This window comes from Homalodisca vitripennis, chromosome 7, assembly GCF_021130785.1.
Source record: "Homalodisca vitripennis isolate AUS2020 chromosome 7, UT_GWSS_2.1, whole genome shotgun sequence".
Classification (NCBI taxonomy): domain Eukaryota; kingdom Metazoa; phylum Arthropoda; class Insecta; order Hemiptera; family Cicadellidae; genus Homalodisca; species Homalodisca vitripennis.
The window spans coordinates 20,517,505-20,589,593 of NC_060213.1; the positions used below are offsets into that span (position 1 = coordinate 20,517,505).

Consider the following 72,089-nt stretch of genomic DNA (forward strand, 5'->3'; position numbering starts at 1 on the left):
GCTAAATTTATCCTGACACAACTAAAACAAATATAATATATCTTACTAAAACATTTTAAAATACGATTCAAAGTAAAAAGATGTGAAGCGTGTTTTGCAGTTTAAATAAACTTATTTGTTTGGAATAGGCTACGGTAACCTAGAAGGTTTGTAGTATGCATATGCTGCTTGAAAGTATTTTAAAAGTTTCTTAATTACTTTCCTCAGTGTTTAAATCTAAGGTAATTTTGATGCCTGTGTATGTTTATTTAACTTACAACAATTAAATTTAAAACCAACCCATTTCGTAATTAATATTATATGAAAGTGTATCTTTTATTCTTATCTCGATTTTTAACAAGTTTTATAGTAGCCTAAATCAGGGGTGTAAAATCAAACCAGACATCTGCATGTAAACTTATTTTTTTGAAGGACAGTACAACGTATATAATACAGTAGATGTGCAACAATTGAGTACTACTTGAACAACTCCTCAGTGGAAACTAGTACTTTAGATCTTGCCTGCAAAATATCGGCAAGGCACATTCCGCTGAGTGCCTAGCGTGTCCTGGGGAGACACCTTTTTCATGTGTTGAAAGTGACATTAATTAATAGCGGCAAGAGATGTGCGTCGATCTCCACTCTAAGACAATCGTAGCAGCAATGCTTGGAGGGAAAGGGTACACGGTCGCGAGGGTTACATTACATCCGGGCAATGCTGATATCTCAAATATCCATCTTAATCTCCTTTGAAAAAGTCGTTCGAGCCAGCAGCTCTCATGATCAATGAAGCCCTTCTAATAGCCTGAAAGCAATAGACTTAGTCTGAAATAATATGCCAAACGATCTAGGTTAATGTCATGTGCTGTAGAGGAGGGCTTCTTGAGAAATCATCTAATAAGAGTAGCACACTATTTAAATTGTGTCCAATTAATTTTCCTCTTCAAAAGAATTCGCATAGCCCCACTTCGGATAACTATAGAATTGCACTGGACATATAGTTTACGGGCAGATTATGTTTTGGCCGATCTGAAATTTTGGAACGAAACTTTTTTTACAATACTTCATGTTATGATCAAATAAGCATTTGGTAGCGTGTGTCAAGTCCGTCGCTTCTCCCACCGCGGTTCTAGCCTGGGATTCGTACATTGAGAAAGACATCCTTGGTATACTCTTGCGCATTTATGACTGAAAACAAGAACGTAGCCAGGAAAAATTTGGGAGGGAGCCCATATTTTTCCCGTAGTGGACAGAGATTAAGGCCCTTTTTGGCCTCTTTAAGTTTTAAGGCCCAGTCTTTTTGGAAATTACGTTATGAAGTTACTTTTAGGATAAGCTTCAACAAATGTTACTTTTGAATCGTCTACAAATTCGAACTCGTTTCACTTCCCTACGGTTAAGTTATAGATGTGTACAGCATTATTTTAAAGTTAATGGGAAACAGCTTGTTAGCTTGTAGTCAATGGAAAAGTTACGGAATATAACTAAAAATATGTACTTCAGATTCAGGTCAATTAGCTTTGTAATTGCTTAGGAACATAATGTTCGATACAAGCATATTGTATATGCCTAGGCAATCAGGTATATAACTCTGTGTATCCAAACAATTAGATCTAATTTAAAACGACATGATGTAAGTTTCGACCTGACAAGTGGATGTATTTTCTTAGCTCTCATTCACCTCTGAGTCATATTGGTATATAGCCAAGATATAATCGAACTGAAGATGTATTCTTCAGAGGGTTTGATGAGAAGCCAACAGAACAGTATCCTCAGCGAATTCAGGTGTAATTGTATGGCCTTAAAAGGACATTAGGTTTATACAGAACATAAAGAATACAGCCTATAGTGCTGCCTTGTTAAACACTACTATTCCGACCATGTTTTACCTCGGAATATGTCTTTTTTATGTTATACAATTATAAATATTAATGCATTTTAATCAGATAATAAATAAACAGGGGCGCATTGAGGGGATGGGACAAACAGTACCTGTCTCCTCCCAAGAGTATTTTATTTCAAAATAATTCATCGCTTATTAGTCTATTCTCACTGATAATAACATTTATGTAGGAGCTTTGAATTCAGTCGTATCAAATATAGATTAAAACGTTATAACTACTTTAATTTGTATTTTGATCCAGACATCAAGATTTAGATTTGGTCTTGATTTGTGATGTGAACTTAACTACTTTGTTCAATTTTTTGTTAATTTTATGATTAAATTTTGTTTTAGTTAAATACGTTTCATATAAACTTTATTTCTACAGATAAGTTTAATTATCCCTGAACAAGCTTATTGATGTTTGATGATAGCGTGCTTTTACTGTAAACTTTATACTCTCTAACCTAATTTTCACCTCTATATTACTTTAGAAGTGCTATAAAATAACGATTCTAGGATCTTTTTGTGACCTCAGCAGAGCTTTTGATGTTTTAGATCATCATATACTTCTTAATAAACTTGTAAGGATTGTACTTCAACGGTTTAAAACTTACCTAGCTGGAGCGTGCAATGTGTTGAAATTCGCAATAATCCCCAGTAGTATATTTCAGATTTTTATGATATCAAGATCGGAGTACCTCAGGGATCTATCCTTGGATTCTTACTTTTCCTCATAAACATTAATGCTCAGCACATATAAATGTATTGAAAGTCATTTCAACAGAACCATAATACCTGCTCTTTTCGCGGATGACACTAGCCTTATTCTAAATAACTGTTACTTCAGTGCCCTATTAAAAAAGTATACAGCCATATCATCCTTGATTTCTGACTTGCTCTGCACCAATAACCTATTCTTAAACTTTTCTAAAACGAATATTGTGGAATTTTATTCCTAAACCTTTCAAAATGTTAACGATATTAATGCATTAGGTGGCAATTCAATAAATACCACTTTTTCTGTGTGAGTCTTAGTGGTCTATCTTGATTTTGACTTGAAACCCACATAAACACATTAACGAAACAGCTGAATTCAGTTACATTTACCCTGAGGTGCATTTCTACATTTTTCTCAGAAGAAGTTCTTAAGTTGGGATACTTAGGCTTATTTGAGTCAAAGTTGAGATACGGTTGATTATTTTCTGGTGCCATTACTTAAATAGAGTATTTACTCTTTAAAAGAAAGCGTTGAGGGTCGTCTGGGAAATTAGATCAGACGAAAGCTGTAGAGAGCGTTTCCGATATAGTGGAATCCTAACCTTAACCTCCCTTCTCGTTTTTAATCGACAATGTTTGTTTTTCAAATAAAAATCTGTTTCCATATTTAAATCTTGATTACAGCACAGAAATGACCTAATTTTAGACTCATTCAAATTCAACCTTTGCCAATACTACATGTTTTGTTTTGGTCGTAAACTCTACAATTAACTTCCAAATGTGTTCAAAACAGTTTAAAAAGCATTTTAAGGCTTACTTGATCAGGAAGGCTTTTTAAAGTCTTCACGATGCTCTCGTGATACCCATGTATGATGAGACCGATAGTGTTTTAGTAGGAATAATTGTAATAGTAATTGTACTTGATCGTACTCTGTTTTACATTTAGATTGTACGGCCTATTGTAAATTTGTTCTCTGATATTGCTTTCGTACAGTTACTTTATATACTGATGTTTTTACTTGCACATAAACCTTTGTGTTCTATTGTGTAAATAAATTATTCTCATTAATATTTTATGTAACCAAGAAACCAGAAAAACACTGGTTGAATAATAATAACTTGTAAATGTATGACTAGAATATATTATATGTTGTTTAAGAGGCTAAAATTAATTATAAAATTACAATTTGCCTCTAGTAGAAGTTAATATGAAATGTGTTGCTAACAGTATCTATCAAACAAAATCAAGACAAAACTCAAAGTTTAAAATGTGTTAATTTTTACACAAAATAAAGAATTAAACTGTAAAAAGCAACTTTATTGATCGTAAGCCCTCATGATTTAGTAACTATTATTTTAAGTACTTTCTTTGTTGGGAAATATTCAAGACGTACAACTGCATTGAATAAATCGGCCAATAGATGAAAACCTCTATTTTCAACTTCCTTCCTGACTTCACCAGAGTTGTTGATAAAGTACCTAATGTAAATTAGTATACTGTAAAGTATTGGTGCTACAGTTAAACTTAAAAGCGTTAAACTTAAACTAATTGCAATAGACCTATAACGAGTGTTCACTTACGAGGAGTAACGAAATATTTCTAAACTTCCTTTCATGTTCCACTTTTTCTGGTGGGAAAATGTTTAAATACATAACACTGAATTGTACATAACTTTTCGTTTGTAAACCGCTATGGATCTGCCATAGAGAATATTTACTTCACATGAAATATATTCTCTGAGCTGAGGTAGGAGTACATTTTTAGGATTGTATATTGTATGATCATGTTATTACGTGATTTATTTACGTCTCATATCAGCTGTTGTTCTTTCCACAGTAGGAACTGGAAGTCTGGAAGTAAATGTCTAGTGAAATTGTTGATAAAATATATTACAATTTTCACTATCCAGAATTTGTTATGTTTTTATAAACATTATTAATACTTTGTATGTTCAAGTTGTTCGACATATGAAATAATAATTTCTTTAATGAATGTGTTCTCCGGTATTGAGGTTATGTGACTGTTTAATTTTGCACATAAATCAGTGTAAGTTTAAATATTCATTCAGTATGCTTACTTTAGAAGAAAGAGTTAACATTGCAGAATTACTGAATGGAATGTCTTTGGATGACCTGAACTCCTTGGCGTCGACGGTTACGAAAGGTCTTCTGAAAACGTGTACAAGACAAGGTAGTTTAGTCTAACCTATTCTCTTTGACAGTGTTGAGGGTAGAGTACGATAAGCGGACCCGGTTTTTTATATCGAAGAATGTAGTCTTCGATACCTAATATTCACATCTCAAATCCTAGACTATCAATCGATATAAAAGTATCTATAGTCCTCAATAACAATCATATGTTTTAAATTAAAATATCAATGTAATGTTTACAGTGATCAAACAAATTATTATAACAAAAATTAGGAAAACGGAAGACGACCATATTTGCTCCTCTCACAGTTACAGTTGTTTCTTTCCCACAAATTTCACATAATGGGTTTTCGGTACGAGTCCAACATGTTGAAGCCACAAAAAATATATATTTTATTTATGTCTTGTCATCTTTCAAGGCAATGTCATGTTGGCTAGTTTTCTAAAATTGACTGCCATTTTTAATAATTAAAATTACTTATGTAAAATTGAAATATTACCCTACGTGTATTATTTTAAAGTGTTTACAGCTGTTGATATAGACTATTTAAGTTAATAATTCAAGGTAAATCTTAAGATCAGCGACTACCGCTCCGATCGCCGTAATGTTTTGCATACTAACACAGGTTAACGTAATTTCAAATCAGTATCGATTGATTATATCGATGGTTATGATTAAGTAATATCGTTTGCCAATTTCGATATAAAAAACCGGGTCCGCTTATAGTACCCTACCCAGTTTTAATAACGTTAAACCATGCCTTCATGAGATGTGCCCTGATAAGTAGGCCTACTATTGATATGTCAGTAATGATCAACTTCTAATTGATCATGATAGACTATATCAAATCTAAATACAGTAGCCTACTTATACTTTATTGGTATTATTACATCCATTTTTAACAAGCTCTACTACTATATAATGCATCTTTGGCTGCAGTATAATAAGTGACCACAGCAACAATCACAATCAAATCAATGGAAACGATTGAATATACAAACATTTGAGCTATAGATATTCATAATTAATATTTGGCAGCTGTTTTTATTTTACAGAATAACAATACAGTTAAATACAATCTTTAAAGCCTGTAACGTAATTCTGTACAACATTAATGTTTCAAATTAATTCAAACTAAGTGAAATCATGTGTGTATGGTATTTGAATTATGGCCCCCAAAGATGGGAAATACTGTTATTTGTCAATAACCTATTAGCAAAATAACGTGGTCAAGAGGTATATTATGTTCCTGTTACCGTGGTGACATGATATTAGCTGATCCACACTCGGTATTAGCATCATGCTGTTACTGAACTGACTTTACTTAGTTGCAAGTAAACTAGGAGTCGACTAAATCTACATGTGTGGGTCTATTTACATGTAGTATACAAAAATGTAAATCATTACAATGTAATATTAAGATTAGTATACTACTATGAAATGGATTACTTATAATAAATGAGAACTGAGAACGAACAAGTGAACAAAATCATTCGGTTTGTTTTCATTTTTCCAGAAATAATTCTGTACAGGTTCATTCCTAGCCTAATTGCTTGCACGAAATCACCTCTGTTGTTACCGTTACTAAGTAACCTAGTACCAGAAAGAATCAATTAACCCAACTTTTACTGAAATAACAGGGTATTTCTGATAACACGTTTAAATCCCGGTAACAGGTTACTACGGATAAACCCTGTTACTGACACTAATGCGTTATATACTTCTCATCTCTAATGGAAGCAAGTACAAAGACGTTGTATATGTTATTTGTGTAACAAGGTGTCGGACATGTTTATCCTTAAAAATAGTGAAAGGTTACTAAATTTAATGCTGATTTGTTTGTTACATTTTGTAAATATACGTACCCTAGATAGTTTTTTATTCATCATTTAAATTATTATTTTTAAAGGGTACGGTCCAATAAGCGGACCCGGTTTTTTATATCGAAGAATATAATCATCGATACCTAATATTCCCATATCGAATCATAGACTATCAATCGATATAAAAGTAATAACAATCATATGTTTAAATTAAAATGTGAATTTAATGATAACAAATAATAAATGAACATAACCAAAATCAGGGAAACTCATAACTTTAACTAAATGAAACAGAACGAAAACGTTTTTACTAAAGTTGTGTCCACCATTACCTTCTTTTTTTGCATCTGAAGACGACCATGTTAGCTCCTCTGACAGTTACATTTGTTACCTTTCCACAAATATCACATAATGGATTCTTAGGTACTAACCCAACATCCTGAAGCCATAAAAAACATATTTTATCGTCTTTTAAAGCAATTTCGTGAAGCTTCCTAAGATTGACGGCCATTTTAATACACAATGTTACGTGAAATTTAAAATATTACCTTAATTGTATTATTTGAAAGTGTTTACAGCTGTTCATATAGATTATTTAAGTTGTTAAAAATAATTCATCAGTATCGATTGATTATATCGATGGTTATGATTAAGTAATATCGTTTGCCAATTTCGATATAAAAAACCGGGTCCGCTTATTGGACCCTACCCTTTTTAAGTTACAAAAACATCAGAACTGTACTGTAATTTGAAATAAATATAATGAGGGTTTGTTACTCATGAATAAATCAATTATCGTGATGGCCACTTATTATACTGCAGTCCGACTGTAAGTAAAACACTTAATTTAGCCTATGTAGGCTGTGTTTAGTATAGCAAATTATTAATTTCCAGATCACACTCAAGGGTAGGCTATTACAATAATTGTCCGATAACCAATATCTGTAGAATTACATTTTTAACAAAATACAGAACCTGTTTTAACAAAGCCAGGTAGGATAATAATTTGCTATCATGTATTTTGGCTGCAGTAGTAAGCAGCTACGACCATAATCGAATCAGGGTACAAAATTATTAATAAGAAGTACTAGAATTATCAAAACCAAAAACATTATAAGGTAGTTTGGTATTATCTGGCTGCCAGTCTGTCCCTATCTACTACTTGTTATTACTTGATATAAGTAGGTTTACTAGTAGTACCATAATTAAAGTTAGTATATACGAGTGCTCACATGATCTGATGGTATCTCGATGGATGTTTTTCATTGTTGCCAGAAATGCAGGGTGGCGCCGGCCAACGAAGCCCGCTTTAATGGCCAGGGGCATTTCCATTTCCGACCTCAGATAACATGCCAGATCATCCTGCGTGATCTGATGTCAGAATAGTTGGACCATCTTGAACATGATCTGAGGTCAGAAATATTTGACGATCTGGGACATGATCTGAGGTCAGAAATATTTGACGATCTGAGTTCGGGAAAGTACTGGTCGGAAATGCCCCTAGCCATCAATGCGGGATTTGATGCCCACAAATTTCTGGTGAAAAAAATATATACATCCCTAGAGATAGTACCTATATTTTGTTTTGTTTGTTATATTTTATAAATAGAAATGCCCTAATTAGTTTCTTGTTCATCATTAAAATATTAGATTTTAATGCTGAACAGTAGAACTATACTGGTAGATTTTGAATAGAAGAGATTGTGCTTCAATATAAAAGGAAGAACATCTACATTGTGGGCTTATTAGATGAAAATATTTTTCATACTTTCAATATCCAGAAATTGCAAGCTCTACAAGTTGAGGTTGTATGATTGTAAATTGTAGAATTGTTTTTGTTTATTTTTTTTTTTTTTTTCATAAGGAAATAAATTTGTCCAGTTTTCTCACAAACTTAATTTTCACAGATGAAGTAAACTTAACTTAAAGGAATACCTGTTTAATACTAGGTAAAACCATATGTTGGTACCAAGAATCCACCTACCATTGTGCAATGTCACCATCAAATAAGATTTTCTGTGAAAGTGACTAGGTCTAAACCTTTACATTTTACTCAGTAACTATTTTTAAAGCTCAAATGTACATTTCTGTGAACATTTTAACTTGGATTTTAAATATAAATGGTTTGGATATATTGGCCCTGTCTCAAGGCCTACTCAACCCCCAATTCTTACACCAGATGACTTCAATTTGGGGACAAATGAAGCAGCTTTTGTATTCTTCACCTCCTGTTGTGGAGATATAGACCTTGTTGACAATATGTCTAACAGATTTGAAGATTGAAGTCATCTGTGAACACTTCAGGCTCTGCTATTACACTTGCTGTACGAATTTTTTGGATGCGTTCTTGCTCAATTTTGAGCTCTTTAAATAATATTTATTATGAATTACAGTATAACCAAATAGGCCTACCACAGATTGTCTAGGCTATCAGGCCTCAGGTACATTATTGTCTGGTAGTTTTACTACTTGGAAAGTGATCTGCATACAAAATAGAGCTAATCTAGTGTTACCGTTGGAAAGTCTATACACAGGTATTAGTAACAAATTTAGAATTTGAAATTTTATCCATCTCAAATATAACTTAAACAAGGAGTGAAGGTTACAGTAACCATACTTTTCTTAAACATATGTGAATTAAACTTAAAATTTTGCAAAGTTTGAATGTTGTAGCCTACATTTATTTAATTAAATTAATCATACAAAACGGGTGACCTAGGTAAGATAGGATAGTACTCTATACATCTTCTTCTTATTTTAATCTATCAAATCAATCATATGGCAAATTTGATGGAGTAATTTACTGGCAAGCTGTTTTACAGCCTTGGTGTGAGGTATCTCTGATGTTAAAACAATGTAAAGGTTCGTTTTGAGCTTCATTCTTTGGATCTCTTCAGACTAACTTGATCCAGATTCCAGAAGTCAAGTCTGAGACAGTGTCAGATACCAGACGCTGCAGGAAAGGAAGGTGAACCGGAGCAAAATTCGACATTCAAATTGAATCAACCCTTCCTACCAGAGCTATGTTATGTGTAGAAAACTCCACCGTGCTTAGAGACCGTGTCAGAACCATCTTGGTGCACTCAATTGGGTACCTGATGAGACAATGAGACTGCCACTTCACCTATCTATAGTTGTCTCTGATGTTGAAACGATGTAAAGGTTCGTTTTGAGCTTCTTTGTGACCAACTTTCTTTAGATCTCTTCAGATTAACATGACTCCAGTTTCCAGGATGCTGCAATAAAAGGAAGGTGAACTGGAACAATATTCAATGTTCAAATTGAATCAACCCTTCTGTGGTAGATAACTATGTTATGTAAGTGTTATATGCTGTAAACGTTGCAAGCTACGTGACAGTGAAGGAGACGATTACTTGGATACGGTGTAAATTGGAGTAGCTGGCTTGATAAGCCTCTTTAATGTTATATTTGGCACATTAAATTGTAACACATAAAACAAAACAACATTTTACAGTTAGAGAATTACAGTAGCAATGTTGTTTAACTGTTGGTTATTACAATTCATAACTGAAATTCCTAGTTCATCGTGGATTTTATTAAGTAATTCACCTTATTTAAAATAAGGAAATATATAGTTATAATATTGTGTAACTAACTATTTATATATTTAATGTGAGGTACTTAGTTACAATACATAAACAGATAATTAAAATTCAAAGAACAAATCAGCAAAACACAGATTTTTTCTTTATTTTTCCTACAATTAATGAAAACAATGTAATATAAGATTGTTTTACATCACTGTATTTGTTTGAAATTACTTTAAAATATATTTACAACATGTATTTAACAATTTGCTTTATTTGTGTATATAATACAAAGTATGACATATAGTAATAAATATTTGTATTTATTCAAAATATTAGATTCCTTGGATGAGAAAATGTATGACATATACTTTAGTGGAATATCTCGTTCTAATCTTTAAGGAATGTATGATGTTGACTTATGGTAAAAAAGTGCTTAACACTTTTGTAGTTCTGTAACTACCAGAGATAAAGTATGGTATTTAGTAAGGTTGTTGTTTCTTCAAGGACGAACCTATGAAGACCAAGTAAGTATTAAGACCAATTTTTTTATCAAGGAAAACAGTATCTATAACATCTTATTTACAGGGAAAATGTTGATTGTGGGAAATATTACGTCCGATCAGAGAAAATAATTTAAGTGATGTGTTTGTGTCATATTTTGCAGAAGCAAATGAAGCCATCCTACAACATTCAGACACAGTTGAAAGTATCCTCAACAGAAAAAAAATTTCAAGAGAGTTACTTTTCAATTATCTCCACTGGAAGAAAGTTACCACAGACAGTAATTTGGACAAAAAATCGCTGATAAACTTGCTCACAAATTACTGGAGAGAACAGTTGCATAATGGAGAAAATCCTCCCACAGAGGCTAATGTACAATCCAATGTAGTTCAGACCTCTGTAAACGTAAGTAAGTCTGTGTCATTATTGTATTAAACTTGCTCACAAAGTATTGGAGAGAACAGTTACATAATGGAGGATATCCTCCCATGGAGGCTAATGTACAATCCAATGTAGTTCAGACCTCTGTAAACGTAAGTAAGTCCATGTCATTACTGTATTAAACTTGCTCACAAATTACTGGAGAGAACAGTTACATGATGGAATAAATCCTCCCATGGAGGCTAATGTACAATCCAATGTAGTTCAGACCTCTGTAAACGTAAGTAAGTCCATGTCATTATTGTATTAAACTTGCTCACAAATTACTGGAGAGAACAGTTACATGATGGAGGAAATCCTCCCACAGAGCCTAATGTACAATCCAATGTAGTTCAGACCTCTGTAAACGTAAGTAAGTCCATGTCATTATTGTATTAAACTTGCTCACAAATTACTGGAGAGAACAGTTACATGATGGAATAAATCCTCCCATGGAGGCTAATGTACAATCCAATGTAGTTCAGACCTCTGTAAACGTAAGTAAGTCCATGTCATTATTGTATTAAACTTGCTCACAAATTACTGGAGAGAACAGTTACATGATGGAGGAAATCCTCCCACAGAGCCTAATGTACAATCCAATGTAGTTCAGACCTCTGTAAACGTAAGTAAGTCTGTGTCATTACTGTATTAAACTTGCTCACAAATTATTGGAGAGAACAGTTATATGATGGATGAAATCCTCCCAGGGGGACTAATGTACAATGCAACGTTGAACGTTGTTCAGACCTCTGTAAACGTAAGTAAGTCCATGTCATTACTGTATTAAACTTGCTCACAAATTACTGGAGAGAACAGTTACATGATGGAATAAATCCTCCCATGGAGGCTAATGTACAATCCAATGTAGTTCAGACCTCTGTAAACGTAAGTAAGTCCATGTCATTATTGTATTAAACTTGCTCACAAATTACTGGAGAGAACAGTTACATGATGGAGGAAATCCTCCCACAGAGCCTAATGTACAATCCAATGTAGTTCAGACCTCTGTAAACGTAAGTAAGTCTGTGTCATTACTGTATTAAACTTGCTCACAAATTATTGGAGAGAACAGTTATATGATGGATGAAATCCTCCCAGGGGGACTAATGTACAATGCAACGTTGAACGTTGTTCAGACCTCTGTAAACGTAAGTAAGTCCATGTCATTACTGTATTAAACTTGCTCACAAATTACTGGAGAGAACAGTTACATGATGGAATAAATCCTCCCATGGAGGCTAATGTACAATCCAATGTAGTTCAGACCTCTGTAAACGTAAGTAAGTCCATGTCATTATTGTATTAAACTTGCTCACAAATTACTGGAGAGAACAGTTACATGATGGAATAAATCCTCCCATGGAGGCTAATGTACAATCCAATGTAGTTCAGACCTCTGTAAACGTAAGTAAGTCCATGTCATTATTGTATTAAACTTGCTCACAAATTACTGGAGAGAACAGTTACATGATGGAGGAAATCCTCCCACAGAGCCTAATGTACAATCCAATGTAGTTCAGACCTCTGTAAACGTAAGTAAGTCTGTGTCATTACTGTATTAAACTTGCTCACAAATTATTGGAGAGAACAGTTATATGATGGATGAAATCCTCCCAGGGGGACTAATGTACAATGCAACGTTGAACGTTGTTCAGACCTCTGTAAACGTAAGTAAGTCCATGTCATTACTGTATTAAACTTGCTCACAAATTATTGGAGAGAACAGTTATATGATGGATGAAATCCTCCCAGGGGGACTAATGTACAATGCAACGTTGAACGTTGTTCAGACCTCTGTAAACGTAAGTAAGTCCGTGTCATTACTGTAATAAAATAACTAATAAACTTGCGCACAATATATTGGTGGAGGTACTATCACACACACAAGTACAAAAGATTAAGATCAGCCGTATTTCGACTATGTTAGTCACCTAGTGTTCTTCCTAGACAAACCCAGATTTTTATCATTTGTTATGTTATTCTAAAGTGGTTATTGTGTGTGTGTGTACCTGGATATATTGCAATTGAATTGAGATATCGATGTACACCTATCTTGTGACATGTCATTTTAAATATCTATTCAATAGAAACACCATGACATGAAGACAACTTCTCTATGACGTTCCTAGCAAAAGTTATGGGCAATTAACCCTTACATAGTAATTCCACCTCATAGAAAAAGACACCTCTTATCAAAACTGTGCACACCACAAAAATTAAATACTACATAAAGGGATAAGATGGGCACCTCAAAGTCTTACTGAAAGATATCACGCATACATTGTATTGATATGTGCAAGATATTGGTATTGTCCCTATAGAGTATTGTTTTTTTGCGTTATTTGCCTATAACTTTTGCTAGAAACGTTGTAGAGATGTTTTTAGAATAGAATAGAATATATTTATTTCCTCAAAATACAATAAACATTTACAAGTTATTCATTTTTACATAGAAAAAATTCAAAACTAAAACTAAAACTCAAACTCAAATATGTTTTCTAAGTGTCATTGTGTTTCTTAATAGTTGCCCTTTAAAAGGACATGTAAAGAGCACAAGATAGGGGTTGCATTTTTTTAATTTAAAGCTACTCCCTTCTACCCTCCTTTGAAAAGGGAGGGACATTTTTTATCCTCCATAACAGTATTATTATAAGTACGGGGAAGGTTGTACATAGATATCTCAATCTATTTCGAATATATCTGGCCTTTATTTCTTTAATATTAACAAAATGTTGTCTTTTGAAAAATTTTAAAATCAAATAACAAAAAAAACCAGTATAGTTATAAAAAATGTACATGACACCAACTATTTGGAAAACTTTATTGCAATTCCAACGATACTAGTTTCAACGGAATCCTTCAAGGCATAAGCGAGCACAACCACTTTAAAGATACGCTTGTACAAACCGAGAGCGCCAAACATGTCATAGTTTAGAGTTACTCCTGGCGTCTACAACAGCATCTTTAAAGTGGTCGAGCTCATTTTGCATTGACGGATTTGGTTGAAATAAGTACCGTTGGAATTGTAATAACATTGTCCAAATAGTTAGTACCTTGTACATTTTTTATAACTGATGTAATACAGCTGACACCTATCAGAAGACAAAATGTTTCCTTCTTCTGGCTTGTGCAAACATACCTTCAAAGTGGTTGTACTTGCTTATGCTTGACGGATTTCGTTGGAGTTAGGTTAATACCATTGGAATTGCAAAAAAATTCTCCAAAACTTCGGTGTTTCGTGCATTTTTTATAGCTATACTGTTTTTTTGTTATTTAACTTTAAAAGTTTTAATAGTTGCCATTTTGTTAATACTAAACAAAATAACACAATCATTTTTTATTTTCCTCTTACCTATTCAAACCTATGTTCCAAATTTGGTTTTGTTACCTTTACTAGTTTTAGAGATATGAATTTGTTAATGAAAAATACAAAATGGCAGCTAGCAGCTAAACAAAGTGGAAATTGGAAAAAAGTCATTCTTCATTTTTAGCTTAGAATCGCACACAGAATTTGAAAATATAGCCAGCCCAACCAAATAACATGAAACTTGGCAGTTATGTTAAATTAATTCAACAGAAAAAAAATCTTACTATCACTTTCCATTTCAAAATGGCGGCATTTAAAATTTTCCAGTCTTTGATATCCCAAGAACTTTTAATCCCATGTAAAAATTGCAAGATTTAATTATTGCAAATTTAATTACAAAGCTAACAATACCAAACATATGTTCATATGAACATTTTTCCTTGTTTTTGTGTCTACTATCATACCCTACAGTTGTACCAAATCTCACAGAATACCTTGTGTATATATATATATATAATATATGTGTAATTATAGCACATTCACCCGGCAACTGAGAGATCCGGGTTCGAGTCACGGCGAAGCAAGTACTTTTTGTGATTCAATTCTTATTGAAATTATATACAGGGTGTCCAGCAACCATTCGAACAAACTTTGCCACATTGTTCAGCAGGCCAAAACTAACAAATAATGCAATATAACAGGTGCCCCTATTTCACTTCGTTTAGCGTCTGTCTGTCTGTATGTATTTTTTGGGAAAAAAATTACTACTCAAAAACCACTTAAGATACAGAATTCAAACTTAACAGTTATGTTACAACCTAGTGTTGGTCCTTTTCAGTGAAAAAAAATAAAACAAATATCTCATTGCATTTCAAAATGGCGGGCCATTCAAAATTTTCTAATTGTATTAGCTTTTGAAACGGTTACTTTGACAACAAATTCACCAGGATAACTTTTTTAGCATATTTTATTACCAATTCAACAATTTTTGTTTCAAAAAGATTGAATAACAAATAACTGAGTTTACCAGCACCAAAACGTAAAAACAGGTTAAATCCATGCATTGCAAGTACATACAACAATGTAGTGGATTTTTTTACGAATAAACTTTTTAAGGTTCTTTATTAAAATAGTGAATAGCAGTCTTTAATTGCTAATTACTATATATAAATATTATATATAATATAATATATATATATTATACTTATATAATTTTCAATATCCAATCTCTTTTCTATCAAAAAACATTTAGTATCCATGATTATTTTAGGTTGTATAAATAAAATACAATATCATGAGAACTTTCTATCGTGTTAAATCAATTTCTCTTGTAAGTATAATAAAGTTTATGCAATAAGAGATAAACATTGCCATGGCGCACCATCAAATCCTTAATGCTTCAAGTTTGTACTTAACTTTTTTTGCTTACTATGCCACCATACATTCCCATATAACCATTGGTGTAGCGTTGTATGGGGCCACTAATTAATAAAAATTTGCAAAGCATTCTGCTTCAAAAAAAGGCAATTAGAATAATACTAAATGTAAAGGGACCGGGATTCTGTAAAAGATTATTTTTCTAAATTGGGAATTTGAACTGTTTATGGAATGTATATATATTATATATATATATTAAACTGTTATAAATGGCAATAGCCTTATTTAATTTCAATAAGCATTGAATCACAAAAAGTACTTTGCTCCGCCGGGAGTCGAAAACCGGAATCTCTCACTTGCCGGGTGAATGTGCTACCATTTACACCACAGGAGCGCTTTACTTTTTCCGATTCAATTATTTTGTATTTGGCCGTATCTGTCACATATGCGTTTAAATAAGCAAACTAACATATGATCGGAAGACCAAATACCTGTCAAACGACTTTTATTTACAATTAAACTGTATAAATGGCAATAGCCTTATTTAATTTCAATAAGCATTGAATCACAAAAAAGTACTTGCTCCGCCGGGAGTCGAACCCGGATCTCTCACTTGCCGGGTGAATGTGCTACCATTACACCACAGAGCGCTTACTTTTTCCGATTCAATTATTTTGTATTTGGCCGTATCTGTCACATATGCGTTTAAATAAGCAAACTAACATATGATCGGAAGACCAAATACCTGTTCAAACGACTTTTATTTACATTAAACTGTATAAATGGCAATAGCCTTATTTAATTTCAATAAGCATTGAATCACAAAAAGTACTTGCTCCGCCGGGAGTCGAACCCGGATCTCTCACTTGCCGGGTGAATGTGCTACCATTACACCACAGAGCGCTTACTTTTTCCGATTCAATTATTTTGTATTTGGCCGTATCTGTCACATATGCGTTTAAATAAGCAAACTAACATATGATCGGAAGACCAATTAGTATTTATAAAAAAATAACAAAAAAAAATTGAATTCAAAAATTAAGTGGTAAGTTAAACTATTTCACCAAACAAAGAACAATGGTAGAACTTAATTAATTCATAGACATAAAGATGACGAATTCATTTTTAGTTTTATTTATTGTGTTATATAAATTTATAACATAACTTGCTAATTAAAAAAAAAGTCAGTGAAAAAACACATCGGTTAGTAGAGTGAAAACGCGCGTTACCGCATCAGAATATGACGATCCAGCCAGAAATGGCAGTGCAGTGCATAATGTACTTCACAATGTGTACCTAAAACAAACCCCCCAATTTCTGATTGGGATAAACCTTTTGAGATGCGGGTTTGCGGCATTTCAACTCTACTAAGTGAGCTCTTTCAAATGAGGTATCACTCGAACCATGCTCTCATTTAAGATTTCCATGTTTTCCTCTGTGGGCCGTCCCCCCATGGTTGGCATGTCATGGTAATAGCATGGAAAAATAGTTTACATAGCCATACGACACTGTGCAAAAGTTTATAGATGTTATCTCCTATGGTTTTTAAAAATATTAAGCCGTACCCATACTTTTCAAACACCTTGTATATAATATTATATACATGTGTATTTGAAAACAGTAATGATAGTCAGATCGAATGTTTAACAAATTACCTCGATTAGGGTCAAGTCACGACTACTTTACTCGAAACCAATTGTATATAAACACTCATTGAAATTTCATTATAAGAAACCAGGTTCGGAAGGAATTAAGTTTATAAATAAAATTCCAAAAGACTTACTCAGTATGGAAAATAATTTTATTGTTCAAAAACACCTTGAAATATTTTTAACCGATAAAGGTTATGTTCACTTGAAAAATTTATGGAAATATAAATATATTTTGAATAAAATATTACTGATGCCGTTCTTGTACAAATTATATGAATGAGTTGTTTTGAATTTGAATATTGAATTTTTATCAATTTTTTACAGACGACCAGTCAGGTGATCTCCACTCAGCTGGAGCCGGTACAAGTGGATCTTCTGGCACTAAAGTTCACCGAGTGGTTCTATCAACTGCTCAACAAGGACTTTTTGGATGGCAGCAGTTTTGCACTTGGATCAGAAAACTTCTGGAGCGACTCAACCATACAAATTATGGTAATCTCCCAGAAGTGTAGTTCAGGAGGGTTCACAAAGAGTAGAGATCTCAGGGACTTTATTTATTTACTTAATTATTTTTCAATATCCTCCGCATTATTTGCATATAATTTAAAATGTTATTTAAAGAATAAATAAAAAATAATTTAAACTCTTATACGTATATTGTTAAAAAGATATGTAAATAAAATATTATAAAGTAGGCATTTACAGTTGACATGAACTGTTTAACACGTTTTACAGAAGAATACTTTTAAAAATATACATGTATGTGTAGTGAAGAATAGTTAGCACACGTCTTCTAGTAACATTTTCTAGGTTTCTATCACTTCAGTGTATTGGCCCACTACGTGTCATATATCTCATTTGCACTGTCAGTGTTTAGAAAATAATTATAGGCTAATTTCAAAGCTAGTGCTTTACCTAAACATTACTTTAAAATAAAGCTGCTCGATAGGTTTCAGCACTCACCATTCATTGTAAAACAAAGAGAATATTAGAAAGTAATTACTATTTTTTGTGGTCAGTGGTGCTGGCCTTACAAGCTGTATTTTATTTTGGCTCTTGGGGTTAAAAACTCTTTTTTGTTACAGGATAATAACCTTTCTATCCTACAAAAATGGTAATACTTATTGTTAGTAAATTATATAAATCTGCTATCAAAACTATAATGATAGTATAAATAATAGCATATTAGACAAACTGTTAGTGTCTTCTGAATAACACAATAATTCCTTTAACCTGCTAGTTGTAACACAGGGTTTTCACAGTTTGGTGTTATTATTAAAAATTTCAAACTTAATAGTGATTATTACAGTAATTATTTAATAATAAATGCTTTGCTAAACATAAAATAACACAAATACATTGTTTTTTTTTTAATATTGGATAAAAAAAAAATGCAAAACAGATGTTTTGGGTCTGGTACATTATAAAAGAACACACTTATCCCATCATCTTACACCCAAACCAACCACCGTTAATTTGTTGGATTATCCCGTCAGCCAACCTTCAAACCAATGAGACCAGGTGTATACCAGACCACAAAAATTCCTAACGTCAGGTGTGGGAATCGAACCCCACACAGATCAAAATCCACGACTTACTCCCACATCCGAGAATAGCACCTTAGACAACATAGCAATCCTGATTTGATATTTTAAATATGTAGATAGCTGGATAGCTCACTTATGATTTCGCTTCTTCACATCTTCAATCTTGCATTTCAAGATCTGCAATCTGATCTTTTCTTCAAGTTGTGACACGTATAAGTCAAGAATCAGAACAAACATGTTATGTGTCAACTTCATGCGCATTATCTCTTATACATACACTTAATAAAAACAAAACACAAATAATTATTAAAACCGAACTATAGAATAGATCACAATCGGTCTGCTCTGAACAACCAATCACACAGAACCGACCACAGGCCAATAGTAAATGGTGATCTTCACGGCAGATACAAGAGGGCAGCAAAGAAGGAAATGGGAATGGGCCTTTTTTTTATTATTGGTTCATTCTAGATGAGCTCAAAACCATAGTGACTCCGCATTGGTTTGTTACAAATATCTAATCTGTTTGATACTTTAGGTTTCCTTGTTAATTGAGTCAGGGCCGTCCCCAGTATTTAATGCGCCCGGGGCAAATCATGCCTTGGGGGCCCCCACATAAAAATTACATTTTCGTCAGTACAGCCATACCAAGTGATAAGGAATTTTTGGAAATTGTTATATGTAAATAAATACTCCAGTTTTCTGTGTGTAACAAAATACCAAATATATTATATATGTACATTTAAACATGTTTTAGAATAGATAATAGAATATTGAATAGACCTATATACATAGATATAAAGAAATTATTACTTTGGCTCTTTGGCATACAATACTTTTGTGGAACTTTAGGGCTATTAATAGTAGTAACAGATATAAACGCAATGCATAACTATTTCAATCTTAATGTCATAACTATTATTTACCTTTGACAGAGATAGTTTTATTCTTAAAAAGAAATCTTCCTGGCCTTTGCACTAGCAAACTTCTTGATAACGTCTTCTAACTTCAGCCTTTTACATTCTTCATTTTCAATAGACAGCATGGCAAGGGATGACAGTCTCTCCTGAGACATTGAAGAACGTAAGTAGGTTTTTATTAATTTAAGCTTACTAAAGCTTCTTTCACAACTGGCAACAGATATGGTAATAGTTAGAAGGATTCGTAGTGCAATCCATAAGTTTGTGTATAGGTCTGTCTTCTTAATCACTTTTAAAACTTGTAATGGGGTTGCCTTAGCTAGGCTTACTTCATTCACAATAGTTTTGACATGAAGGAGTTCCTGATAAAGTTCTTTTCCGATTATATCAGAGGTATCAGATAGGTGTTTCTGTAAATTTTCACAACATTCCTTCAAATCTTCTGCGTGAGGGAGTTGTTTAAGGTCGTATAAGAACCCCCATTTCAAGTTGTGGTTTGAAAACTGAATCAACCTTTCTTTTAGGGAAGCCTGCATAATGTCCAATAGTGGGTAGAAAACGTTTCTTTTAAAATCTTCTTCTGGGGTTGCTTTGTAGTCACTTTTATTTTCATAATCAAAAAGCTTTTTTTTCTTTAGCGTTTTTCTTTAAACAATGGTTCCACGTCAATGTCACTACAAATCTCTTTGACTTTTGAAACAGAGTCATTTAAACCGTCTTTACGAAAATCATCTATGAACTGTAAAGTTTTTTGCAGCAGATTTGATGTTAAAGCAATATCAGTGCTTTTACCTTGTAAGGTTTTACTTATCAAGTTTACCTCAAACAAAACATCGTGCCAAACAGTAAGGCAAACCAGAAATGAAAAGTCTTCCATGTGAATTTGGAGGGACTTGGCTTCAGATGAGATTGTAGGGTCATTGACAGTTTCACTCAGTTCTACAAGAGCGTCAAGGACGTCTTTGTACTGGTATCGAACGGCAGATACAGAACTTATTCGAGCCTCCCATCTTGTTTCACAAATCTTTTTCAAAGTTAAACCTTTAACATGGTCACTGACAACGCACCAACGTTTTGGAGATGATGCGAAAATAGTGTAAATCCTTTGAAGGATTCCAAAAAGTAGTAGACTTGACGGATGATCTGGCTCCATCTGCAACAACCAAGTTGAGGCTGTGGCATCCGCAGGGTGTAAATACAGCTAAAGGATATTCTGAGGATATTCGTGATTGGACCCCTTTTTTTAGCTCCTGCCATGTTTGCGCCATTGTCGTACTCTTGCCCGCGGCAGTTACTCATGTCCAAACCACATAACTCTACCTCTTCTGTTAACAATTGAGTCAATGCTTCCCCTGTTGACTCCTCAGTAATCATGTAGCCTATAAAACATTCTTCAATAACAATTTCACCATCGATCTCCTCTTCTTCGTGAACATAGCGAATGGTGAGAGATGTTTGTTCCTTATGACTTACGTCTGGCGTACAATCCAACATAACTGAGAAGTACCGTGACAGCTTTATTTTCTCGATTATATTGTTTTTCACCTCCTTTGCCAGACAGTTTATCAACTAATTTTGAATATTGACACTTAACATTTGAACTCGATATTCACTCTCTTCAATGCATCTTAACCCTCTCCCGCTCCCATTGTTTCCAGGCGCTCACGGTGCTTCTAACCTCAATTAATTCGCTCTGCCGGTCGGGCTCGGTCAAAATACGCAGCGTCTCAACTTACATACGTTCTGTCATTGTAATTAACTATAATTATATATATTAATTATTTTAATATATATTGGTTCAATGAAGTTGATTGTAAGAGACCAGGGAGGGGGCACACGGACAGCTGGGCGCCGGGTTGTTTGTTGCGCAGCTACTTGGTGAAGGTCATTGTCTGGCTCGCCATCACTGCCCCTGCCACTGTGATCACTCCGAACTACATCCTCAATGCCACTAACCACTTCACAAAGCTCTGGTACATCACTACACTCACTTGAATCATCGCAATCACTACTAATAACGAGATCGATTTCACTGTCACGAAGTGTACGACTACAACCCGCCATAGTTTCCGCACAACTAATATAAATAGCAAAATAATGGATTAAATCTACTGTAAAAGTAAAGTAAATGGTCTCCTGATAGCAAACAACCCGTAGTAGTAAAAACTATTGCTACTCGAGAGCAGCACTTATCGGCTCTAGTAGATAAAGCAGTGCGTGCCGATCTGTGCCGTTTAGGCTGCAGTGGCTATATTGTGGCCGTGCCAATTCATGCCTTGCGAGCGGGAGAGGGTTAAATGTTCCATCATAACCGGATCAAACTCTTCTAGTAACTGGATAAGGCCAAGGAAGTTTCCGTTATTTTTTGTTAAAAGTTTTGTTGAGTTTCCACGAAAAGCCAAGTTGTGTTCTGCTAAGTAAATAATAATAGCAATAATTCTTCTTAGTATGTTTTGCCATCTATCGGCTTCTTTTTGTATTTGGCCCATGAGCTCAGTATCAATTGCTGCATTTTGGTTGATTCTACGTTCAGCTTCAATCCATTGCTGGGTAAACTTAAAATGCTCAGATGATGTTTCGTGAGATGAAGCTCGCTCATGAAATTTTTTCCAATTATTGAATCCTTGCTTTTTGCCAAAACTTGAGTGTGGATTATTGTCAAATAAACGACATGGAAAGCAGAACACTGCATCAGAAGAGCAAGATAAACTAACCACCGCCTTTTCACTTTCTCGCCATTTTCTGGCGATATTGAAAATCATTTGAAAAATGACGCTTTTCACTGTTTAATGGATAGTCATCATTACTTTTTTTAAATGACGGAGCACCCCTTGTTATGATTTCATCTCTCTCTCTGGCAGTTAAATTTTCAGGCCAAGTTGACGGGTCATTTGAAAAATGTTTAGTTTTGGTAGTTTAACATTTCAACAGTTCCCTTCTTAAGCTTGTCACTGGTTTCCTCCTTCAGTATTTCAGCAGTCTCCTCTACCTCAGTTAAAATTAGGTCTTGTTCACATTCATGGTCGAAGTCCTGGGTATTTGAAGTAGCGGGTAAAGATGAAGTAGGTTGTTGGGTAGTGCCCTCAACTATTGTGAAGAATTTTGTCAACTTGGGTACTTTACTTAAAAGAGCACTGTGTCTTTTGTTAATTTTCGTCTCTGAGCACCTGATAGTTTTTTAGACATTTTAATAAAATAATCTGAAATAAAATTAAACTTCTTCAAAAAATTATGCTTGTTTACTTAAAATGAAATTAAAAAATAATGTTTAAATCTGTTGCTCTACATGTTGCGTAGTTTTTATGCCTACGCTACGACATGCAAGCTAGAGTGCACGTAGTACCTTGGTCGAAACAACATTTACATAATTATTACCAATACATATGACAACCAACACATATTTAACTACCACATGTCTGTAGCTTTTGTATATGTAGGTAGGTACTAATACAATATGAAGCTCACCTCTCACGTACACATTCGCTTAATTTCACAGCTCTAAGTCTCTACAAACACTAAACACACGAGAGTAGTTAGCAACCTAACCTATACGGTGTAGACGCAGTGACAGTGACAGTTGGAGTTGCAAGTGCGGTGTTGCCAAACTTAACTTACTAAAAATAAACATTATTTTTAAGTATATGGTTCAAACCAAGTTATTTTTAACAAATATTAAGGCACCGGATTGGGGGTTTGTATGTATATAGTAGAATATCGTTGAAATTTAGTTTTACAAATTTAATATTGACTATGAGTAAGGCACCTCCTAGCCGCGGCGCGGCGCCTCTTTGGCCGCAGCGCCCGGGGCGACCGCCCCGTTCGCCCCCCCTTCGGACGGCCCTGAATTGGCCAGTTTTCAAAATTGGCGACCAATGTAGCCTATATTAAGTTGATCAGTTTAAGAGTTTTCATCTTATTCAAAACATTTTAAGAGTAACACAATGATGGTGTTACTGTTTTCTTGTATCACTAAACAAAGGCACATGTCCGAAAAATCCTGTTTTCTCCACAACCGGATGTTAATGTTTGTATCCAACATTAATATGACGAATGACATTTTTCCAACAATTAAACTTTCAATCTGTACTCTAAATTTGAAACTACATAGTACCTATCACACCTACGAAGCTGTTATAAACAATTACTTTAGACAGAATCATTGTAACTGACTGACAGACTACAAACTGTTCTAGCAGCACACTTTCAAAGACAAAAACATTTCACTGAGTGTGCCAGACTTGCATAGGGCTAGATTGTATACACTACATTATACAATATGTCAATTTTCAGTTATGACATTTTATTTGGTACAGTGGAGTAAATAAGATGAATCCACATATCAATATTTGGTATTTAATTACTATTAAGAATTGTTTCAGAATTAAGTTATGCTAAATATTTTGCTTCAGCTGAATTCAAATGGGGAAGTGGCCACTGAGGAAGCGGAGAGTGCTGCTGCAGTGGTGGCCCTTCTGGCGGAGATTAAGCAGCGACACAAGCTGTATTTCTCACCCAACCTGTCAGCAGAAGGTGTGAAGGGACGGTCGGAACCCCATGGTCTGGTGGTGGTGTTAGTCTGCGGCACGCTACACCAGAGTGCAGGTGCGTCTTTTTAGGCATAACTGCAAGTATGAGTTTTTCATGTCATATGAAATGTTTTAACCCTCAAACTGATAACCGGTGGCACAGACGTTCATCAATACTGCATGTGAACTGATAAAGACGGCACAGCCGTCGGTCAACTTTCAGCTATTATTACACAAACACTGTTTAAGTTATAAAGACAAAACTCGCACCAGTCGATTCCTCTACTCAGAAATACCAGTTCATTTTGTATTGTTTATATTCGTAATATTACTCATTGTCAGCTAAAATTGATCCAAATGCCGCACAGCATACAGCTGACGGATTATGCAATTGGTGACGCGCTGCACGAACTTGACGTTCTTTGTTGCTAGGTTATTATATAGGCTAGTTAGTTGTTTATAATTTATTGTTATTTTGTGAAATTGACGATCCTCGTTGCTCAAATTATATACGTGAACCATTGGATGATGAAAATATTATTTCTGATGATGCAATTGACATATCGGCAAATAAAATGCATGATGACATTCCTTTGTCAGATTTGTTGTCAGTTAGTCTGGAGGATTATAAAGTGGTGGAATGTGAGTTGGGTTGTGAAAATTGATAGTGACAGTGAAAACAATTCATCATTATCTGATATTCCTCTTGTCCAAAGAATTCATCAAATACCAATATGGATACGTGTAATGCCAAAAAATTGTACATATTTTACATTTTTATAAAAAAACTTTTTTGTGTTTTAAATAAGTGTATATATATAATGTATATTTTGTACATTTACAGTATCTTACTATCTCAAGTCATGTGAAAGTTACAAGGAGTGAATTTAGAAAACAAAAAATTTACAATACACATTTATCAATTTATGTACAAACAAAAAAAAACAATACTCTAGTAAGTACATATTTGTATCATTTTAAAATTTTCTCGGATTTCTAACAAAAAAAGATATACAACACTTATTACTTAGGATTTAGCACATATTTTTAAAACATATCTGAAAAATATACTGCGCAAAGACAAAAACCAGTGTATCATTCTGGCAATTTCTTATTATTAGTCGGAAGGTTAAGGTGTCTCGAAAGTTTTTTGTTGAAAAGTCAACTGACATGCATTTTCAAGTGTTATTAAAACACAGAACGCGCCAGAAATGAAGTCCTTAGGAGCTTGTCAGCGACGTGTTCTTCACTTAGCCAATAAACATCATGCAACGAGGCATAGTCAGTACCAATTAGATGATGAGGCCAGAGTGTCCAAGTGTAGTGCACATCACCTGGAACGCCAAACATGTCACAATTGAGAGGTATCAGTTGTTTGTTGCTCCGGTCTTGTGCAAGCGTATCTTTAAAGTTTTCATGTTTGCTTATGCGTTGACGGATTTCATTGAGAAAAGTAATGTTGGAATTGTTATAAAAATTTTAAACATCATTAAATTTTTTTTATAACTGATGCAAAATAAGCTGATACCTTTCAACCTATAAAACCTTTGATGCTCCTGGCTTGTGCAAGGATACCTATAAAGTGATGGTGCTCACTTTTGTGTTGACGGATTTCATTGCGAAAAGGTACCGTTAGAATTGTTACAAAAATTACTAAATAGTTGGTAACTTATGAGTTTTTTATAACTGTACTAGTTTGATGTGACAACCTTGTGCTACTCTACAGTTGTCTATTATTCAAAGGACTTCTTTGGTGGCACTTAATATAGTCATGTTCAGTTCTTGGATAAACAGCTTACTGCTGTACAGAACAGAAAATACTTCACGGTCAATGGTGGGAAACATTTTCCTGCGTCCATCTTATATCTGACGTCTCTTAGAGAATAAATATTAATTGTAGTATATTGTATTAATTTGTATCATCTGTCTTATATAGATATTTTAAATAAAAGTTACTTTCTTTATTGGATTCATTTTATGAATTGTAATAATAAAATACCTAACCCTGTAAATATGTTTTGTAATAAACAGTACCATACACAGTACATGGTCAAAACAATTGTGCTCGCCCATGAAACGTTTACGATCTCATGAAAAATCAGAGCTCAATTATCATTAATTATTGTATTTCTCACGTCTGAACAGGAGTGGTGGTTGGGCTGTTTGAGCAGACGTTTTACCTCATCAGAGACCCATTGACAAACAACTCGTGGAAGATAAAACGAAGCCAGTTGATGCTGACCAGCAAATCTAATGTCGCAGCTCTGCCTACACTCGGAGACGGTGAACTGACAAGACCACTTCTACCGATACAAAGTCCTGACTGATAGTGTTTCATCAACAACAACATTGATGGCTGTAATATATCATTATATTATATAAATATGTACATACTGTATTTTACTATTTTAAGGAAGTACTCGTATTTTGTCATAAAGTTGTTATTGAACTGTTTGATTTTCATTTAATCAATCCTTTGGGATGAAGACAGAGTTTAGCAAATGACTGAACAGCAATTGACCTACTGTAATATATGGGATGTGATATAGGAAAGGAGCAGTGGGGTAAGACATGATTAATGTTTCACTGCTCCAACACATTGTGTCTTCCACATTAGCAAGAACACTTTGAAACCAGTTTAGTTTTGTAGATCTACTAGGCATTGGTAAATTGGAAATCCTCCACAACTGTTGCAATAGTTTCAGTTGCAGTCAGGCAACGGTTGCAAAGAACCAGTTCTCTGCAGCCATTAACGTAGCCAGAAAAAATGGAGAGTCCAGACAACTGATGTTTTCCAGTATTGGACAAAGAGTAAGGCCTCCTATTTTGTTCCTTAAAAAGTTTACTCATTTCTTTGGTGAGAACAATCTTTCAGCAGAACATATCAGTAATACTGAATTATTTAAATAATAATAATCATTTACTAAAAATTAATTGAAAAATTGAAAATTGGGGGGTTCTGGACCCCTTGGACTCCCTGCTGGCTACGTCCTTGTCTGCAGCGGTAAACTTACATAGTCTCTCAACGTTGCACGACTTGTTCAGTTGCAGAAATCGTCTCCAAGAAACAGTTGTGTTTTAAAACTGCTCCATAAAATGTCGAAGCCTTCTGTGTAGTACTCAACAGTTCTAAAAGTTCGTTACAGAAGTGGGTAAATTATGTGCTTGTTAGTAATATTTATTTTTTTAAGTACTTCATGTGATATGTGAAGATACTTAGTGTAAAAAAATATTTGTAGACAAAACACTCAAATGATTTATAATGAGTTGTAATTATTTGGTATGTTATAGAATAAGACGCTCACAGAATAAAAAATCCTAACCTATGTAAACTAAAGTCCAATCTTTTGGTTCCACTGAGACCTACTTTTAGAGGTACCACAAAAATGACACATCATTAAAAATAGATGTTACTCCATGTGTAAATAAGATAGACCTATAACTTTATCCTTAGACTGAGAATCAAATTTAAAATAAGATGAATAAATATTTATGTTGCAAATATTTGTTTACATTTATGGTTTTTATCAATAGAATTTTTATTTATTTATATTGTTTTTATGAAAATAATTTTTAGAATATTTTATTCATTTATGTAAACTACATTTAATAAGAAGTCAAACAAAAAAGTATCGTCAACAGATAAAAACAAAGTTAGTTGCTGCCAGTCTACTTGGTTCATTAAATTTTTAAGTTTTCATTGTAGGCTGAAGATCTTTTATTTCCTGTTTTAATAAAATTAATGCCATATAATTGATTTAATAAACCTAACCCTACAGTTCTACATCAATACCAGCATAATCGGACACATTTTGTTAAAAAATATGACATTTATCTATTTTTACTTAAGGGGAGCACGAGGGCAAAAATTGAAAAGAAACGATTTATTTTTTTTATAATTCTACAACTTATAACGAGTAATTTGATGTATAAAACATTGTATAAAAACGTTTTAAAGTGTACATAATTAATTTTTGAAATCATTTGTGCAGTGCTTAAATACGCAGAATTTGCTATGTGTGATTTGATACAGTATGCAGTTTATTTCTAAGTTGCTTTGGTTTTAATTTTTGTAGTCCTGATCATAAAATATCTAAACTGGAATGCCTGGGATATGTTCAGAAAAGAATGGGCACAAGATAGAGAAGACTAAAATCAGAAAACAAACGTACTATTTTGTCTGACGGTAAAGGCTTAGGTGGCAAGAATAGGCTATCTCAAGCTGTCATTGATCAACTCCAGACCTACTATGGTTTATCAATAACAAGGAACACAGACAGTCTTGACAACATGGTGAAAGACATTTGGGCTTTGTACTTCCACAAGATTTCAAGTGACAATGACCCACACCACGGTTTTTGTCCGAAATGGCGAGACAAGTTGTTGCGGATACCAAAAGGCAAATGCTAAAGGTGAGCCACAAAAATAGTATTCCTGTGGCTGTAATGGAATTTATAAAACCAGTTTTTAAAATTCAATCTGACAAAGAACTATTCCGGAAATGTTTACACGGCAAGACACAAAATCCAAACGAAAGTGTGAACGCGGTTATTTGGTCTAGGCTACCCAAAACCGGCTTTGTTGGACTGAAAACACTACATTTCGGAGTGTATGATGCTGTGTCATAGTTCAGTAGTGGTAACGTAACTAAATGCAAGTTGTTCCAAAAACTAGAGATGAATATTGGAAAGTTTACTGTTCTTAGCATGAAACAAATGGACCAACATCGCATCGGAGCGTAACTCTTTAGATTTCAAAAAGCAAGCGAGGCAAAAGAAAAGACAAGTGAAGAGAAAGCTGGAAAAAGCTGGAAGAACACCCTGATGACCCAAGCTATGGAGCTGGCCAGTTTTAGGTACTTTAAACTAAAGTTTTTGCTTACAATTTTATGTATTAATCATTTTTTGCCGTTTCCCGAAAAACAGGTTTTTTAAACTTGGAACGCAGATTCCTCAGGAACTACTGCATTTATTTCAACCAAATTTTTACCACAATTCACCAACATACTAATGCACACTTTAACACAGGGAAATACAAATATCTCTAATAGTACAAAAGAAAAAAAAATAATATTTTTTAAATTCAAATAAATTATTGTAGTATTAAAAAATTTAATAAAAAAATATTAATACATATTCTTTTAAATCCATGTGTTAAAGTGTAGGCTACTTTAACATGTCTAGAATCCCTGGTAACAATTTGGTTCAATTATCTTCAATGGTGTCTGAGAAAGCTGTGCTAAAAATATACAAAATTAACATGGGAAAGATACAACACTCGTGCTCTCCTTAAATTACTTATTATATGATCAAGGCAAGTGTACTGTCTACTTATATCATATACTTGCATTAAATGATCTCAGTTAAAAAGAAGTTCTATATGGAGACTTTATCATATATTCATATTAAAACTCCCCTGTTAGCATTATCTTACTGCAATTTTTATTTTAAAATATTATTAATGATTGTATACAAGAAAAACGTATATCTGACGCTTCAACCACGAAATTTGCACAAAACCAATTAAGATCTACTATTTTATATTGTGCTTTTGATTTAACAAATATTGAAATGCCACCTTCAGCTAATTAAAACAAAAGATCTTCAAGATTATAGGAAGTAATTAAATTCCTCTAAAAGATCTACAACAAATACAATATTTTGTCTTACAAAAACAGTTAAAAATTGCATTCAAAATAAAGAGAACTGAGATGTGCTTTTGTACCTCATATGATGAACAACCATCTAGAATTTCTTCAATTTTTAGAAACACTCAGAGGTAAGTGTTCATAATTAATTACTTCTATTATTATGTGTTTGTTAGTTTATGTAAACTCATTTTTGCGTGTATGCCACGGCAATGAAGTTTTTCTTATAAGCATTAGGTTGGTGACATCAAAGCCAAAATACAATCTACAAGCAATTACATGAGTTATAATGCAAAATTCACACATTTGACGATAGTTAAATTTGACTTTCACAAACATGACTTCTGTCTAATAAATAAAAACACATCAAATACATGATTTATTTTCAAATTCAAAAATTTCTTGAAAATTGGATACATTACAAATACGGCTGCATCACATCAGTAATTTCCAAAAGCACTATTTACTTAGTGGGCATTTGAAGAGTATATGTGCAAGGTTTCTATGGTCATAAAACCTATAAAAAAATCTTTAAAAAAGGTTTTTATTAATTACCTTTAATAATAATCAAATAGAAAAATTAAAATCATATATTTTACTATGCATTCAAGAATAATAAGTAGGTAAATCTTGTAGAAAGTCAAGTCTATACTATTTGTGGCGATTCCAAATATCTAGGTTAGGAACAATCATTGTCCAAATATAATAGTAATGACAATTAACTTTAAACCCTCCTTGTTTATAAAGTTATTTATTTTTTTTATGTGTGAACATAATAGACAAAAATAATATTTAAGCTCACTTTTATGAAACTATTGTTTGTCACATTTTTTACGTTGGATACCAATTGGTTCAGTTCCTGTCCACCAGGTTACAGGCTGAGTTAGTTTGGAATAAGTCTGTTAGGAGCAGCTTTGTTGTTGTGGTCTTCTTACGAAGTGAATACTTATTGTCGTTTAAAATAAAATTTCAAAATGTTGTTGAATTAAATAAAACGTCAATCTACTTAAATATCTATCACTTAAAATATAGATTGTTTATAGTACAATGTAAATAAAGCAAAACCATGTAGCCAAACATACTTTTACACATTCTCATCTTCAGATTTAACTGTAGTATTGTAAAAATATGAGTATATACATACTGGTTATCTATCACTTGCACGAGTCAGTCACACATTGTACCTCGTTCATTTTATTTGGAAGCTGCAGTCATTCATTCTTACCTGAAAGTTGATATGCAGCTTATCTCACAAATGTACAGTTGCGATATGCCGTTTGACACGAGTTTCTCAAGGGACACCTTGCAGGGCTGATCAGCGACCTCGGAGAGAAAACGTGGAGGGGGTAGATCCGAGCAGTTCCGACTACCACCGATAAACCCCGAACATCTGCGAGTCGGTCGGTAGCGCTATGGAAGACAGGGAACGGTTCTGATTTCGATTATCTATTACGAGTTAATGAGTTGTTAGGTTATAATGTAGGTAATTACAAATCCATTTGGCTTTCAACTTCATTTTCAAGTATATATTTGAACAGATCTGAAGAACATTGAAATGATATACAACGAATACTGCATTAAAGTTTATTCTATTAATTATATTAATATTTAACATATTTAAATACTTTATTTACATAGCATCGTTTATACTATTGATACCTTCAAAGACACTCGACAAAATGTGAGATGGTGCATAACGAATATTATAATAAAGGCCATTACAATTATTAGGATAAAGCCATTCATTCATATGTATAACTACAATAAAGGGTCCTTAATTGATAGTAGAGTAATAATTAAGCTACAACAGATGTATGAAGGGTTTTCACATCACTGTAGATGGGTTAAGAACTAGGAACTAGAGGATTAAACCAGAAATTTGTGAGCAAATGTTCAGCAGCATATGTTTGGTTTAGAATTTTAAAAATCAATTGTATGTGTATGTTCATCATGTCTTACCAAAACTGAAGTGCTTTACTACTTTTGCTAGATCTGAAATCGTTAACATCAATAAAAATAATTAAAGGGGAAAAGATTATTAATTTTATTCAAATGGGAAGTAAAGTTATGTCAAAACTTTGATGTCTTGTCATATATGGTGAATGGGTTTGATTAAAAATGAGAAAAAACCTATATCGAGAACAATAAAAAGACGTATAAACTTATTGAAAAGCGTAAGTGGGTGCAAAGTTAGTTATATAATTAATTGATGTCTCCGAAATCTGTAAGCATACGCAAGACCATTTTCCTAGCCAGATAATAAATTATACACAAATTTTGCGCTAGGAAGTTTTACCTGCCATAATGTTTCCGGACCGGAAGTGACAAATAATAATAATGGATTGCAGTTGCCAATTACGTAAGTTGTAATGCAAAAGTCACATATTTGGCAATAATTAAATTTGTCTTCCATAAATGTGACTTCTGACCAATAAATAGGAACGTGGTAGCTACAAATTAGATTCCGAATTCAAAAATGACTTAAATATTCGAATGTCCACAAACTCTAATTACATGGGAGTGTTTGAATAATATATATGTATACAAGTTTTTTCTGTCATAAAACATTATTTTTACAAAGAAGTTATATTCATTATAACAGTCAAATAAATAATTAATACAGAAAAATAAATACAAATATTGTATTTAAGAATAACAATTTATTTTTTCCGTCCGAACTGATATAACAGAACTGTCGCATTTTTTGGTTGCGTTAGAAATCATCAGTACTGCTAGTTCAGATTCTGTCTACCAGAGTATACACCAAATTTAAACCTGCTTTTTATTAAATTATAAGATCCAAAAGTTATACATAAATATCAAGTAATTACAGCAAGTACTACAAAAACAAGGTTAACAATTAGTTAGAAATGGTGAAATAAATAGATTTTTACCTTTTTTATAGTAGTTTAATTCAAAGTTTAAAGTATAGCGTTCAAAAAAAACAAGTTCACATTTGCCGCGACAGATCACAGCAGACAGCAACTTATATGAATAAGGCTTACTGCTCAGTGCTAACTGCTGCTGCTGCTATGGCCAACCTGTTTATCTGTGGACTGTGACTGCTGTGCGGCGTTAAAACTGCTGCCGAAAAGCAGGCATTCTCACACATCTGTTTAGTAGCTAAAACTGCTTACTTCATTAAGCTGCTGCTTTTAAGCTGCTTATGCTTTTTTGGCACATCCCTAGAGTACAGGCTGAGTTAGTTCAGGCTGAGTCTGTTAGGAGCGCCCTTGTAGTGTTGATCTACTGCAGTGAATGGTGATTGGTGTTTAAAATAAAATTACAAAATGTAAATAAATTAAATGAAACGTGAGTATAATAAAAACTTTATATCTATAGATATATATTGTATACAGTAGAATATACATACAAACAAAACAACACAATTAACGTACTTGTGTACACTCTCGTAGGCAGATTTAATCGTAGTACAATATTTATTCAATTATTAATACTGGAGATTACATTTACCAGAAGCGACTACATTTATAACTCAAAGTATAATTGATAAATTGTTTGGTAGCTGCAGTAGTTTATCATTTCCAGAATGTTAATTTACAGTTCATCTTTTAGGTTATCTTCTTTACTGAGTTAGCAGAGTGACTTTCGGATCATCTAACTGATAAAGTTCAGTCGGTCTCGTTCACTGCCGCGACCCGTTCATTGGCTTGATCCGTGTACCGACCGAGAGAGTAAGGGTCCGCTTGCAAATAAGTGAACGAATTGAGGGAGAAACAACATATCGTACTGTAAATGTATAGATATATAACAATAAATGTATTTAATGTAAATGTAAATATACTAATCAAAACCGGTTTAGAAAATTAACTGTACGTTACTGGATACTTTAATAAATATATTTAACGTCAATCAATACTTATGACCAATGGACTTGATTAATGGATATGCCTTTGATGTATCATAAGTTGGATTATTCTCTCACAAATGTTTTAAATAAATTACTAAAATGAAACTCGTATAAAAATGATTTATTTCTATAAATACTGTAACAAATTTATTTTGAAATTAAATTATTAAATTCCCACCACTTTTCGTAATACCCAACCTCCCACTCCCTTCGTCGAGTACACGGTTACTGTTTCATTATTAATCGATCAGCAGTGAACGAAATAATGATTGAACGAAATGAACGACTCAACGATATAACCGACTGAACTAAATGAACGACTGCACTATTTTGGAAAATTACTGTAACCTATATCGCATAGATCTATAGTTTTAGTTAGTTGCATATAATGTTACGCTATTTTTCTATGTATAACGGTTTTTAAATTAACTTAATGCTAAAATTATAATTTTTACGAATATATATATATATATATATATATATATATATATATATATATATTATTTGGAAGAAAATGTCAAATTTATTCAGTAAGCAGGAAAAAGTTAATGAAACGTACGGAGTGAACGGATCTTTTGAAACACTCTGATCCGGATCACTCGATCACGTGACTGACCCGTTCGAATTGAACTGATCATAACCGAATGACACATTTCTGTATCGAGTGTTAAATTATTTATTACTTAAAGATAGTTTTTAGGCTTTTTGTCTATCTAGATATTTTGTTTAAGCGCTAACTGTTCAAATACAAATCCTTGTAAATTTTTCGTAGTTTGTACTGTATTTTGTTATTTTATGATGATATGTGTATATTAATTATGCTTTTAGTAATATCCATCGTTGATTAAAATAGTAGTCTTAAATATTAATTTTACACATACATTCCTAAATATATAAAATACTACGGTACATTTAAATTAGTATCTATGCAAATGTATTACATTGTGAACATTAATTGTCTAGGGTAGGAAATATACAAAACCAATTATTCGTTTTCTTACTCTTAAATTATTGATGTTAGTACCGTTAAATGTAATAGTTGTTGATTTATAGGTATAAATACATAGGTACATTCATTGTATAGTATTTCACATTTATTTACACTACTTCATTGTAAAATATAATTGTCAGAAGTACCCGGATAATCTGCAGCATGAATTCAAGCACTATAATCTTGGTGTTTAAGTTAGATTTATTAAACAAGCGATAAGCACAAAGTAGGGCTATTAACAAAATAAAAATATAAATTACTATAAAAGACTAAATAGTAGTACCTCTTTTAAATAGTACTACAGTACTATAATAGTACCGTAGTAGTAGGTAGTAGTATAGTAGTTTTAGTAGTTTCATCATTAGAAATGGAATTAGTGCCACGAAGTAGATCAATTACAACCTACACAAATTAAATATAAATATACGTATGGGACAAAAATAAGAATAAAATTATACACCAGAATATCAACATGCTGAAGACCACTATAGCATATATATAGTAGGACCGCGATAATCCGGCACTCGATATTACAGTACAGTAGTTATTTTCGGAATCATTAAGGCGAAGTCGGGGAAATCTTGACGGAAGCGGGGGGATGAGATTGAGCCCTGTCACAAGCGTCCGGGGAAAACCAAGCCCTGTCACAGGCGTACGGGTAAACCAAGCCCAGTCATAGGCGTTCGGGTAAACCAAGCCCAGTCACAGGCGTTCGGGTACACCAAGCCCTGTCACAGGCGTTTGGGTAAACCAAGCCCTGTCACAGGCGTACGGGTAAACCAAGCCCTGTCACAGGCGTTCGGGTAAACCAAGCCCAGTCACAGGCGTTCGGGTAAACCAAGCCCTGTCACAGGCGTTTGGGTAAACCAAGCCCTGTCACAGGCGTACGGGTAAACCAAGCCCAGTCATAGGCGTCCGGGTAAACCAAGCCCTGTAACAAACGTTTGAGAAAAATAGAGGGGGACGCTGCTTTAGCACCCCCTGGAATAAGCACCTCCTCGGGCTCTGACGTCACGCCAGGGGGTGCTAATTCAGCGCATTGACACGGTTCAGACACTGAATTAGCACCCCCCCAATTCCAAGGGGGTGCTTATTCTGCACATGGACATGGTCCAGACCTTGAATTAACACTCCCCGATTCCAAGGGGGTGCTAATTCAGCGCATGGATACGACCCAGGCACTGAATTAGCACCCCCTAGCGTGCAATAAACATTCATTTTTCAGAAAACTGGAACACTATGTTTCTATTGAAAGAACTGTTACATTACAGAAAGGCCTCCATCCCGAATTAGGGCGTTGTTTAAATAACGTACTGATTTCATATATTATAATTATTATTAATTGCTAATATTAATATTTTTAATTGCGAAATATCATAATTAACTGTGTTGAATTGGCGCTAGCTGTAACATATTGTACAATATAGTCGCATTGAAATGAAACATATACAACTTCCTTCAGTCTAACTTACTATTGCCTGTAAATATTTTATCTTTAGAAATATAACTAAATGCGTTTCTTCAGTAAGAACTGATATAACCATTTAGATATTTTTGTTTTATAATATTTTTTTATAGTCTTTATGTATCTTCCGCATTAAGAAAAGATATAGTAGTGTACTACTGATACCAATGACAATAGTCTTATGTTACTTACCGTCACTATAATTGGCAACAGTGACGAATTAAAACCATTTAGTGTATTCTGGATATTATTTATACACTGTTATAAAATAAAACTATGTTCAATTCCGTAGGGATGAAAAAGCACATAGAAAGAATATGTCTTTATGAAGAAAAATCACTTATTAGGATTATTCAATTTTATAATAATTCTAGATTTAACCAAATACATTAAATTTTATAGCTTACCGAAATAAGGAGTTTTACCAGGTTTACAGGTGCGTTTTATTTTCTAAGAATGAAAACCGAGGAGACAAACAAAAATAGTGGGGTGGGTGGTCCGCAATACAAACAGACTGTTCTTTTATATTTTTAACTTACTCGTAAATATAATTGTTGTGATTTTAATTTTAGTGCTGCTAAACTTAAAACTAGTATATACCGAGATATTGTGTTGAAATTTTGGATGAAAGTTGTTATGATATGTTTTTCAAATATTTCTACTTTAGTTTCAATATTACCACACAACTAAATATTATATAAGTGCTCCAACTAAGAAAGCTACTAGTCCTTAGGATTCCTCTAAGTGGCACTCAGGCTTATTTGGAAATTTTATCAAAATAAACGGATTGCAAATATTACGGAAAGTAAAATGTGATTACGGTTTGTAATATACCGATAGTCAGATATCTGTACTGTAGTATTGCTATTGTTTTGGCATTGTTTATTGGGTGTCCCCATTAATGGAATCTCTGATAGTTTAGAGATTTTTCACTGATCAAACACTTCCATGATATACATTTATTGAAAGCCACTATTATGGCAAGTTTAATACAATCGTGAAACTACAATTGATCTTGTTTCTTCATATTATTAAAATTAGGTTATTTGTACAAGAAGTCACAATTAAATTATCTATTAGGTTATAGCTTCAATAATATTGAGCGTTTTTTTTAAGTTTAACTATCTCAAATTTAAAAACTAAATGAATTTTGCTTACTTTCCAATGTGGCAAACATTTTAGGCTTGTATTTTAGGCACACGTATTGTATTCCTCGTTACGTACATTGATTTTTTGTCATCTCTGCTGCTTGTAGGACTATTAAAAACGATTTACAAATATTGTAAATTAGTAAACATCAGATCGTGCGACCTCACATTTCAGATATTTGATTATTTCATTTCGATAAAGAATAAACATAATTTAATAGTGTGAGATTTGTTATTAGTACCTCATAAAATAACCATGTGAGTGTCCTTGAATACAATTTTAAAATATTTGTCTGGCCATACTAGTAAAGTCTCGACAGACAAAGCTCTTTGGTACATTGTATACTTCACCAAACCTCAACCATTGTTTCAAAGTTATCAGGTGGAAGGGAATCGACATAATAAACACAATATACACTTTACTATAATACTTGAAACGCAATGAGCTGCAATTCAACTTCATGTAAACACGACTGAGTGTAACGTACATATAACGTTTAATGTGATGTTTAAGAACACAGGAGACGATATGCCAAAATTGAAAATGTATTAGTATATAACAATACTACAATTAAATCTGCGGACGAGAGTTTATAAATATTTCCGATTAGTTTCCTCTTTATTTATTTCTTTTGTACTATTCATACCATATATTTTTGTAGCTAGATATTATGTTATATTCGCCGTTGAATTTTATATAGGAAAGCTTTAAATTATAAGTTTAAATACTAATAATTATTCACTTTAAAATTAGTACACAACTACAAGTGCGCCCCTAGCAGCTGAAGTTCAAACTAACTCGGCCTTCCACCTGGTGGACACGAACTGAACTAACAATACTGCAGACATCCAATGCAAATAAGTTAGATTTCCGATCATAAAAAATAATAATTAAAAGGAGGTATTTTTAAGTTCATTTTATTACAAAACATGCCAAAGATTAATTTGTCAAGTTTTGGTATTGTGTTTCTAAACCAAACATTATGAATTAATGGGTGCTGCACTGTATTCACTTATTAGTGCCAAATTTATAGAATGTGTGTTACTAATATTATGTACAAATAAAGTAATTCATGTCATTGAAAACAAATATTTGATCAAATTAATAAATATTACATTTATGCGGTTGTACGAGTATATGTCCACGGTATAATTTGCAGACAGCGTTTTTTGGATAGGAGTAGTCGAGGTATACGATGCCCAGTAGTAGATTACTTTTTTATCAAAAACCTTCTTCGTGTTGTAATTAGTGTATATATGTTATAATGTTCTTGTTCACTACAAAACTGTGTATACTTTGTACATTTACAGCATCTTATTAGCTCAAGACATGTGAAAGTTAGGTGGAGTGAAACTTGGAAAAATGTATGTACCAATGAAAAACAATACTCTAGTCAATGCATGTCTTTAGTTTTTTTTTTAATTTCTCTGGATTTTAACAAAAAGATTGATGCAACTTTCAAAAATTAAAAAAATGTATAATTAACCTTGATATAAAGTTACAAAACGGTATGTATTAAATTATAAAACGCTTTAAATAAATCTGAATACGGGAGTGTAAACAATAAGTTGTAAGTGTATTGCTCTATTTGTTTTTACATTGTACCATAATAAGATACTTCTTTATTTTTTGTATGCCATTACATTTTTATTTCATGGAAAGACAAAAAATTTTCAATTGATGTAAAATACATAATAATAGAATTAGATTTTACACAACACAAGAGATTTAACGCAATGTATTACATAAATTTAGCACATAAATATACAAAGACATGTTGCATTATTGTAACCACACAAATATATTGAATTGTACTAGAATTTATAAAACATTATTAATTTTTAACACAAAGAGTATTAACGTACTACGATATATAGATATATAAAACACACCGAATTACTGCAACTATAAGTCAGAATTTCAGTATCCACTTTCAGTGAGGATATGAGTACTGGTAAAGCAAGCAGATTTTACACAATCTTATTCTATATTTATGTATTTTACATCAATTGAGAATTTTTTATCTTTCCGTGAAATAAAAATGTAATAGCATACCAAAAATAAAAAAGTATCTTAAGTATGATTATTAAGTATAATTGTACTATGTATGTCCTTACAGTAGCCCGAGTGTACTTATTAAAATCAGTTTATGAAAGCATTCATTTGTAATACACTATCTCAAAAACATAAACATTCGTGACCATAATAATTGATTTTATTTATATAGGGTTTAAAAACGTATTTGTACTTATAAGTTTATTTTGTTCAAAACAATTAACCAGGAAAATGCACAATATTTAAAACGTTAACAATACGGAAATACTGGTTTTGTACTTATCTGTGTAAATTAACCAATATTATTTTGTACTAAGTACAGCCGAGTAGTAGTAAGAAGAGTTCGATAATACTTAAATACTGATTGACCTATTAGAAGACATGAAAACACAATAATGTTTATGTTATTAGCTGCTATTCAACACTTAGATATAAATGACTGAAGAGCAGCTGTCAAAATTAGAATTGTTTAATAACTGTAGATTCCTTCATTGTCCTCTTGTGCATGCAGATTATAAAGAAACTCCGGTTAAACAAGGGAATGGGATGGTAAAAAGTTATATTTATTTTCTTTCTTAGTTTCAACTTGTAACATAAATCACGCAATATATTGTTGTAAGTTTTAAATTTACGTTACAACGTCATTTAAATCTAGCTAGCAAGTGAATTGAATTGTAATTTAAATTAGTATAAATAGTTACTTTAAAGAAAGAACGTACTACCATGGCGACACCTGTTGGCTTCAATCTAAACTACCTCAGCCTGTAACCTGGTGGACAGGAGATAAACTAGTGTTACTGTTCCCCTGGTGGCCAACAGTTATACTACCTCTGTGTTAATTATGGCCTTTGTCAACTTCATATACTACAGTGGACTTTAGCATGTTAAAATTTTGTTGTATAATTATTCTTATCTGTCTCATGTACGTATATTCACATTAAATGTGTGGAGGTTGTAATTGATCTACGTAAAATCGTGGCAGGAATTCCATAAGGTAATGTTCTAATGATGAGGTACAATTCGAAAATTGTTAAGTAAATAATTTTATATTTCAATTTTGCTAAAAGCCTACTCTGTGCTTATAGTTTGTTTAATGAATTTAACGTGAACACCAAGATGATAATTCTTGAATACAGGCTGCACATTATACAGGTACTTCTGATACTTATATTTATGTATAAAGTAGTGTAATTAACTCTGAAATACAATACAACTTACTTATTTATACCAATAAATCAACAAATATTACATGTATTGACAAAAATAGGGGTATGTCGCTTTTTTAAGGGTAAGAAAACGAATCATAGGTGTTATATATTTCCTACACTGGAAAATCGATTCTTAAATTCAGCCAATAGGGTCCGGCTCAGTTACATTTTTTATAACAACTCACTCAAATACGTGTTATTTCTCAATTTATCTCTTCTGGTGACAACATATAGACTACTTTCTACTTGCTGAGGCTTACAGGATAGAAGAACGAGAGTTTCCTTGCTTGTCTCATATTCCATTCTTTGTCCTTTGTTAAGTTTAGTTTACTATACACATCAAACTGTACTACAATGGGTGACAATTAAGTGTTAGGAATACTTTATAACTTTCAAACGACAACAGATATCACAACCAAATTTGGCATGTCGTTACTGATAAAAGTGAGCTACTTTTCTATGTACATGATGATCGGATGTCACCTTTGGGACACAGCCCGTCTGAGGTAAGAAGACAATTAATGACAGCCTATGTTGAGTTGTACAACAATTTAAATTTCTATTTATTTTAGTTTTCTAGATAAAAAATTGTGGTAACGTACCAAAAATAGAGAAAGACAATTAGATTTTGAAGGAAACAAGATTTATCCGGACAGTTGCCATCGTTCAGTGAAACAAAAAATCAGTAACACTACGTTTCAAGATCTGCAATCTGATCTCTTCTTCGGGTAAATTGCTAACCTAATACAAAATTACAAACTAGGTTAAAACAACAAATCAACAACAAAGATAACCTTCAAACAAAGAACAATTAGATTACCTAATAGAATTTTATTTTGATTACCTTACAATAGACTTAATGAGCCTATTAAGTGCTATTTATAAGGGCAGAAATTTTCTTTTGCAATATTTCATATAAGAAACATTTATGACAATAATAAATTACTTTGTTTATAAAGGGTTCAAACAATGTATTTGTACTTTTAAATAAATTCATTTTAAACAGGCGGTTGTAAACTGTTTACTAGGAAACTATGTATTATTGAAAACGTTACCAGTACGGAAATACTGGTTTAGAGTCTTCTTATTAGATTCGGCGTATTAGATAAAGTAGTAAATTAAGCTGGCTTTCATTTAAGAACAACTTTATAATTTCAAAAAAAAAAAAATGAAAAAGCAATAATTAATTAATTACATTTTTTTTGTAATCAAATGTTTGAATCGATTGCTCTAACAAAATTCATACGTCTTATTAAACAAATAAAGAAGTAACAAGAATATTTTCTTAGATGTGACACCTCGAAAAATGCATTTTTTCTTACATTTTTACCTGATTTCTGTGCATATTTATTGCTTGTAAGTAGTTAAATGTGCCGTTAGATGTTTTTTATAACTCCTTTAAAAATGATTTATGACTCACGGTCGTTTATTAGTTTATAGTATAATTCTTTCTGTTTTTTCTTTAAATGATAAAGGATTATGTACTTAACCAGGTAAATGAAATCCGTAACGGCAGTTGATTCATCCTGAAATAAGTGATTTAGAAACACTCGATATACTTAAAGCTAATTACAAAGTTCTTGCCAGTATCATACGCGCCCACTATATCTACCAACAAAATAGGCCTAATAGGATTAAATAGTGGCAAATTTTCAAGATAAAATTTGTTATTGATTGTAGCCCATCATGTAAAAATATGTCTCTTTGATTATCACTATTTTTGAAGATGACATTTTCTCATTTGAAACTCTTTGACTAAAGGGTTTTTTCCACAGACTGAGTAAGTATATACATTTTTATCGGCACAACAACGCAAAATTTACTATGTGGTATGATATGTATTTTATTCAAACCAGCGCTGCTTCTTCAAGCCCTAAAACTGAATAGAACCCAGTGGCGTTTTTGTTTTACTTTCGAATTTATTAAAAATTAACACTGAAATAACATGGTTTCCTTAACATGCCAACATCCCATTCAAAATTATCAAAATCTTCTCTAGCATATTACATCATAAGTGCTAGTAATAGTTTAGTTGTTATTGAAATTGTAATATGGTTTCACTATAAAACTTTAAATCTTCGAACAATGCTACTGTATTTAAAATTTGTTTTACAAAATCCCGTTTTCAGATTTATTTAAAGCGTTTTATAATTTAATATAATACCAGTTTGTAACTTTATACCGAGGTTACTGTTTCTTGTAATTATTAGTAATTCATAATTTTGAATTTTTGAAAGCTGCATACATTTTTGTTAGAAAGAAAAGAAATTAAAAAAAAACACATGCAAATATGCATTTACTAGAGTATTGTTTTTTTATTTGTACATACATTGAAAAAAGTGTATTGTAAATGTTTTGTTTACAAAATTTCACTCCTTCTTACTTTGACATGACGAGTTATTAGGATACTGTAAATGTTAAAAATGTACATTGTTTTGTAGTGAAAAATATTATAACTGATATTTACTTATTTACAACACGAAAAAGATTTTGCATAAAATATTTAAAGTATGTACTACTGGGCATTATATACCTCAATCACTCCTACAAAAAATTGTCATTTTTTTAATATTAGTCACTCTACAAGTAACTTTCAAAGATGAATCACTTTATTTGTATATAATATTAGTAATACACCAACGTAATTTTGCCTTATAGAAAATTGGATGTAATAAAAGAGAACTGTGCAGCATTCATTGTGTGATTCATAATATTTGTTTGAGAAATACGATACCAAAACCTTAGTTAATCACTGACATATTATGTAATTCATATTAATCTAAAATTCTCTTCTTTTTTAATATATTGGTGAATGACACAGGTGACATGAATTGTAGGCCCTAATAGAAAATATCATAATAACTATTTACATGAAACGACTGGTCGTACACCCTAATTTTAATTCCAGTATTTAGTTATAGTGTTCATGACTAGAAATCTCAATTATTTACACTGTTAGTATGCCACCAGTATTGATAGTTCAGTTCTTGTCCGCCAGGTGGAAGGTCTAGTTAGTTTTGACTGCAGCCGGTAGGGACGCCCTCGTAGTTGTATATTTCTTTTAAATTGAATAATTATTAGTAATTAAATTTAAAATTCACAACTTTCTTAAAGGAATAAAGATAAAAATCGAAAGTATTTTTTGTTTTAAAATAGCAAATTGAATATAAAACAAAATATTTTTAAAAAACTTGGGAAGAAAATCGAAAATATATAAAAAAATTCCCGTCTGCGGATTTAATTGTTGTATGTTTATATACGTATTCATTCAAATAGTTTAGTACCTTAGCAGTCTAAGGTATTAAGTGCAATAATAAAACTTTTATTTGGAAGCTGCGTTGTCATTTTTATGTAAATGGTGACTGCAGCTCATTGAACTTAAATGAATGTATTATAGAAATAGGCAATATTCTTCAATAACTTATCACCAAAATAACGTGATTACTTGATATTAAGTTACAGTAACCTATTACTCTGGTAGCTGACCCACGCTCAGTATTTTATTTTATTATTTATTTTATATGTTTATTCGTTTCAAACACATGTATATTTGATAAGAATCTTGTACTAACTGTTAACACCTTATTTGGAGTCTTCATTCAGTCGTTTTTACCTAAACGTTGAATTGCTGCTCTTTGCGTTTAAAACATTTTAGTAAATTTAATTGTGTTTATTATGTCATTTCTCTTCCCCCTAATAAGTTTCAACCATGGTTGAGGTTTGGTGATGTATACAATTGGCTTGTACCAAAAAGCTTTGTCTGTCGAGACCAGCTGATTGAGGACTGTTTTTGTAGAATAGCTTTCTGTACATTTTAAAGTTTTCAGTTATCAGTATTTTTGTATCAGAGTATCAGTTACAGATACGGGAGAAAAGTAAACGTTACAAGTTATTGATTACTGAAAAACCTCACCTCATCTCTAAATAATTCATCGCTCATCTGTGTTAAATTGGAGTTTTTATCTTTCCATAAGTGTCCGTTAGTAGCGAGCTTTTGGTCCTCGAAATTCAACATGGTTCATATTATGGAGCTTGGTTATTATATTAAACGTGTAATTAAGTAATTCACAAGCTAAAACATTTAATTTTAATACAGCTTAAACTGAGTAAGTTTTGTTAATTCACCGTAATCGGTAAATGTTCGTTTTACCTCGCAATCTCCAGACTGCCCAGGGCGGTATTGTCTCGTAGTGACAACGAATGTAAAAACATAACACTTTTTGTACCGGTAATCGTCTTTATAGGCAGTACAAGTTACCGCAAACCGAAAGTACCCGGTACAGGTTACCGTAAAAATTACTGAACAGATAGAGCAGTATGGGATGGCTCATTATCGTGATGAAGAATCCAACTAGTAGCAATGTTGGTACGGACACGAAAAACTCGTTTATAAAGTCTTTCTAAAATTTCTTTATAGTAATATTGGTTAACTGTTTGTCCTGTAGGCACCCACTCTTTATGAACAATTTCCTTGGAATCAGAGTAGCACACAAGAATGCATTTCACTTTTGACTTTGACATGCGAGCGTTTTTTGGTCTGGGTGATCCCTTTAAGTATCATTGCAAACTTTGGCGTTTTGTCTCTGGATCGTACTGAAAAAAACCAACTTTCATCACCAGTGATAACACGGCAGGACAGGAGCAGAACTAGTTGTACTATTCCCTAATGGTAAAAAGTTAAACTACCTGTTAATTATGGCCTGATTTAGCAATTACATGTACTATGGTGGACTGCAGCAAGGAATGGATGATGTATAGGAAACTACGTAGGAATGGATGATGAGTCTCAGGGGATATATCCACATTCAAAAATATAGGAATATTAGGAATGGATTTAAAATTCTAAATTACAATAATTCGATTATGAATATTAATAGGATGGGCTTAATAAAGGTTTTTAAATAAAAATGTTTAGTTAAATAAAATTTGTGTTGCTCGTTACGTACATTGATTGTTTGTCATCTCTGCTTGTAGGACTATTAAAAACGATTTACAAATATTATAAATTAGTAAACATCAGATCGTGCGACCTCACATTTTAAGATATTTGATTATTTCATTTCCATAAAGATTAAAAATAATGGAATAGTGTGAGATTTGTTATTAGTACCTCAGAAAATAACCATGTGAGTGTTCTTGAGTACAATTTAAAAATATTTGTCCGACCATACTAATAAAGTCTCGACAGACAAAGCTCTGACATTGTATACCTCACCAAACCTCAACCATTGTTCAAACTTATCAGGGAGAAGGGAATCGACTATAATATTTGAAAAGCAATGAGCTGCAATTCAACGTTCGGGTAAATACGACAGAGTAACGTACAAATAACGTTTAATGTAATGTTTAAGAGTACAAGAGACGATATACCAAAATTCAAAACGTATTAGTGTATAAGTATACTACAGTTAAATCTACGGACGAGAGTTTTTAAATATTTCAGATTAGTTTCCTCTTTATTTATTTATCATTAAATTAAAAGGAGGTATTTTAAAGTTCGTTTTTATTACAAAAAATGCCAATAACTAATTTTTCAAGTTTTGGTATTGTGTTTCTAAACCAAACATTATGAATCAATGGGTGCTGCATTTTATTCACTTATTAGTGCCAAATTTATAGAAGGTGTGTTACTAATATTGTGTACAAATAAAGTGATTCATGTAAATGAATTATGTGTAGAGTATCAAATATTTGATCAAATTATAAATATTACATTTCTGCAGTTGTATATGTCCACGGTATAATTTGCAGACACCGTCTTTTTGGATAGGAGTGACTGAGGTATACGATGCCCAGTAGTACATTACTTTTTTATCAAAAACCTTTTTCATGTTGTAAATACATGTATATACGTTATAATGTTTTTGTTCACTACAAAACTGTGTATACTTTGTACATTTACAGCATCTTATTAGCTCAAGACATGTGAAAGTTAGATGGAGTGAAACTTGGAAAAATGTATGTACAAATGAAAAACAATACTCTAGTCAATACATGTTTTTAGTTTTTTTTTAATTTCTCTGGATTTTAACAAAAAGATTGATGCAACTTTCAAAAATTAAAAAACTTCATTATTAACATTGGTATAAAGTTACAAACCGGTATGTATTAAATTATAAAACGCTTTAAATAAATCTGAATACGGGAGTGTAAACAATAAGTTGTAAGTGTATTGCTCTATTTGTTTTTATATTATACCATAATAAGATACTTCTTTATTTTTGGTATGCTATTACATTTTTATTTCATCGAAACACAAAAAATTTTCAATTGATGTAAAATACATAATAATAGAATTAGATTTTACACAACACAAGAGATTTAACGCAATGTATTACATAAATTTAGCACATAAATATACAAAGACATGTTGCATTATTGTAACCACACAAATATATTGAATTGTACTAGAATTTATAAAACATTATTAATTTTTAACACAAAGAGTATTAACGTACTACGATATATAGATATATAAAACACACCGAATTACTGCAACTATAAGTCAGAATTTCAGTATCCACTTTCAGTGAGGATATGAGTACTGGTAAAGCAAGCAGATTTTACACCATCTAATTCTATATTTGTATTTTACATCAATTGAGAATTTTTTGTCTTTCCATGAAATAAAAATGTAATAGCATACCAAAAATAAAAAAGTATCTTAAGTATGATTATTAAGTATAATTGTCCTATGTATGTACTTACAATAGACCGAGTGTACTTATTAAAATCAGTTTATGAAAGCATTCATTTGTAATGCACTATCTCAAAAACATAAACATTCGTGACCAAAATAATTGATTTTATTTATATAGGGTTTAAAAACGTATTTGTACTTATAAGTTTATTTTGTTCAAAACAATTAACCAGGAATATGCACATTATGTAAAACGTTAACAATACGGAAATACTGGTTTTGTACTTATCTGTGTAAATTAACCAATATTATTTTGTACTAAGTACAGCCGAGTAGTAGTAAGATGAGTTCGATAATACTTAAATGGGTACTGATTGACCTATTAGAAGACATGAAAACACAATAATGTTTAAGGTATTAAGCTGCTATTCAACACTTAGATATAAATGACTGAAGAGCAGCTTTCAAAATTAAAATTGATTTAATATCCGTAAACTTCCTCATTCTCCGCTTGTGCATACAAATTATAAAGAAACTACGGTTAAACAAGGGAATGGGATTGTAAAAAGTTAGATTTATTTTCTTTCTTAGTTTCAACTTTTAACATAAATCACGCAATATATTGTTATAAGTTTTAAATTTACGTTACAAGGTCATTTAAATCAAGCTACCAAGTGAATTGAATTATAATTTAAATTAGAATAAATAGTTACTTAAGAGAAAGAACGTACTACCATGGTGACACCTTTTGGATTCAATCCAAACTAACTCAGCCTGTAACCTGGTGGACAGGAGATGAACTAGTGTTACTGTTCCCCTGGTGGCCAACAGTTATACTACCTCTGTTGTTAATTATGGCCTGGTTTGACAACTTCATACACTACAGTGGACTTTAGCATGTTAAAATGTTGTTGTATAATTATTCTTATCTATCTAATGTACGTATATTCACATTAAATGTGGGGAAGTTGTAATTGATCTACGTAAAATCGTGGCAGGAATTCCATAAGGTAATATTCTAATGGTGAGGCACTATTCGAAAATTGTTAAGTAAATAATTTTATATTTCAATTTTGCTAAAAGCCTACTCTGTGCTTATCGTTTGCTTAATGAATTTAACGTGAACACCAAGATGACAATGCTTGAATACAGGCTGCACATTATACAGGTACTTCTGACACTTATATTTATGTATAAAGTAGTGTAATTAACTGTGAAATACAATACAACTTATTTATTTATACCAATAAATCAACAAATATTACATGTATTGACAAAAATAGGGGTATGTCGCTCTTTAAGGGTAAGAAAATGAATCATAGGTGTTTTATATTTCCTACACTGGACAATCAATTCTTAAATTCAGCCAACAGGGCTTGGCTCAGTTATATTGTTTAGGACAACTCTCTCAAATACATGTTATTTCTCAATTTATCTCTTCTGGTGGCAACAAATAGATTACTTTCTACTTGCTGAGGCTTACAGGTAAGAAGAACGAGAGTTACCTTGCTGGTCTCATATTCCAATGTTTTAAGTTTAGTTTATTATACACATCAAACTGTACTACAATGGGTGACAATTAAGTGTAAGGAAAACTTTATAACTTTCATACGACAACAGATATTACTACCAAATTTGGCATGCCGTTACTCATAAACGTCATCAAGATGGCTACCATGGTGTAATTGGGTGTATTGGCTCCTTACAGTATTAGTATTTTTCACGGGTATTTCTTACAATATTTTGTTAAAGTGTTTATTATTGTGCTGTGGTAAATATAACATTTTTAGTTAATAAAGGTTTATTGAGGACCAGCACTATTTCTGCCCAGAAATAATTGATTTTAAATTGTACGCTGTGAACCGCCATTTCTCCATATTGCACTATCATACCTGATAACACTGAGAAGACATCAAACGTGAAAACTGTTGTCCAAGTCCAGTGAAGATAACGAGCCAACTTTACAATCACTTGTTAAGAAACTCAATACGATAATTAGTGCTATTGAGGCAAACAGTACTGTTATCAAGGTTATTCAGCAGGAACAAGTTGATTTGGCCACGTCAGTTGAGCTCTGTCATAATAAGTTAACATTAAGGATCTATCGGAGTCTATTAAGAAGCAAGACGCGAGAGTCGATATGTGTGTTAGTGAGGTTGATGGTGTTAAAAACGAGAACATTAAATTAAAGTCTAACGTTCGTGATTTAGAACGGAAGTTAAATGATCTTGAACAATACTCACACCGGAACAATTTAGTAGTGTACGGTATACCAGAAGTAAAAAACGAAGTGGTATTAAATGTGATTAAACGATTGGCGATGGCAATAAACTTCAAGGACTGGTCCACAAATCTTGTGGATGCTGCTCATCGGATGGGTACAGTAGGCGAAGATGGTGAAAGACCTATTATAATTAAATTTATCAGCCGACTGGACAAAGATGAATTTTTATAGAAGAGAAAGGCTAAGAAGCACTTACGTGCGGCTGACTTGGGTTATGCCAGTGAATCTAGTAGAAGGGTTACCAATACGTACGGACCCTTAATTGTTCCATCTACGTGAGAAAGGTTACTAACGATAAAGCTGTGAAAATTCTTACTGAAGCCAGCCTAGATGGGCTTTGAGTGGAGGACCCTAATCACCCTAGTGTTGGTGTCATGTCATTTTGGTTTGGTTTACTGTGTATTTTTATATCGAGAGTGAAATATGTTATTACCAAAAAGGTAGGCCTGCTTATTTGTTTTATTCACTGCATGGAGCTAGTTATAGTTATACTAGGTTTGTTTACAAAGCTATTAGATTAGACACTTTAAGCTTAAGCTTGGAACATATATTTAGAAGCTTGAACAATGCTAGTTGTAATGTTTATTATTATTATTTATGTATGCCTATCATGAGCAGTATTATATTAATGTACAATATTTATATTGAAGTTAGTTGCCTGGTTGATATAGGCCTAGTAGGCCTGTTATATGGTAGTATTATGTGGTTATTACTGAGTGAGCCTTATACTGTTAAATTACATTTTCTATTTATTTTCTCCAAATGTGCTCTATGTCTAACATGAATAAGTGTAATAAAGTACTTAATATATACTACCAGAATGTAAGAGGGCTTAGGTCAAAAACGACTACTTTCAGAACAAATGTTTTGGCTTGTGATTATCACATAATTGCATTGACAGAAACCTGGTTACTTCCTGAAATAAATAATGGAGAAATGTTTAATAATGAGTGTAGTATTTTTCGTAGAGATGGGGATAGGCTAGTGAGTGGAATGGGCAAGGGGGGAGGAGTTTTATTAGCTGTTAGGAATAATTGTTTACAGTCTGAGCATGTGTTAGTTGATAGGTCAGAAGAGATGATATGGGTTAAAGTTAGGGATGGTAAGGGGTTTACTTTATTGATTGGAGTAGTATACTTTAGGTGTAATTCTAATTTAGATGCTTATATTAGGTTTTTTGAATTTGTAGAAAGGTTATGTAGTACCCATAAATGTAGAATTTGCATTCTTGGGGATTTTAATTTAAGAATACTTCCTCATGAAGATTTAGAAAAAGGTGACAGCATTTTTAATGAGTTAAGTAATTTTATGAATTTGGGAAATTTGTCTATGCATAATTTTATACCTAATCACCAGGGCAGAACATTGGATCTTGTTATTTCAAATTGGCTGGAACTGGGTTTGGCCTATCATTGTGACAGCCCCATTGTTAATGAGGACAATTACCACCCTGCTTTATGTTTGAAAGCTAGAATGGTGCATTATGGTTGGAATACGTCAGGAAATAGTAATAACAGCAGCATTAGTAGTTATAATTTTAAGAAAACAAATTTTGTAGAGTTGTATCATGGTCTTAGGAACATCAATTGGTCCTTTTTGTATAATATTAATGATCCTAATTTGGCTGTGGACTTATTTTACAAAGCAATTTATCAAGTTTTTGATAACTGTTGTCCAAAGAGGAACAAAGTGAAACGTGGATATCCAGTATGGTATAGTAACGAACTAATAAATATTATTAAACTAAAAATAAGAATTAGAATGAAGTTAGCACGAAACTTTAATGAGATAGATTTAGGAGAGTTCAAAAGATTAAGGAAAGATATTAAAGGTAGAATAAAATTGGATTATTATATTTATTTAAATAGTGTTGAAAGTAGCATCAATAAAGATGTGAGAAAATTCTGGGATTTTATAAAGAATTCAAGGAATCATAAGAATGCTAATAATCATATGTCAGATGGACGTCAGATTATTAAAGGGGATAGTAACATAGCGGAAGCATTTGCTACATACTTTAAATCTACTTTCACTCCATCCTCTTTAACTGGAAAGTTCACTGACCTTGGACCGTGTCTATCCTCCCTAGCCTTAGTTATTGATAAGATATTTGAGGGTGATGTAAGTGATGCTATTAAATACCTTAGTTGTAAACGATCTGCTGGCCCAGATAAAATCCCATCATATATTTATAAGGGTTGTAGTAAAATATTTGTGAAACCACTTTGTGTAATTTTTAACATTTGTTTAATTAATTGTTGTTTTCCTGATTTGTTTAAATTGACTCGAGTAAGTTGCAATTTTATCAACTCCTGCAAAAATATTTGAGATTATTATTTGTAAAAAAAATGTAAATTTTATGACACCATTGATGTCTGATAGGCAGCATGGGTTTCAAGCTAAGAAATCAATTGTTACAAATTTGTTACATTTTACGGAATATGTCTTATTTCAAATAGATAATAACTCTCAGGTAGATGTAATATTTATAGATTTAACTAAGCCGTTACAATATGTTTCTTATATGGGGCACAATTCTAGTCAATATTTAGTAACTTCAGGGGTTCCTCAGGGGTCAAACTTGGGCCCAATACTTTTTAATTTGTTTATCAATGATATTGTTAACTGCACAACAAATTCACAAATTTTACTGTACGCAGATGACCTTAAACTTTATAAAGTAGTGAATAGCCCTCAGGATTCCAACGCATTACAGGGGGATTTGGATGCAATTGTAGATTGGACTAGTAAATATAAGATTCAATTTCAACCTTAAAAACATTGTCTATAGCACTTGTCCGATCAAATTTAGAATTTGCCAATATAGTATGGAATCCTTATGTTGCTAATCGCATTAATTTAATTGAAAAGGTACAAAAAAGGTTTTTACGATATTTCTATTTTAAAGAAACTGGTCAATTTACCTTTGATATTTCATATAACCAACTTTTAAGCATTTTTGAAATGGAAAGTCTTAAAAAACGTAGACAATTAGCGAATTTACTTTTTAAATTGCTGAGAGGTGAAGTAATGGATTCATTTTGCTTGTCAAAAATTAATTTTTACACTCCATCATTTTATAATAGATCCCAAAATTTGTTTCACATTAATTTTTCTCGTACAATGGCAAATTTTTCATCACCTTACAATGATGAGATTGCATAATTCTTTGCCTGGGGAGGTTGATATATTTTTACATAATATTAATCAATACAAAAGACTTTGTCAGAGGGATGTAAACTGAGCTACACTATCTAATACCTTACATATACACATTTAACAAATATACTACACTACCAATATTTTTATTAAGATGTTTATACTTTTAATTACACACAAGCGCGCGAGCGCGCGCGCACACACACTCACGCACGCACGCACACGTTCTTTTTGTTATGGCTTATCTTGACTTTGTTAATATTTATGATTATTTATTATTGTTGTTATTTTGTTTATAATTTTACTATAGTTACGTTGTTATATCTATATATATATATATATATATATATATATATATATATATATATATATATATATATATATCTGTTATTTATCTTTAGGCTTAATTATCTATTTAATGGGAACTATTTTGGTGAAACACTGAACTGGACTGGATTATATTTGATTGTGTGGATATTATTGCATGTCATCTTGATTTAAACATGCACAATGTAATTGGGTGTGTAACCTGTATTGTTACATGTAAATAAAATAAATAAATAAAAGTGAGCTACATTTCTGTGTACATGATAGTCGGATGTCACCTTTGGGAGAAAGCCCGTCTGAGGTAAGAAGACAATTAATGACAGCCTATGTTGAGTTGTACAACAATTTAAATTTCTATTTATTTTAGTTTCCTTGATAAACAATTGTGGTAACGTACCAAAAATAAAGAAAAGACAATTAGATTATGAACGAAACAGGATTTTTCGGACATTTGCCATCGTTCAGTGAAACGAGATATCAGTAACACTACGTTTCAAGATCTGCAATCTGATCTCTTTTTCGGGTAAATAACTAACCTAATACATAATTACAAACTAGGTTAAGGGGAGTTGAACGCAAAAATCTGTAAAAAAATGTTTTTTTTCGCTTTTATTTTTTATTTTATTATTTGATTCTTTCTGAACAATTTACTGCAATCCCTACATAAAAATGGCTTTCCGTTGAGCTTCTATGATTTTTCAAATATAAGACTACATAACAAATTTCGCATCAACTTTGCCCTCCGCTTCCTAACACCTGGTGCAAATACAGGTTAGCAGAAGTAAATGAAGAAGAAATTACCTACAGTCACAAACATTCTCTACCTCAAGCTGTATTGACAGCAATAAAACCTACATACAGAGATTTGTCAATTAGATTTGTCATTAGATCTACTAAAAAAATGTCTTCACGGTAAAACCCAGAACGTGAACGAATCTTTCAACAATGTAGTGTGGAACCGAATCCCAAAAAATGTGTTTGTTGGAAGAGAGACTCTTGTATTAGGTGTTCATGATGCTGTTCTAACATTCAATGAAGGTATCATTGGAAGGATCAAGGTTTTAAAGGAGTTAGGAAATAAACGACTGTGGCAAATACACCGTAAGCACATTGAAGAGCCACGATGAAGTCAGGATGAGGAAGGCAGATCTGAAAGCAGAGTCAATGACTAAGGAAGCAAGAATAAAGAAAAGGAGACAGTTATTAGGTGAGGAAGAGGAAATGGATGGTAGCTACTGTCCTGGAGGCTTCTAAAGGTAATATAAACTTATAATTATTTTGATTTTTTGTTTTCCGCTGTTTTTGAAAATTACCGGTTTTTAATATATATGTACCTTTTTCTCAGAAACTATAAATGCTACACACATGAAGTTTTTACTGATTATAAAGTAGCCTCTTAGAAGTATGTAGCTCTAGTTTTATCAAAATTCATCAATAAATAAATATTTAGAAAAATATTTTATCTTAAAATATAAAAATAAAAAAATAACACAAATATAAATTTTTTTTTCTTTTGTTGTATCAATTATTTTACAAAGATTTTAGAGGTATAAACACAATATTATATCCTACACCTTGTGTAAAAATTTCAACTTCCTAACTGTTATGAGTTCTGAGAAAAAGGTACATAAAGTTACCTTATTTTAACATTGGGCCTTATGGACCGTTCAACTCCCCTTAAAACAACAAAAATAACCTTCAAACAAAGAACAATTAAATTACCTAGTAGAATTGTACTTCGATGACCTTATAATAAACTTAGTGTGCCTATTAAATGCTATTTATAAAGGCAGAAATTTTCTTTTCCAATATTTCAAATGAGAAACATTTATGACAATAATAAATTACTTTGTTTATATAAGGTTTAAACAATGTATTTGTACTTGTAAATAAATTCATTTTAAACAGGCGGTTGTAAACTGTTTACTAGGAAACTATGTATTATTTAAAATGTTACCAGTATGGAAATACTGGTATAGAGTTTTCTACTTATTAGAGTCGGCGTATTAGATAAAGTAGTAAATTAAGCTGGCTATTGTTTAGGAACAACTTCTATGCTTTTAAAAAATTAAGCTATTAATTAAATACATTTTTTGTAATGAAATGTTTACACCGATTGCTCTAATAAAATTCATACGTCTTATTAAACAAATAAAGAATTAACAGGAATAGTTTCTTAGATGCAACACCTCGAAAAAGGCATTTGTTCTTATCTGATTTCTGTGCATATTTATTGCTTGTAAGTAGTTAAATGTGCCGTTAATTTTTTTTATTTCTTTAAAAATGATTTATGATTTTAGACTTACGGTTTTGTATTAGTTTATAGTATGGCTAGTTCTGTTGTTTCTTTAAATGAAAAAGGATTATGTACTTAACCAGGTAAATCACATCCGTAACGGCAGTTGATTCATCCTGAAATAAGTGATTTGGAAACACTCGATATACTTCTATGCTAATTACAAAGTTCTTGCCAGTATCTTCTGGCATACGCGCCCAGTCTATCTACCAACAAAATAGGCCTCATAGGATTAAATAGTGGCAAATTTTCAAGGTAAAATCGTTTATTGGTTGTAGCCCGTCATGTAAAAATATGTTTCTTTGATGACCACTATTTTTGAAGATGACATTTTCTCAGTTGAAACTCTTTCACTAAAGATTTCTTAACAGATTGAGTAAGTATATACATTTTTATCGTTGCAACAAGGCAAACTTTACTATGTTGTGTGATATGTATTTTATTCAAACCAGTACTGCTTCTTCAAGCGCTAAACCTGAATAGAACCCAGTGGCATTTTTGTTTTACTATCGAATTTATTAAAAATTAACACTGAAATAACATGTTGGTTACCTCAACATGCCAACATCCCATTCGAAATTATCAAAATCTTCTCTAGCATATTACATCATAAGTGCTAGTTATAGTTTAGTTGTTATTGACATTGTAATATCGTTTCACTATAAAACTTTAAATCTTCAAACAATGCTACTGTATTTAAACTTCGTTTTACTTTCTTATTAAATATCCCGTTTTCAGATTTATTTAAATCGTTTTATAATTTAATACATACCAGTTTGTAACTTTATACCGAGGTTAATTATATGTTCATAATTTTCAATTTTTGAAAGCTCCATTAGTTTTTGTTAGAAACAAAAGAAATTTAAAAAATCACATGCAAATATGCATTTACTATAGTATTGTTTTTTATTTGTACATAAATAGAAAAAAGTATATTGTAAATTTTTTGTTTTCTAAATTTTACTCCTTCTAACTTTCACATGATGAGATATTAAGATAGTGTAAATGTTCAAAATGTACATAGTTTTGTAGCGAACAAAAATATTATAACATATATTCAGTTATTTACAACCCAAAAAAGATTTCTGATAAAAAATGTAAAGTATGTACCACTGGGCATTATATACCTCAATCACTCCTACAAAAAAAGAAGCTCCCGGTCGATCAGACCGTGAACACATACAAGTGCAGATATGTAATATTTGTCATTTTTTGTAATATTCCTCACTCTACAAGTGATATACTGACTTGATTAACTTTATTTATACATAATATTAGTAACACACCAACGGAATTTTGCCTTCTAGAAATTTGGATGTACTAAGAGAGAACTGTGCGGCATTCATTGTGTAATTCATAATATTTGTTTGAGAAATACGATACCAAAACCTTAGTTAATCACTGACGTATTTTTGTAGTACAAATTAATTAAAAATTCTCTCCTTTTATTTATTTTTATAAATAATGATACCGGTTACATGATTTAGTAAAAGGAAATATCATAATAACTATTTACATGAAACGACTGGTCGTACACCCTAATTTTAATTCCAATATTCGGTTTTAGTTTTTATGGTTTGAAATCTCAATTATTATGCCTCTAGTATTACTAGTTCAGTTCTTGTCCGCCAGGTGAAAGGTCTAGTTAGTTTGACCTGCGGCTGGTAGGGTCGCCCTTGTAGTTGTATATTTCTTTTAAATTCAATAGTTATTAGTAATTAAATTTAAAATTCACTACTTTCTTGAACAAATAAAGTTAAAAATTAAATAATTTTTATTTAAGAAAGTAAATTGTGTATAATACAAAATATGTTTAAAAAATATGGTAAGAAAATCTAAATTAGATAAGAAAGTACCGTATGCGGATTTAATTGTTGTATGTTTATATACGTATTCACTCCATTATTACTGCATGTAGTTCTCATGTGTTACAAGATAAGATTCAAGTTTTTATTTGGAAGCTGCGTTGTCATTTTAATTAAATGGTGACTGCAGCTCATTAAATTTAAATGTTTGTATTAAATTAATGTGTTATGTAGTGATAAGCAATATCGTTTTTCTTCAATAACCTATCACCAAAATAACTTACTGTTACTTGATATTATGTTACAGTAACCTATTACTCTGGTAGGTGACCCACGCTTAGTATTAGCAACATGCTGTTACTAAATAAAAACACAAAAAATCAGACTTTGAACATGATCCCGTTCGTAGATTTAACCGTAGTATGTTTATATGTTTATTCATTTCAAACACGTGTATATTTTATGAGTATCTTGTAAACTAACTGTTAACACCTTATTTAGAAGCGGCATTCAGTCGTTTTTACCTGAATGTTGAATTGCACTTCTTTGCGTTTCAAACATTATAGTAATTTTAAAAGTGTTAATTGTGTTTATTATGTCATTTCCCTTCCCAATGATAAGTTTCAACCCTGGTTAAGGTTTGGTGACGTATACAATTGTACCAAAGAGATTTGTCTGTCGAGACAAGCAGATTGCTGACTTTGTTATGTAAAATCGCTTTCTGTATATATTAAAATCCTTATAAGTTATATTACTGTGAGTTAATTTAGGTCCTTCTGTTGTTGCTTGCTTTACCAATTTGTCCACATGTTCATTATGAGTAATGTCACTATAGAATGGAACCTAGAGGATATTTATGTTTTTTTCACCGGATAATTTGGCTTAATAAATATCCAATACTATGTGTACTGTGGGGTGTCCCACCCCCTTCCTGCTTTGACTGGAGAGGCTGGTTCAGAGCTGGCTTCTTCTTCCGAGGGAACATGACTTGAGAGTAGTGCCCTAAATTCTCCCTCCTGGATCTCGAAAGGAGGCGGCCCCTAATCAAGGAAACCAGAAGGTATGAGTATAATATGAATCTATATTCCTCCTTTAACATATTATTTCCTTGCTGAAACTTTTTAAATTCTCTATAACAGCTACTAGCAAAAGAGATGTTTGTTATAGTTAATCATTAATTAATATTACTAATTGAATAATTTGTTGCGTTTGAGCTCTGGTTAATTTAATTCTGTAATCATGTGAAGATGGGATTTCGACACTCCTATGTCGCCCCTGTTATTCAGCAGTACATTGTTTGCTAAGCCGTGAATAAATACTAGTTAAATAATAACTTTACTAGCATAGTTAAAGAAAATATTTTTAAAATGTTTTATAAATATTAGTACAATTCAATACTTTTGTCTACTTACAATAATTCAACTTGTCTATGTATACTTATATGGTAAATTTATTAAATACATTCCGTTAAATCTCTTTTGTTGTGTAAAATGTAATTCGATGTTTATGTATTTTACATTAAATAATAGGTAATTTTAGTCATCATAACAAAATGTGATAACCTACCAAAAATAAATAAAAGCAATTCTAATTAAGCCATAAGGTAGAATTTTATTTTTATGTAATTCCAGTATACCTAGTGAACTTATTTAAATTTATTTATGAAATCAGCAAATTTTAATGCACAATTAAATATATCTAAAAATCAAACAAACGGACCGTTTTGCTTATAAAGGGTTTAAACAAAATGTATTTTTACTTTTAATAATAACTTTTCAAAAAGTTCATTTAAAAAGGTCTTTCCTCAGCAATTACCAGGAAATATCTATTACAGTTTTTAAAACGTTAACAATACGGAAATAATGGTTTTGTGCTTATGTGTGAATTAACCAACATACTTTTGTACTCAGTACCGGGTATTGTGAGTATTAAGTTGTAACAAGAGTTGCGATAACATTCAAATATTGACCGACGACTTAACACCACGAGAGTTATTATATATTAGCTGCTATTCAACATTTAGGTGAAAATGACTGAAAAGCAGCTTCCAAAAAGTACTTCGATTTACCTCATCAAGAAGAAAAAGAGTAGAGTAGTGCAATATGTATTGGTTGCGTTTACTGGTTATAAAGAAACTACAATTAAACATCCAAATGGGAGGGTAAAAGGTGAGAATAATTTTATTTTTAGGTCGAGCTTTTAATATAAATTACACAATATCTTGTTATAAACCTTAAATGTATGTTACAAGATAATTTAAATTACGTTACCAAGGGTATGAAATTATAATTTAAATTAGAATAAATAGTTACTTTAAAAAAGGAACGTACAACAACGACGACATCTGTTGGGTTTAGTCCATACTAACTCAGCTTGTTACCTGGTGGACAGGAACAGAACTAGTTTTACTGTTCCCTTGGTGGCTTACAGTTATACTACCTCTGTTGTTAATTACGACCTAATTTGAAAAATCTATATACTAGTAGACTTTTCTATCATGATGGAATTTTGTTGTATAATTGTTATTATATATCTTATGTACGTAAATTCATACTAAATGTGTTGAGGTTGTAATTTATCTGCGTAAAATCGTGGCATTAATTCCATAAGGAAATGGTCTAATGATGAGGTACAATTGGTGGCAACAAATAAGATACGTTCTACTTGCTGGGGCTGACAGGTAAGAAGAACGAGAATTAACTTGCAGGTCACATATTCTATTGTTTTTTCTTTGTTAAGTCCACTATGCATATCAAACTGTACTTTAAAAACATCGCAAATAACATTTATGACCAAAATAAATTTTTTTGTTTACATAGGGTTAAAAGTTTATTAGTACTTTTAAATAAATTTATCAATAACAGTTGTTTTACTGTTTATTTGGAAACTACGTATTATTTTAAAACATTATCAGTACGGAAATACTGGTTAGAGTCTTCTATTTCTTAGAGTCGCCGTATTAAATAAAGTACTAAAGTAGGCTGGCTTTCGTTTAGGAACAACTTCTATACTTCAGCAATAATAATTGGTTAAGCAGTTAATGAAATGCGTTTTTTGTAATGAAATATGAATATAAATTTTATTTAATATTTGTATTTTATGTGTATATGAATATGTTTTAAACTGATTGCACTAATAAAATGCATACTTATTATTAAACAAATATAGAAGTAACCAGAATAGCATCTAAGATGCAACGGAAAAAACATTCGTCCGTTTTTTTACTTCTGTACATCTTATTAGTTGAAGGCACTGTTAGATGTTTTTTAATATTTCTTTAAATATTATTTAAGCCAACGTCGAGCATTAGTTTTTAGTATAGTTCGTTCTGTTTATTCTTTAAATGATAAAGGATTATATACATAATAAGGTAAAACAGTTGTACGTTTATAAATATTATAAAATTCAGAATTGTAAAAAGGACTTGAGCGGAATCCGTAATGTCAGTTGATTTATCCTGAAATAAATTATAAGAAACACTCGATTTACTTGTAAGATTATTTATTGTAAATACGAAGTTCTTGCCAGTCTCTTCTGTCATAGGCAAAAATAAAATTGGCCTAATAGGAATCAATGAAGGCAATTTACCTTGTTAAAATCTTTTATTAGTTGTAGCCCATCATGTAAAAAACTGTCTGTGATGATCACATTTATTTGAAGATAACATTTTTCAGCAAAAGCTCTTTAATTAAAGATTGCTCCACAGACTGAGTAAGTATATACATGATTATCGTTGTAACAAGGCAAACTTTACTGTCGTGTGACATATAATTTATTTAAACCAGCACTGCTTCTTCAAGCGCTAAACCGAATAGAAGCCAGTGCCAATTTTGTTTAACATTTTAATGTAGTAAAAATAAACACAGAAATAACATTTTGGTACCTTAAACACGCCATATTCCTATTCAAAATTATCATAGGTTTATATCGTATTGCATCACAAGTGCTCGTACAAAGAGAAGACATTCTTTTTGTATGCCTCTCTGATTTAAAATAGTTAAATTGTTATTGAAGTTCCTACAGCCATTCATTGAAATATAATACAGTTTTGCAAAGGAATTTGTGTTATGCATTGGTAGTTATAAACATTGTTTCACTTTCAAAATGTAAATCTTCAAACAACGCTACTGTATTTATACTTAGTATTATTTTCTTTGAAGTCAAATATTCTGAAATAGATCAGGTGATTGCAATATCTCCCATTGTCCAATAGTTATTTTCAAGAGCGTTTATTTTGCTATTTAAGAATTGTGCACATTTAAGTTAAATGTGATTATTTTTAATTACTATCAACATTAATATATATATATTTGTTCTGGTACAATATAAATAAAAACAGAGCAATAAAATTTAAATTATTCTTTACACTCTGGTTTTTTATTTATTTAAATGTGTTAAAATAAAAACATACAGATTTGTATATGTGTGTACAAATTTTATATATTCATATTTTCGAAATTTGAAAAACTACAGTCAATTATTGGTTCCTGAACAATGAACGCACCTCAAATTTATTAAAATATAGTTATCATCTTTTATGTTTAAAACTTTTTGGCGACATTTACATATGTTGCAATATCGTGTTAACATTAACTTATCCAACATCACTAAGTACTGTAAATAATATTGTTGTTTATAAATCGTAAATATTAATTGTAATTTTTTTGTATACTAATGTTGCCTCAGTGTAATTTCATCCACAGAAATGTAACACAAGAGATGTAAATACGAGTTTTATGTAGTACAGTGTTGTATATATAGTAAACTTACCAGAGGTCAAACAATAGAATATGTGACCAGCAAGGCAACCCTCGTACTTCTTACCTGTAAGCCCCAACTAGTTGGATAGATTTGTTGACATTATAAGAGATAAATTGAGAAATAACATGTATTTGAGTGAGTTCTCATAAATATTGTAACTGGGCTGGATCTTGATAACTACAACTGCTAGAATGAAGGCTAGGCGAGCGGTAAATATGTTATACAAATAGAATGTGTTTAGAATGTTGGAATTGATCGTCCATGGTTGTCAACGCGATGTAGGGATGGATGGATGATGGGTGCAAGGAGAGGGATCCACATTCGACAAGGTAGAAGTGTTAGGATTGGATTTACAATTTAAAATTTTAATCATACGGTATTAAAAACATTGCCTTTAAATAAAATAATTAGTTGAAAGAATGAATATTACCCATTACATAAAATGCTTGTTTTTTGCCGAGATAATTTGTCAAAATGTGTTATTTGTCAATAAGGCCATTATTTATAGTGGCAAAGTCATGAATAGTGGTGCCTTACAGTAAATGTTAAAACAGAACCAGAGAATAAATACTAAGAAATCAAATCTTTCACTAAAGATCAATACCATTAACATCCAAGTCAAACTCCAAGTAAACTTAGCATTGTGTAATAATTTTAGCATTGTGTGCCTCAGTCCCTCCTACCCAAAAATGACGATCCCTACAAATCAGGCCGTGGACATATAAAACTCCAGAAATGTAATATTTGTGATTTTATAAAATATTCGCCAATCTACACCTAATTTCCTGACACGAATCACTTTAATTGTACTTAATATTAGTAACACAACTTTTAGAGATTTGGCACTAATAAGTGAATACAGTGCAGTACCTATTGATTCATAATGTTTGGTTTAGAAACACAATACCAAAACTTGACAAGTTACATGTTTTGTAATAAAAATGAACTTTAAATGCTCTCCTTTTAATTATTTCGATAAATTATACCGGTGACATGAATCAATAATAGAAAATACTATAATACCGTTTACTTGAAACGACTGACCATACTTCCTAAATTAAATTCAAGTATTCCGTTTTAGTTTTCATTATTGGAAATCTCATGTATTTACATTGGATGGCAGCAGTATTCCTAGTTCTGTTCTTGTCCTCCAGGTGGAAGGTCTAATTAGTTTGGACTGCGGCTGATAGGGTCGCCCTTGTAGTTGTATATATCTTTTAAATTCAATAATTATCAGTATTAAATTTAAAATTCACAGCTTTCTTAAATAAACAAAGATGAAAATTAAAAGTAATTTTTGTTTTAAATAGTAAATTGTGTATAATACAACATATTTTTTAAAAATACGGTAAAAAAATCGAAAATATATTAGAATATCCCGTCTGCGGATTTAATTGTTGTATGTTTATATACATATTCATTCCAATAGTATAGTATCTTGCCATACAAAGGTATTAAGTACAATAATGGAAGTTTTATTTGGAAGCTGCGTTATCATTTTTATATAAATGGTGACTGCAGCTCATTGAAGTTAAATGAATGTATATAGAAATAGGCAATATTCTTCAATAACCTATTACCAAAATAACGTGATTACTTGATATTAAGTTACAGTAACCTATTACTCTAGTAGTTGTCCCACGCTCAATATTTGTATCATGCTGTTACTAAATAAAAACAGAGCAAAAAATCAGACATTGAAGAAGATCCCGTTCGCAGATTTAACGGTAGTATGTTTATATGTTTATTCATTTCAGACACATGTATATTTGATGAGTATCATGTAAACTAACTGTTAACACCTCATTTGGAAGCTGCATTCAGTCGTTTTTAAACTAAATTTTGAATTCCAGCTTTTTGCGTTTCAAACATTATAGTAATTTGAAAAGTGGTAATTGTGTTTATTAAGTAATTTCTCTTCCCTCTGATAAGTTTCAACCATGGTTGAGGTTTGGTGACGTATACAATTGTACCAAAGAGCTTTGTCTGTCCAGACAAGCAGATTGCTGAGATTGTTTTTGTAAAATCGCTTTCTTTACATATTAAACTCCTTACAAGTTATATTAATGTGAGTTAACACAGGTCCTCCTTTTGTTGCTTGCTTAACCAAGTTATCCACATGTTCATTATGGGTAATGTCACTATAGAATGGAACCCAGAGAATAGTTATGTTTTTCCCCACCAAATAGCTTTGAAAATACCCAATACTATGCCATCTGCTCCTCTCCCCTGATAACTGAGTTAATTGCTCGAACAGAGGTTGTGAATCAGTGCCCAACCCATCATTGGTCTCTATTTCATTTGCATGTTGGATAGCTTTATATATTGCTAACATTTCAGCAGTGTAAGAAGAGAATACGTTGATTACTCTGTATGTGCTGACTATATCAAGTTCAGGGATATAGAAGGCAATGCCAACAATTGTATGTTGGATAGCTTTATATATTGCTAACATTTCAGCAGTGTAAGAAGAGAATACGTTGATTACTCTGTATGTGCTGACTATATCAAGTTCAGGGATATAGAAAGCAGTGCTAACAATTGTATGTTGGATAGCTTAATACATTGCTAACATTTCAGCAGTGTAAGAAGAGAATACGTTGATTACTCTGTATGTTCTGACTATATCAAGTTCAGGGATATAGAAGGCAATGCCAACAATTGTATGTTGGATAGCTTTATATATTGCTAACATTTCAGCAGTGTAAGAAGAGAATACGTTCATTACTCTGTATGTTCTGACTGTATCAAGTTCAGGGATATAGAAGGCAATGCCAACAATTGTATGTTGGATAGCTTTATACATTGCTAACATTTCAGCAGTGTAAGAAGAGAATACGTTGATTACTCTGTATGTTCTGACTGTATCAAATTCAGGGATATAGAAGGCAATGCCAACAATTGTATGTTGGATAGCTTTATATATTGCTAACATTTCAGCAGTGTAAGAAGAGAATACGTTGATTACTCTGTATGTGCTGACTATATCAAGTTCAGGGATATAGAGGGCAGTGCCAACAATTGTATGTTGGATAGCTTTATATATTGCTAACATTTCAGCAGTGTAAGAAGAGAATACGTTGATTACTCTGTATGTGCTGACTATATCAAGTTCAGGGATATAGAGGGCAGTGCCAACAATTGTATGTTGGATAGCTTTATATATTGCTAACATTTCAGCAGTGTAAGAAGATAATACGTTGATTACTCTGTATGTGCTGACTATATCAAGTTCAGGGATATAGAGGGCAGTGCCAACAATTGTATGTTGGATAGCTTTATATATTGCTAACATTTCAGCAGTGTAAGAAGAGAATACGTTGATTACTCTGTATGTGCTGACTATATCAAGTTCAGGGATATAGAGGGCAGTGCCAACAATTGTATGTTGGATAGCTTTATATATTGCTAACATTTCAGCAGTGTAAGAAGATAATACGTTGATTACTCTGTATGTGCTGACTATATCAAGTTCAGGGATATAGAGGGCAGTGCCAACAATTGTATGTTGGATAGCTTTATACATTGCTAACATTTCAGCAGTGTAAGAAGAGAATACGTTGATTACTCTGTATGTGCTGACTATATCAAGTTCAGGGATATAGAAGGCAATGCCAGCACATGTACGATTCTTTACCTAAATATTTGTGAACACTGACCATAGTGTCAGAATTTTTTCCGTATAATCTGCAACCTTTTTTTAAGACTATCATCTTGGTGTTCACGTGACATTTACAAATAAAATGATAAACACAGAGCAGGGCTATTAGCAAAATACGATTATTAAATCGTTTAATGAAGACTTTTCGAATAGTGCCTTATCATTAGAACATTTGCCTTGTGGCATTACAGCCACAACTTGTTCGTAGGTCAATTACACACTCCACACATGTAATCTGAATACACGTTCATGAGTAAGATAAGAACAATTATAAACCAGAATTTGATCATACTGAATTCCACAACCACATGAGTGTGTGTCAAATAAGGCATTTATTAATAATAGTGGTAGTTTAACTTTTGGCCACCAGGGGAACGGTAATACTAGTTCTGGTCCTGTCCACCAGGTTACGGGCTGAGTTAGTTTGAACTAAATTTGATAGGTGCCGCCTTTGTTGTAGTTTCTTGTCCTAAAGTAAATTATTAATAAAATAAAATTAAATTAAATTGCATATTATTATACTTAAGATTATAATACAAATTTAATATTTATAACAATATCTACAATATATTTGTATTAAACAGTAAAACGGAGAAATAAATTCAATCTTTTATTTACCCTCACACTGGCAGATTTAACTGTAGGGCCTTTATAAACAAACCCTAACTTAATAGATATGTTTTGTATTCATTATTCATCATATAAAACCTCGCTGAACAATTCTTCGTACTACGTGTGTCACTACCTGTTACCTTTGTTAAAGTCTCAAAGATCAAACTATACTTTTACTCTGTTTAATCCAAAAACATTCATTCAAAAAATATATATCTTGATGTATAAAAATTATTCTGACTAATTAAGAAAGTTGTGGTAAAAATTTGGACTTTTCCTTTACCCTATTTTGCCCCCAATAGAACTTTTCTCAACGTAGGTAAAATAGATGTATAGTTACTGTATACTGTACGTGTGTTACCTTTTGTATACATAAACACATTTACAGTTTTACAGATATACAATATGCCTTCTCATTGGATCTAATGACGTAAATTGTGACACGTGGAATTCGACCATACGTTATTTATCAAACGTATCTGTTGATGCATATTGAAATCATAAACCTGATAATAAAGCCGTACAAGACATTTTAAGAACTAAAATATTTTCAAGGTTTGGAGTGTTAAACTACATGTTTTAAATTATTATTTTAATTTTAAATAGTACTAGTCAATCACAAACCAATGTTTCAATTTTATTGCTAATTTTATGATCGATTATAAAAAATGTTCTACTAACATACCATTTCTCAATTAACGAGATTTATAATAATAAGCTGTGATTAACATTCAGGTAAAAATAAATGAACTCAGCTTTTCAGAGTGATGAGTGATGTAGAGTTGACTACTGTTTCTAAAGGTACTGTTCCAAACATTATCAGGTCAGGTCAGTGATGTAGAGTTGACTACTGTTTCTAAAGGTACTGTTCCAAACATTATCAGGTCAGGTCAGTGATGTAGAGTTGACTACTGTTTCTAAAGGTACTGTTCCAAACATTATCAGGTCAGGTCAGTGATGTAGAGTTGACTACTGTTTCTAAAGGTACTGTTCCAAACATTATCAGGTCAGGTCAGTGATGTACAGTTGACTACTGTTTCTAAAGGTACTGTTCCAAACATTGTGTAATAATGAATTGTGTTATAAGTATGCTACAGTTAAATCTGCAGACGGAATCTTCTTAAGTGTGTTTGACTGTTCTGTTTTTACTTATTATATTTATTATCTAATATGTGTATTTTTATTAACAATCAAGTTATTCTCTCGTTTTTTTAATTTAAGAAAGCTTTGCATTTTTAAGTTAAATACTAATAATTATTGACTTTAAAAGAAGTATACAACTACAAGGGCGCCTCTACCAGTGTCAGTATAAACTAACTCGGCCTTCCACCTGGTGGACAAGAACTGAACTAGCAATCCCGTCCATGTGCAAATTAAACTATTGAAATTTGTATTCTTAAAAATTAAAACTGAATACTGCAATTAAAGTTTTGCAGTATGTCCGGTTGTTTAGTAAAAACTGTAAAGATATGTTTCTATTATGGATTATTATCACCAGGATTATCACCAAGATAATTGAGGGAGAGATTTTATTTTTATTATAAAAATTTATCAATGATTGTTACTCTACAAAACATTACAATTTATACAATGGATATTGCACAGTTCTCACATATTATTAGTGCCAAATTCCACAAAGGTGAGATTCCGTTGATGTTATTAAAATTGTATACAAATAAAGTGACTCATGTCAGTAAATTACTAGAATAGAGCAGCAAATATTTCATATGATCAGAAATTATTTGACATGACCAGTATTGCATTTCTCCAGTTCTGTATCCCCACAGTCTGTAAATTACAAGTATAGAGCAGCAAATATTTCATATGATCAGAAATTATTTGACATGACCAGTATTGCATTTCTCCAGTTCTGTATCCCCACAGTCTGTAAATTACAAGTATAGATCAGCAAATATTTCATATGATCAGAAATTATTTGACATGACCAGTATTGCATTTCTCCAGTTCTGTATCCCCACAGTCAGTAAATTACAAGTATAGAGCAGCAAATATTTCATATGATCAGAACTTATTTGACATGACCAGTATTGCATTTCTCCAGTTCTATATCCCCACAGTCAGTAAATTACAAGTATAGAGCAGCAAATATTTCATATGATCAGAAATTATTTGACATGACCAGTATTGCATTTCTCCAGTTCTATATTTCCACGGTCTGGTGTGCAAGGAATGTCTTCAGTTGTGGGTATGTGTGGGACGAACTAACGTATGCGATGTTCATATTACAATAGGATGATAAGTACACTTAAAGTTTCACTTTGATGTTAATGGTATTGATCTTACGGTGATTTTTGGTTGGTTTTTGTATAACAATTTAATATTATTGTTAGTTTATTAAAACTGTATGTACGTAAATTCTCAATGACATGTAATAAAACGCATTTTGTCTTATACATTCGCAATTTAGATTCTGATAACAATTACGAACTATTTAAAATGATAGTTTTTAATTAATTTATTTAATAGAATGATATAAGAAAAGTGTAAAGATGTAACAATTATGTCCGCTAGAAGTCACAACATCTATATAATTATTGTGCTGAGGGTTTAAACATGAAGAGTACTTTAGCCAAGGGACATACTTCTTCAATAAACTATTTCAAACATATCGGAACCTTTTCACGGAAATTCTCAAAAACTCAATGCCGTAAGTAGCGATTTTCATTATCTCTGAAATACAAAATGGATTTACATGGATTTACATGGATGGCAGAAAAGTACTAGTATTACTGTTCCCCTGGTGGACAACAGTTAAAGTATTCTTTTGTAAACAAATCTATATACTATAGTGGACTTCAGCATGATCATATTCTAGTGTACAATTATTCTTCTCTTTGTCAAATAAGTATAGTCATATTTAATTTGTGGAGATTGTAATTGATCTACGTAAAATCGTGGCAGTAATGTCATTTCGAATGATGAGGTACTATTCAAAAAGTATTCAGTAAATAATTTTATATTAGTATTTTGCTAATAGCCCTATTTTGTGCTTATCGCTTGTTTAATAAATTTAACGTAAATACCAAGATAGTAGTGCTTGAATACAGGCTACAGATTATACGTGTACTTCTGGACCTTATATTTCTCTATAAACTGTGAATAAAATACTACTTATTTATTTATACCAATAAATAAAAAAATATTACATCTATTGGCAAACGTAACGTACCAAACATAAACAAAATTATTAAAAATTATCTATATAATCGAATTTTATTTGATTATAATTAGCATATCTATTAATTACTATTTATGAATGCACAAATTTGTATTAGAATAATATAAACATCTCTAATAACAAACATTTATGATTACAATAATTAAATTTGTTATTATTATCCTCATTTAGGTAAAATAGTAATAAAATATAATTTTCATTTCAACATTATTCTGTCCTTATAGTACAAAATACATAAAAACAGAGCTAAATTATCTAACGTATATGCGGAAGATTCCGTTTGCAGTTTTAACAGTGTATGTTTATTCCTTCATTTCGTTTTAAACTTTAGCACATCATAAATGTTATAATAACAATTTGTATTATTTAGACGCTGCATTCAATTATTCATTGTTTGCATTGGATGACCAAAGTATTGCTAGTTCAATTGCTTGTCCACCATATATTTTTTTATTTAAACTCTCCAGTTCAGTAATAATTAGTTAAGTTGTGATTATATTTAATAACACTAGAATATGAGACCAGCAAGGCAAGTCTCGTACTTCTTGCCTGTAAGCCCAACTAGTAGGATATATTTGTTGACATTATAAGAGATAAATAGAGAAAAAACACGTATTTGAGTGAGTTGTCATAAATATTGTAACTGGGTTGGGTCCTGATAGCTACTGTACGTTGCTGGAATGAAAGCTAGGCGAGTGGTAATTATGTTATACAAACAAAGTGTATAGAATGTTGGAATTGATTGTCCAGGGTTGTCAACGCGATGGATGATGGGTGCCAAGGGAGAGATCCACATTCGACAAGGTAGGAATGTAAGAATTGTATTTACAATTCAAAATTATAATTATACTGTATTAAAAAGATTGCATTCAAATAGAATAATTAGTTGAAATTAATATGACCCATTACGTAATATGCTTGTTTTGACGAGAAAATTTGTCAACATTTGTTATTTGTCAATAAGGCCATTATTTATAGTGGTAAAGTAATGAATAGTGGTGCCTTACAGTAAACGTTAAAATAGAACAAGGAATAAATACTAAGAAATCAAATCTTTCACTAAAGATCAATACCATTAACATCCAAGTCAAACTGCAAGTGAACTAAGCATTGTGTTATAATTTGGGCATTGTGTACCTTAGTCCCTCCTGCCCAAAATTGATGATCCCTACAAATCAGGCCGTGGACATATACAACTGCAGAAATGTAATATTTGTGATTTTATCAAATATTGGACACTCTACAAGTAATTTCCTGACACGAATCACTTTAATTGTACATAATATTAGTAACACAACTTTTAGAAATTTGGCTCTAATAAGTGAATACAGTGCAGCACTCATTGATTCATAATGTTTGGTTTAGAAACACAATACCAAAACTTGAAAAGTTAATCACTGACATGTTTTGTAATAAAAAATGAAATTTAAATGCTTTCCTTTTAATTATTTCGATAAATTATACCGGTTATCAATAATAGAAAATATTATAATAACTGTTTACATGAAACGACTAACGATACTTCCTAACTTAAATTCAAGTATTCAGTTTTAGTTTTTATGGTTTGAAATCTCAATTATTACACTATATGTCTCCAATAATGCTAGTTCAGTTCTTGACCGCCAGGTGGCCGGTCTAGTTAATTTGCACTGCGGCTGGTAGGGTCGCGCTTGTAGTTGTATATTTCTTTTAAATATAATAATTATTAGTAATTAAATTTAAAAAAAACACAACTTTATTAAATAAATAAAGATGAAAATAAAAATTAATTTTTGTTTTAAAACGTAAATTGTGTATAGTACAAAATATGTTTAAAAAATATAGTAAGTCAATCGAAAATAGAAAAGAAAGTCCCGTCCGCGGATTTAATTGTTGTATGTTTATATAAGTATTCATTCCATAAACTCTGTATGTAGTTGTTGTCATTTGTTTTCAATTGAGCTTTTATATGGAGGCTCCGTTGTCATTTTAACTAAATGGTGACTGCAGCTCATTGAATTTAAATGGTTGTATTAAATTAATGTGTTATGTAGTGATAGGCAATATCCTTTTTCTTTAATAGCCTATCACCAAAATAACTTACTGTTACTTGATATTATGTTACAGTAACCTATTACTCTAGTAGCTGACCCACGATCAGTATTAGTAACATGCTGTTACTAAATAAAAACAGACAAAAAATCAGACATTGAACATGATCCCGTTCGTAGATTTAACCGTAGTATGTTTATATGTTTATTCATTCCAAACACATATATATTTGGTGAGTATCTTGTAAACTAACAGTTAACACCTTAATTGGAAGCTGCATTCAGTCGTTTTTACCTGAATGTTGAATTGCGTTTCAAATATTATAGTAATTTTAAAAGTGTTAATTGTGTTTATTATGTTATTTCTCTTCCCAATGATAAGTTTCAACCATGGTTAAGGTTTGGTGTCGTATACAATTGTACCAAAGAGCTTTGTCTGTCGAGACAATCAGATTGCTGACTTTGTTTTTGTAAAATCGCTTTCTGTACATATTAAAGTCCTTATAAGTTATATTAATGTGAGTTAACACAGGTCCTCCTTTTGTTGCTTGCTTTACCAAGTTATCCAC

At 31.9% G+C, this 72,089-nt stretch overlaps 1 protein-coding gene across 1 annotated transcript; it reads left to right on the top strand.

Moving 5' to 3' along the window:
- The first annotated feature begins 4,408 nt into the window (after nucleotides 1–4,408).
- Nucleotides 4,409–26,814, top strand: LOC124366977 (uncharacterized protein C3orf38 homolog). Its single transcript, XM_046823616.1, has 5 exons — nucleotides 4,409–4,772; nucleotides 10,772–11,013; nucleotides 17,692–17,859; nucleotides 24,244–24,436; nucleotides 26,506–26,814. Exons 1-5 carry the CDS (start codon nucleotides 4,574–4,576, stop codon nucleotides 26,685–26,687), a joined length of 984 nt encoding a protein of 327 aa, XP_046679572.1. The 5' UTR covers nucleotides 4,409–4,573; the 3' UTR covers nucleotides 26,688–26,814.
- Nucleotides 26,815–72,089: the final 45,275 nt, after the last annotated feature.

Coding starts and splice junctions, on each gene's coding strand:
- LOC124366977 (XM_046823616.1), top strand. CDS start 4,574: ATGTGTTCTCCGGTATTGAGGTTATGTGACTGTTTAATTTTGCACATA. Junction 4,773..10,771: donor GAAAACGTGTACAAGACAAG/GTAGTTTAGTCT, acceptor CATATTTTGCAG/AAGCAAATGAAGCCATCCTA. Junction 17,860..24,243: donor ACTCAACCATACAAATTATG/GTAATCTCCCAG, acceptor ATTTTGCTTCAG/CTGAATTCAAATGGGGAAGT.